The 72,089-nt window shown below is 34.4% G+C and overlaps 3 protein-coding genes across 3 annotated transcripts; 2 read left to right on the top strand and 1 right to left on the bottom strand.

Annotated features, from left to right (window-relative positions):
* The first annotated feature begins 12,121 nt into the window (after positions 1-12,121).
* Positions 12,122-16,830, top strand: LOC131660062 (uncharacterized). The gene is made up of 5 exons (XM_058929193.1): positions 12,122-12,360; positions 14,438-14,659; positions 14,791-15,554; positions 15,683-15,963; positions 16,054-16,830. The coding sequence occupies exons 1-5, from the start codon at positions 12,122-12,124 to the stop codon at positions 16,828-16,830; spliced, it is 2,283 nt and encodes a 760-aa protein (XP_058785176.1).
* A 1,083-nt stretch (positions 16,831-17,913) lies between these two features.
* On the top strand, positions 17,914-19,601 carry LOC131620675 (large ribosomal subunit protein P2z-like). The gene is made up of 3 exons (XM_058891817.1): positions 17,914-18,072; positions 18,397-18,620; positions 19,399-19,601. Exons 1-3 carry the CDS (start codon positions 17,985-17,987, stop codon positions 19,423-19,425), a joined length of 339 nt encoding a protein of 112 aa, XP_058747800.1. The 5' UTR covers positions 17,914-17,984; the 3' UTR covers positions 19,426-19,601.
* A 10,524-nt stretch (positions 19,602-30,125) lies between these two features.
* Positions 30,126-34,487, bottom strand: LOC131644690 (monodehydroascorbate reductase). The gene is made up of 10 exons (XM_058915243.1): positions 34,332-34,487; positions 33,904-33,975; positions 32,970-33,021; positions 32,012-32,092; positions 31,724-31,842; positions 31,402-31,621; positions 31,183-31,301; positions 30,975-31,100; positions 30,725-30,865; positions 30,126-30,623 (listed from the first exon to the last, which is right to left on the bottom strand). Exons 1-10 carry the CDS (start codon positions 34,377-34,379, stop codon positions 30,300-30,302), a joined length of 1,302 nt encoding a protein of 433 aa, XP_058771226.1. The 5' UTR covers positions 34,380-34,487; the 3' UTR covers positions 30,126-30,299.
* Between the last annotated feature and the right edge of the window lie 37,602 nt (positions 34,488-72,089).

Genomic DNA, 72,089 nt, shown 5'->3' with positions numbered 1-72,089 from the left:
TCTGACTTTTTTTATATATTTTTTTTTGATAAAAACAAATTCAAATAAAGAAAAACAAAAACAAAATTTTAGTTGACGAGCAACAAAATTTCAATTAAACTAAAATCAAAACTCTATATTTTGGCAGTCCCCGGCAACGGCGCCAAAAACTTGATCGGAAAAATAGCAAGTGTACTATTTTGCCTTTGTAGTAATAATAGGGAAATTCCCCGAATGTCGATCTCAAGGACTGCATGTTAATATCGAGTTTCAATAGTGGTTCAATTAAACAAAAACTATATTTGGAGTTTTGATTTGCAATTATAAATTAACAATAAATAAAAATGACAGAAAATTGACTAAGTGGTATTAACAAATATGAGAGCATGCTAGGGTAAAGTGTATGATTTGCCCTGTAATAACCTTGAATTTTGATTTCTTCAACAAGTTCATAACCTTTAATTACCGCCCTTTAGATTATTTTCCCCTAAGTCCTTAGTGGGAAAACCTTTGAACATTCATCCTAAATCCTAAGTCCTTAGAGAATTATGATGAAATCAAGCCTTTATGTTATCAAGAGTTAATCGGTAACTATAGGGTATCCCTAGTCCTAGGTGATATCTACTATAGTCTAATCGTACAAAAACCTTAACAACCGCTGTCCAGCTGGTTGTTAACCGTAAATCAATCTTGTTGGTCCGACAAAGAAAACATAAAAACCTTATACAATTAAATTAAATAAGAAAACAAATCTATTGAGGAATTCAAGAATTCAAAATCATTACAGAATCAAATCAGGGACACCCCCTAGCATTAGGGTTTAGTTACTCATATTGTTCAAAGAAAACAAAATATAAAATAGAGACATTACAAGAATTGAGATAAAAGTTGATCTTCAATCGCTTCCGTTCATGAAAACCTTCTTCTCTCCCAAACCCTTGTTTTCTCCAATCTTCAATTGTGCCTTCTCCTCGCAAAAAAGTCCTCTAATTCATCGTTAAAACTCTTCTAAATAGTGCAAACTCACTTAGGTTGGTTAGAAGTACCCAAAACGCCCCCACAACTTAACCCATGGAAAAAATATGAAAAAATCATAAAATCAGTGTCACATGCTGACACGGGCCGTGTCAGACAACACGGGCACCCGTGTCAGACTTCTGTCATCTTAAAACTTGATATTTTTTCTCCCAGGCCTCCTGACACGGGTGCTCGTGTCAGGTAACACGACCCGTGTCAGACCATAACTTCCGAATTTGGCTTTGAGCTCTTCATCAAAGTTGTAGCCCTTTTCGTTAGAGAAATTTTTCCACTGGAACCGCGTCATTCCGAGTTACGAAGCTCTAGTTATGATCAAAATACTACACGCCTGTCACGATGAGAAACATACTGAAAATTTCCAAATCTCACACTTGCTAACACGAGCCGTGTCAGCCCCGTGACTTTCATCTCTTTTGCATTTTCTTGGCCACGCTTCATCCTAACACGGCCAGTTTGAGGTGACACAGGTGGTCGTGTCAGACCTCATGTAGCTTGATTTTTCACTTCCTTCGAAACTCCCCTTTTTGTACTTTTTCGCATAGATTTGTCTCAATTTATTCCTTTGAGCCTGCAAACAGTAAAATACATAACCAAAGCATAAAATGTAGAAGAATGAAGTAAAACACTTGACAATATAAAGCAAAGACGACTAAAATCAACGGTAAATAAACGTGTAAAAACCACTGATCACATAGCTTCGACTTCTTTCTATCTCTTCGAATGTCAATTCCAAGAATCCTGGAAGCAGCTCCCAGATCCTCATATCGAACTCCTTATTGAGTTCAGCCTTCACCCTCTTTACATCTTCAACATTGTTGCTAGCTATGAGAATGTCATCCACATAAAGCAACAAAATGACAAATGAATTACCTGGCCGAAATCTGAAGTAAACACAGTAGTCGAACTGACTTCTAATGAAACTTATGCGTGCCATGAACTTGTCGAATCTCCTATTCCACTGTAGAGGAGATTGTTTCAGCCCATATAAAGATCTCTTTAGCTTGCACACATAATCTTCCTTTCCCTTTTCGACATATCCTTCAGGTTGCCTCATCAGGATTGTTTCATCTAGATCACCATACAAGAACGCAGTCTTCACATCCATCTGTTCCAATTCAAGGTCGAACTGTGCCACCATGGCAAGAAACATTCGAATGGATTTATGCTTCACAACAGGAGAAAACACATCATTGAAGTCGACACCTTCTTTCTGAGTGAAACCCCTTGCAACTAACCTTGCCTTGTATATTTTTCGATGTCACTCCTTCAATTCCTTCCTTAACTTTGAAAATCCATTTACAGCTAACTAACCTTGCCCCAGCAGGTTTCTTGATCAGTTCCCAGGTATGATTATCATGAAGAGATTTCATCTCATCATCCATGGCCTTCAGCCATTCAGTCTTATTTCGACTCCTCATAACTTCCTTGTAGTCTCTAGGTTCTTCGTCTAAAACCTCACTTGCAGAGATTAAGGCATAAGCTATAAGATATGCATACCCAAGTCTCTGAGGTGGCTTGATGGCTCTTCTCGACCTATCTTTTGACAATTGATAGTCATTGACAGTTTCCTCAATTTCCTCAGCATCTTCTGCTTCTTCTTCGACTTCATCAGGGATATGCAATTCAGCATCAACATGCTCCACCTCAACAGGAATCTCTACCTGTTCCATCTCTTCGTCAGATGTTTCTGTACTTCGACCAACATCATCAGTTTTCTTAAAAGCCATTTCAGCTTCATTGAAAACTACATCTCGACTGGTGATACACCTCTTGTGACCTGGCTCTAGGGACCATAGCCTATAAGCTTTGACTCCTTCAGGGTATCCCATGAACATGCATTTTTGAGCTCTAGGTTCGACCCTGTCTTGCCTAATGTGAGTATAGGCTACGCAGCCAAATACTCTTAGTTTGTCGAGATCTGGTGGATGTCCCGACCAAACTTCTTCAGGTGTCTTCATATCTAACGCTGTCGAAGGACATTTGTTTATCAGATATGTTGTTGTCGAAACAGCCTCAGCCCAAAACACCTTCTTTAACCCCGCGCTAGACAAAATGCATCTGACTTTCTCCAAAATTGTTCGATTAAACCTTTCAGCCAAACCATTTTGCTGTGGAGTACCTGCAGTAGTTCTGTGCCTTGCAATACCAGAGCCCGCACAAAAACTGTCAAACGCCTCATTGTAAAATTCAAGGCCATTATCGGTTCTCAACCTCTTGACCTTCCTGTCAGTCTGATTTTCTACTAGAGTCTTCCAACTTTTGAAATTCTCAAAAGTTTCATCCTTAGTCTTCTGAATGAATACCCATAACTTCCTGGAATAATCATCAACTATGGATAGAAAATACCTTGCTCCTGAATGTGATGGACACCTTGTAGCCCCCCAAAGATCAGCATGGATGTAATCAAGGGATCCATGTGTTCTTTGTTTACCTTTGTTGAACTTCACTTTGCAAGATTTTCCAAGTACACAGGGTTCACAAAACTTCAACTTTTCGACTTTGTCTCCACCAAGCAGATTTTGTTTCCCTAATTCGACCAGACCCCTTTCACTGACATGACCCAATCTCATGTGCCAGATTTCTGTCTTCGACAAAGGTTTCGTGGATGCAACATTTGTCGAACCACTTACAACTTCAGCCTCAAAGGTATACAAGCCTTGTTTCTTCACGCCTCTCAAGACTTCCTTCGACCCCTTCATGACTCTTAGGATACTTTTCTCTCCTTGGAAAACATATCCTTTCTTGTCGAATTCACCAAGAGAAAGTATATTTCTCTTCAAGTCAGGAACATACCTGACTTCAGTCAACAACCTTATTGACTCATCATGGAGCTTGAATCTCACAGATCCAACACTTGCAATCTTGCAAGCTTTGTTGTTTCCCAGTAATACTGATCCACCGTCTTGATCACATAATTCCTCGAACAAGTTTTTGTTTGTTGTCATGTGCCAAGTGCAACCTAAATCCATAATCCACTCTCTTCTCGAGTCACTACTTGAAACCACAAGAACATCAGATGATTCAAAATCATCTTGAACAATGGCTGCATTGCCATTATCCTTACCTCCATGATCTTTCAGGCGTTCAGGGCACACCTTTCTTGTGTGACCCTCCTTCAAACAAGATTACAAGTTTACAATAATGACAAAATAACTTCTCTCACCCTAAATTAGGATTTGCAGCTTAGCAATGATGAGAGACTAGTATGTTATTTATAATAAAACCTAACATACTAACTAATGGGCTTTTCCACAAGGCCCATTACACAAGCCAACTTAATAAACAAGCTAACTTAACAAATTAGAGTTTAAACACTAAAACCTAATTTAATATGCTAACAACCCTAGCATCTTCGCCACAAGCATGTGAACAACCTTCGACTTCATGCTTAATCCTATCGAACCAAGAAGCTACCCTTCAACCATACTAGAGTTCGATCCAATATCTCACATAGGCTAAATATTTATTTGCAAAATATACATGAACTCCTAATCATGGATCCCCGCTTCCGAGCAACTGCATTAGAGTACCGAATGATTAATTGTCAATCTAACGACTTTGAGAGATTTGAGACAAGGAAAACTTGCAAACCTTCTTGCATGAGCAAGGAGAATTTCTAGTTGTTTGTGAAAGGAATATAATTGTTGAATTTGATGAAGGAGAAAGAGCAAGTATTGAATTGTTCCAACCCAACAACACCTTAAACCAAATGTATTTTGGAGCATCTCACTCTAATTTTTTCTCTCTCTTAATTGTTGTTTTACTTTTTTTAATTATTTTTTATTTATTTATTGTAGTTATTTTTCTTTAGTTATTTTTATTGGTGTTGATGAGTAGTACTCACAACACCAAATTTATAACAATTTTCATTTTTCTATTAATGAAATTGCTTGAATTATATAAGATTTATGTTGCACTTAAATTTTTATAACTACTACAATGATAATGATAATTAAGAGTTGAATGTAAAAGAAATTAGGTACCAAATTGTAAATGCTTAAGATAAATGGAAATTAAAAAAGACTTAAGGACTGATAAAGGAAAAAGGTGGAAATCTAACTCAAATATCTAACTTTTAAATATCTAAACAAATAAGGTTTAATCTAAATGGTCCTTGTGTATTTTTTTCTTTTGGTATGAATATGAGTGTATTCATATATTAGTGAAATTTTCTAGAACTTATATTATATTTTTACATTTAATTGGCTTGTGATTCACATGCTAAAACATATTATGGTACTTATAACCCCTTAGGACTACCCAATTTTGATTTAGTTGTATATCATTTGCGAGTTCCTTCGAGTCTAAGACACTTCTTTGCTTTAAACTGAAAAAATACTATAAATTCTAAATTGCTTGTAATTGTCTTATCTCCTTTGAATTAGGTAGTCATAAGAAATAGTATCATATGTATGACACAATTTTAAGTTTGGAGTTGCTCTATAATAGAAATGTTTTCAGTTTAGGGTGGTGGTCTTAAAGAGCAAGTATCATAAATGAGGCTGAAAAATGTTGTAGCGGACTAAAAATTTAAAGGTAACTAAAAAAATAATAAAGTCGTAATCAAAATTTATTAAAATAGAAAAATTATTAATAAAATAATTTAAAACTAGATTATAAGTTTGGGAGTTGATTAAACGTGTTGAAGAACATCCTCGACATCCATTTAAATTACAATTACTTTTAATTAATTGTACATAATATTATTAACTTCTAAAATATTTGTCCTCCTTATTATTAAACACAAAATTAAAATTTATGTTTTAAATAAAATTATAATTTTTTATTAATTTTTAAATAAAAATATCTTTGAAATAAAAGTTGTTGTTATTATTATTATTATTATTATTATTATTATTATTATTATTATTATGTTTATGTTTGACAATAGTTAAATCTCTCTCCTATTTAAATTCTAGGGGGAGCTTTCAACATATAAGGTGGGTTGACATTGAAAAATATCTCATATTTCCCTAGAACTTCAAATAAAAGTTTTTTCCTGCCTTTCCGAGGTCCATGGACTCTTTTTAAATTGGTGGCATAATATCTTTCTTTTGAGGAATGTTTCTGACACCTCTTGGCACCCCACATGAGAGGTGCTTTTATAATAATAACCTTTGAGATTTTTAAAATTTTAAAAAAATAATATGTTTTTCGAATTTTCAAAAAAATTATGAATTTTTACCTGAGTTTTGGAGATATTCATGAGTTTTTATCGGGTTTTTGAGAGTTTTATGAGTTTTTATCAAATTTTTGGAGGATCACATGAGTTTTTATTAAATTTTTCAAAATTTACCAGATTTGAACTATCGAATTTTTAAATACATTATCGGATTTTTCAAAATTCTATAAATATTTAGAGGAATTTTTAAAATACACTATTGAATTTTTCAAAACTCTAGAAATTTTTCTACCGAGTTTTTCAAAAACATATGAGTTTATATAAGATTTTCATAAAGCTTATGAGTTTTTACCGGATTTTTTAAGAAATATATGAGTTTTTATTGGATTTTTCAGGAAACCTACAAGTTTTTATCGAATTTTTCAAATTTACTATCGAATATTTCAAAAATTACAAGTTTTTATTGAATTTTTTAAAAATTTTGATAGTGTTAATTTAATTTTTTTTATCTATAAAAAATGGACTATCGATTTATTACAAAACATACCGAATTTATCAATTAATTCAGAATGTTTAATTTATTTTTCTAAAATCTAATAAAAATGCATACTAGACTTTTTAAAATACACTATAAATTTTTTTAATTCATTTTGAATTTTTTCTTCGCTCTGTTTTAATTAAATTTTGACCGAGTATTATTACCATTATAAAAAATTATAGGGCTGTCAAATTTAATTTGAGAGGTGGCAGAAAACTTTCTTATTTTTTTTTATATTAAAATTTGAAGCGATCAAATTGTTGAATAGTCCTTTGCTAAGACTTTTTATTGTGTACTTTTGTCATTTTGAAGTGTTGGAACAATAAGAATATAAACAGTTAAATTTGCAAATCAAGCATCATGCTTTGAGAACGTATTACTAACTATGAACAGGTTAACTATAGGGGTAGTAAAACTGTCTGCGATTTTGCCTATTTTAGACCTTTATTATCTAGTGTGGCCGTCTCGTTCTGTTTTTATGCGGGCTTTTGTGGACACTTAAATTAATATAAATTTTGTGCTTATGAAAATAAAACATAACCTCAAATCAAGTTTAGGCACCGAAATCAAAGATATGTTTTTATGCGGCTTTTGCATTTTTAGGCTTTTGCGGAGCAGAGCAATGTTTTAGGCCCTGGCACCCTCAACTAGGACCGCCCCGCACCGTTTTCTTGCGGATTTTTGCGAGACATGCCTAATTCGACCTAATCCGGACACGTATGTCAGTTTGCCACTTGTAAATAAGCATATGGCTAATATGTTTAAACATGTTCATTAGTTATCTCCTAGGTTCTTAAATCAAGCATGTTTACTTCCACCATAACAATGTTGGAACAAAGCCAAGGTCCAATCCATAACAATGTTGAAACCATAGCAATTCATATTCAATGAGCATCATTAATAACCAATAGATTAAGCTGCAAAACATTGAAACAACATTACCGTAAATTATTTTTATAAAATTTAAATTATGTAAATTCTACCACCATTTGTCTTTCATATCTTTAATGAAAATATTTTATGTGCAGGTTAGTTATTTTAATAAAAATTATTTGTACTTTTATTTGTTTATTTTACAATTTTCCTTTTCTTTTTTATTTTGTTTTATATTTTTTTTATAGACTTGGACCTTCCATAAGATAGTGATTATTTTTGGTAGTGTTATCTTCACTTTGTTTTAGTATTTCCACTTGTTGAAAAAAGAATTACAAGTGAGAGTTGTCCGGAGAAATTCCACATTGATTAAAAATATGAAGACTTCAGTATTTATAAGTGTGCAAATTCACTTATCTATTATCTTAAAAGTTTGGATGAAATATGTGACTCGTCTCTCACAAATATATGTTGCTCAAAAGAAATGTTTTCAAAAGTAAAAATGTTGATAGTTTGACCCTCCAAATAGTTCCAACACAATTGCCACAAATCATTATTAATGAAGTATAAGTCTACTAGCATTTATATATATATATATATATATATATATATATATATATATATATATATATATATATATATATATATATATATATATATATATATAAATTAATTGTAATAAAAAACTCAAACATACCAAAAATCAACTTTAAATTTTCAAAATCATTTTAGAAGCATACTCCTGATTTTCTACCAGTAATGGCTTCGCGATTTGAGCTATACGTACCATGGAATCTTCTTATTGTTTCCTAGCCTTGGAGTTCTTTGATTTGGTAGGTGCCATTGATGAGATGTTGGGAGATTAAAAGAAATTTTTTTGCTAGAATTGGGGTTTTTTTAGGGTAAGAATGCGTAGGGAATATGAGATTGGAAAGCTTATAGTATGAAATTTTTTAAAAATGATGAAGAAGAGGCTATTTATAAGCGAGGGAAATGACTTTCCCGTTTTCTAATTTTAAATAAGGAAAAAGTTAGTGGGGCATGTGTATGCCTCCAAGAGGTGAATCATGGAGGTTACCTATTCATTTACTACCATTACTGTTAAGAAATAGGGTTAATGATGTTGGCTGCAGAAGGTGCATGCCCTGATGAGACGTTGAAAAGAATGGTCATAATGATCATGACATCATCGCAGTTATTGAACAGTTACATCGAAGACTGTAAAAAAATATATCCATTTCACCGTATGATCGAAAAAGACATTTTTTGTGAGGCAATTTGTTAGTTGCAAATTTGACGCTCTCCAAAAAAGGAAAATATTCAGGAGACAAAGGATTGAACGTTATGAAGGAATATTGACTTCGACGAAAGAAGGTATACTTTGACAAAGTCATGTGATGAGGAGTTAGTCATCCTGATGGGTTAATTGTGTTATCTAGGACTTAATTGTGTTATCTAGGACTTAGAAATATCTTTAAGTTATCCAAATGTAGAATTCGACAAGATAAATTTTGAAATAGGCCAATGGCGGGATTTTTGGCCTTATTTGTCCCTTGAAAAGGACACGTGGAAGCTTGCAAGAGGCGAAGAGCATGTGTAAAACCATTCTAAGCCTCGCGGCAATTAAAGAAATATTTCAGAGTACATGAAAATAAGAGTGCCATAATTTCAATATTTAATAAAATATCATACGTCTATGTCATGCATTCACTGAGGAAATTCAACACAATTCATAACTACTCATGTTAACACAGCGAAAAATCAGTTATACAAAATATTTCAACATCTTTAGAAACTATATCCCACCAAAACTCAAATAAAATAAATAGAGTCATAAACATAAACTCAAAACAACGCGTTCCCCAGTGTTACAATATCAGAGCATGACACCTGACGCTAACCTAAACGCACTGACTCATGAGCTAATCCTCACCAAGTCGTAACGTAACGCCGCTATCCTCAATCTGAAAATGACAACATGTAAGGGTGAGTCTCATCGAATTAACAAATATTATTGCTTCATAAATAATAACACATCATAGTTATATTAATCACCCAATTGTTTTATATTCAGACAATTCAACAAATACACAACCAACACATCATCAATTCATAACACTGAAACGCGTTCACTCATGTTATGAAAATCATGCATATGAATGAACTGACACTATACATGTGGTACCAAACATCATCAATGGGAATAACCCACCGACCGATCCAACATCTTCAAGATACGGCCCTGCCAGCACAAATTCCACATAATGGGAATTATGCCCTTCGATGAATCCACAACATCATTCGAATTCAGCCCTCAAACGTATGATTATGGATGAATGCAAACATATATAACATACTTATAACATCGTCGATCTGATGAACATCATCGTCTCATCTCTTACCATCATCATCATTATCAAGCATGTATATGTATCAGCATCATTCATCACAAATCAATCATCATCACCATCTTTACAGAACATATATGTATTTACACCAATCATCATCATAATCAATAATAAGAATATACATGTATTCACATCATTCAACACATCTCATATTGTCACATCTCATCATATATGTCAATAATATATCATCCATCAAACAAACAAAATATTCACATCATACTCATATCATCACATGAAATATCTCATAAGCTCCATCACACAATCAAATAAATCATCATACGAATCATGTTTAAAACATAGCATGTATTATCACATCTCATCACATATATGTACAATACATCATTCATCAAGCAATAAAATCATGATTCAAAATTAATTGAAAGTTACACCTCATTTAATCATTTAAACACATAGGTTATCTCATAAGGTTCATCATACTCAAAACGGCACTAAAAACAGACATACGGTTTGAAAGTTATGACCTTCGGAAAATTGTAAAAAAAAAATTGAATATTGTGAGTCGACTCACAACTTTTGCAGGTCGACGCATAGAAATTCCTGTCCCCCTCGGGTTTTCTCAGGTTGACCCATGAGTCGACTCATGCTGTCTTTTGGGAACCTATAGGTGGACGCATGAGTTTCATAGGTCGACGCATGATGCGTTTATGCAGAATTTTCCTGCGATTTTTGACATCTTTCCTCTCCCAATCTCAATCTAATCGCACCACAACAGTTCCCACACCAAAATATCATCAATTAACATAACATACTACAATTATAACACATTTTAGAGGTCATTTAACACCAAAACCATTCATCAATTCATCAATTTCATCAATTCAACAAAAACAACCTACATCTCCCAAAACCCCAAAACCTAAACATACAATTCAATTGACCTAAATAATATTCTTAATCAGTATTATCATCTAAAATACGATAAGAGATGCTAATCGGAGAGTCCCCCCTTACCTTAGCCAAATTTCTTGAAAGCCCTCTTCCTCTTTCCATGCTCTTTCACGTTCTCTGCTTTCTCCTATTTTGCTTCTCTTCTCCTCTTCTATTTTTCCCAATTTCCTTCTTTTTCCTTATTTCCTCGTTTTTATAAAAAGTATAACCTTGGTAAAAGACCTACACTTAGCACCCTCTCTTTACTAACACCATACTTGGCCCAATAGCTCTATTTCTCAATTTAATCCAATAAAATGCCAAATAACCCAAATAATTAATTTAAATTCTAATTAAATTAATAAATGGAAAATATGGGGCGTTACAGCATGCAGACGAGAAACATGTCATCTTCGGAGTAGAAGACCATTGTAGTCTAATTAGTGTATATATATATATAGGGATCTTAGTAAATAGGTTATCTGTTTGTTCAACTTTGTACAAATATTCAAATACACTTCAAGTATCTAGTGTATCAAGAAAAGAGTCACTCTAAGAATGTACGTTTTGAAACACCATTATTTTCAGTTATAAATTAGTTATTTACATTGAAAGTCTTTTACAGTCTTTATATTTCTTGTCGAAAACCCTTTACTTTTCTTATTTAAACTTTATCCTTTTCATCCTTTACTTTCAAGCACAAACCTTTACAGTAATTTTTTCCTTTTTCTTTTAAGAATAACTTTACATTTAGGCCTAGAAAACCTAAATTCATTGAAAACTGAACACATATATCTTTAGGATCAATCTAGTTGATCCTGCGAGTAACTAAAATATCTTAATTCGGAAGACCAGTGCTTGTTTACTAAAATCAAGGGTAAACACAATCCAAATTAGTGCTTAAGAGGGATAAACTGAAATGCAACACCTCTTGAAACTTCTAGATTATAACAATTACGTTTCTAGGCATCAGAGATGTGAGGATGGAGTAACAGTAAGAGATATATATTGGACTCATCCTGATTTCATTAAATTGCTCAATATGTTTTCCATTATGCTTATAATTGATTCAACGTATAAGACCAATAAATACAACTTCCATTGTTGGAAATTGTTGGTGTTACATCGACTGAGAAGACGTATTTGGTTAGTTTTACATTTCTAGAATGTGAAAAAGAGGACAATTTTGCATGGGCTTTAGAGGTTTGTCGATCAATGTTGAAGGACTAAGAAGATATGTCGAAAGTCATTATTACCAACCGAGATACCACATTAATGAATTCGGTTGCAACTATATTTCCCAGTTCTTATGCATTACTTTATAGGTATCACATTACTAAGAATGTGAGAAGTCGGGTTAAACCCGCGGTAGGGACAGAGCATATAGCAGGTAAAGATGGAAAATTGGTCAAGGCGGGCGTTATTGTGGAGAAAATTATGGATGCATGGAATGTTATAATAAATGCATCTACAAAAGAGTTATATGCTGATGTTGTTATATATTTCAGGACGATGTGCGTGAAATATCCTGATTTACTGAAATATTTTGAAAGCACAATTTTGGACCAGGTAAAGGAGAAGATTGTTTGCGCTTGGACCGATCAAGTTATGCACATAGGAAATACAACAATAAACCAAGTTGAGTCTACTCATGATTGTTTGAAGAATTGGTTGAGGAAATAGCAAGGGTGATTTGTGTGCGGATTGGGAATCTGTGAACCAAATGATACTAAACCAGTATAATGAGATACAAACATCATTTAGTTGTAGTATCACAGTGTTGGAACACAGGTTCAAAGACAACACCTTATATTCTCAATCGGTCAGCAACATATCTCGATTAGCTCTGAATTATATTTTCCCGAATTCAAAAAAGCTTCTAATGTAGGTTCTGATAGCTCAAAGTGTGGTTTCTTACTTGTGGAAACATATGGTCTCCCATGTGATTGTGTCATATCTAAGAAGGTGAAAATTGATTGCACGATACGAATGAACGGGGTCTGCAGTCATTGGAAGAGGCTCAGTTTTAAAGATGACAGTGTTATGAAAGACGGTAAATCGAATATCTCCATCCTAACTGAATGAGAAGCGATACAAGAAAGATATTTGAAAGCCGATGACTACACAAAACTCCAGATCAAAGAGCAATTGAGGAAGATTGCATTCCTGAAGACCACAAAATTGAAACCACCCTCTCAACCGGTAAAAACAAAAGAAGCACCTAAGAAGGTCAAACCTACACCAAGGGACAATTCAACAACGAGGAGTCCATCATATTTTGAACATGTTGACAAACTTTTTCCCGATTCACCGACCCCGAAAATCTCAAAAAAGTGTTTTCAAAAGAGATCGCATTAGCAAACCACCTCTTACACCGCCTCCACCAAAAGTCCCATTCATTGAGGCGATGCCATTATTTTTGCACAATTACATTGAACGGATCGTCAACGTCAAAGGTGACAGTAACTATGGTTTAGCTGTTTCTGCTTTGCTCAATAAAAGAGAAGAGGATCACACACTTGTCCGCCATAGAGTGGAGGAGCAATAAAGAATTATACACACGAGTGTTCGAGAATAAAGAGAAAGTTGAAGAAATTAATCACGCTCTTGTACCTTGCATTAGTGGATTTGCACCAGAGGATAAATGGATGCGCTTCCCTGAGATAGCAAGTGCGTATGAGAGAGTGTGTATTGATCTTATAAGATACAGTTTTTCAGAAACTTTTGTCCTATTACGCATTGCTCCACCATTAAATCCCAATGATTGTATCATCTATGGTAAATGAGTTTCAAATCCATGACAATTTTGTTCAAGTGTATTTGAAACCGAGATACCTTATACCACTAACATCACTGGAGTGGACAAATTATTATACAATCAAATCTGAGAATTGGTCAGACCAGTTTATTGAAAGGATGCAAAAGTACACCAAATTGAACAACATTGAAATAGAAAAATAAGGAAAAGTCAAAGGGGGTACCACCTGTAGATTTGGCCGACAACAATTATTTCGGATCATTTAAGTAAATATTTATCATTTTATTGTATATAACATTTTATTAATGTATTATGCTGTGGAATATAAGCATTTTGTAGTTTGTTCAAAAATACCAGCATTCAATACAATTACATGCAGGGGCGGATGTAGAGGGGTACAGGGTATTCCCTGGAATACCCTTCATTTTTTATTTCTTTTACCAATTTACCCTCCCCTTTAACCCTTTTTGTTACATTAGGATTAGGTTTAATAAAAACAACAACAAACTCACTTCCTAGCAGCCGCAGCTCTCTCTCTCTCTCTCTCTCTCTCTCTCTCTCACAGTAAGTTTCCATTTTTTTTTCAAATTTTCAATTTAGCTTATGTAAATAACAACTTCCATAGTTCTACTCTTGATTATTGATTCTCTATTATGTAAATAACAAGCTTTTTAAGTTTCTCTATTATGTTAATAATAACTTCCATTCTTGATTCTTTTTATCTACCATGGGAATTTTATTGAATCCAAAGTCCAAACTTTGTAACTTCTAATTATAATTGTGATTTAAAATTTTATATTGTAAAATTAATTGGATTTTGATTGTGATTGTAGAATGTTGCTCAAATACTTTACACCCGAACCGAGATTTCCAGAGCCAAAGAAGCTTGCTCCTTCAAATGGGCATCCCGAAGAACCTTCTTCAGTTCCCTCTTCAAATGGCGTACAACCAGAACCTCATTCTTCATATAAGGTGTTTAAAAAGGGGCTTATTTGGAGACGGATCCTGGAAAAAGAAGTCAAATTCTTGAGTATCATCCAAATGATCAAGATGAGGTAAGAAGAGTTTACCTTGTGAATGGGCCATGTAAAACTAAATTAACTAAATATGAATCCACAAATATTGGGGGAAGGGAACGTTCTTTTCAATATAGTTGGCATGAACAGTATGACTGGTTGAAATATAGTGTAGAAAAAGATGTTGTTTTTTGTTTGCCTTGTTATGTGTGTTACAATGGTACTAGTAATTCTGCATTTGTGGTGACTGGTTTTAAAGGTTGGAATCTAAAGCATAAGTTGGATAAACATGTTGGTGAGAAAACGAATAGTCATAATAAAAAGTGTGTGAAAGCGTGTGAGGATCTTATGAAGAAAAAGCATAGTATTGAGTTTTCGTATGCAAAATATAGTTCAAAAGAAGTAGATTATCTTTTTCGTTTAAAAGCATCACTTGAGGCTGTCAAATATCTTGTTAGAGGCGGATTGGCATTTAGGGCACATAATGAGGGTAAAAATTCTATTTGTAAGGGTCATTTCCTAGAATCTGTAGAAGCCTTAGGAAGAAATAGTGAGAAAATAGCTGCAGCAATAACAAGTGGTGGGGGAAATTGTAAGATGACTTCTCCTATTATTCAAAAAGAACTTGCAAATGCATGTGCGGTTGAAACTATTAAGAAGATAGTTGGAGAAATTGGAGATGGTTTCTTTTGTGTTCTTGTTGATGAATTTGGTGATTGCTCTGGTAAAGAACAAATGGCTGTTGTAGTGCGGTTTGTTGATGTTAGAGGGTTTGTTGTAGAAAGATTTATCGGCATTGTTCATGTTGAGGATACAAGTGCGATATCGCTTAAAGGGGCTCTTGAATGTTTGTTGTCGGGGTTTGGTTTGTGCATATCTAAAATTCGAGGTCAAGGGTATGATGGAGCAAATAATATGCATGGTCAATTTGGAGGTTTGAAGACTTTGATTCAAAAGCAAAATCCGTTAGCCTATTATGTCCATTGTTTTGCTCATCAACTTCAATTGGCTCTTGTTTCAATGGCGAGAAAGCATGAAGATGTTGATTGTTTTTTTGTGAAGTGTCTCGTATTGTCACTTTCTTATGGTCATCTAACAAAAGACAAGCTCTACTTCGAAATAAACAAGTTGCTCATTTTGCAAATCTAATTGAAAAAGAATTGGTGGAAACTGGTACTGGTTTAAATCAAGAGTTGTCCATTGCAAGAGCGGGTGATACACGTTGGGGATCTCACTTTCGAACTCTTAATAGGTTGGTTGATTTGTTTACTCCTATTATTGAAGTGTTCGAAGATTTGAAAAGTGATAGTCATTCTAAGGGTGAACCAAAAAGTTTGTTACTTGTTATGCAAACTTTTATTTTTGTGTTTATGTTGCACTTAATGGTTGAGATTTTATCTTTGAAAAATAATTTATCACAATCATTGTAAAAGGGGGATCAAGATATTGTGCATGCCATGGAACTTGTCCAAATATGCAAGAAAAAGTTGCAAGAATTTAGAGATGATGGATGGGAAACACTTTATGAGCAAGTTGTGGCTTTTTGTGGTAATGTTGAAATTGATGTGCCTGACATGGAGTCTCGGTATGTGAAAGATAAGAAATCCAAACGAATTGCTCCTTTTGTTATAAATTTTCATTATTTCAAGAATGATTGCTTCTTACATGTCATAGACGTGGTATTGAAAGAGTTGAATGATTGGTTTACACCTGAAAATATTGAGTTTATCAATTGTGTTGCTTGCTTGAGTCCTTGTTATTCATTTGAATCATTTGACGTTAAATCACTTGTGAGATTGGCAAGATTGTACCCAAATGACTTTGAGGATCTTACTGATAAGGAATTGTCTAATGAATTAGAGACTTATATAGAGAGTGTCAAGATGGACGATCACTTTCCCAATTTGACTGGCATCTCGAAACTTTGTAGGACTTTTGTTCGAACAAAGAAGCATAAGACATTTAGGTTTGTGTACACACTTGTCAAACTAGCTTTGTCCTTACCGGTGGCCACTGCAAGTGTTAAGCGAGTATTCTCGGGGATGAAATATGTTAAGAATGAGTTGAGAAGTAGAATGGCTAATCCATGGCTAAATGATTGCTTAGTGACATTTGTGGAGAAAGAGATGTTTAATACAATCGATGATATGGATATCATCAAACGTTTCCAAGGAATGAACAAGAGAAGAATGCATTTACGATTAAACTAAAATGTTTTCTATTTTTGAGTTTTAATTGAAATACTAATACATTTTTATTAAGTAATATTATCATATTTTATGTCATTAATTTTTTTCGTACTTTTTTGTATATTTTATTTTCATTATGGGAATCCCCTGAATTTTGATCCTGGCTCCGCCCCTGATTACATGCCTCTATTTCTGTTTTGTTTATGTTTTTTTAATACAAAGGAAGTTTTCGGAGATGCTTCTCTAGAATAAAAAAGGGTGGTTCTAGAGTTACATCTTCGATACATGCCTCTATCAATATATATGGTTTGCGTGGTTCATAATATGATCCCACCACTATAAATAAGCTCACTTGTCATATTATTTTATATCAAAACACAAAAAACTATAAGGAACATCAAATGGCATGTTGGAAATGTTTACTTTATCAAAAATACACCATCCAGAGAATTTAATATCAACGAGTACACCCTTTTAAAGATTTGCAATACATATTGCAGAACCTTCTACTATATGGCGACAATCGTAAAATTGTGAAGATTGAGTACCGCTCTCCATCCATTGACAACGAATGCAAGCTTGAGTTCATCAACCATGAGCTGAAGACAGACGCTGATTTACGGGCTATGTGGAATACTTTTACCCGTTTAAAATCAAAAGTTCTGATCGAACTTATATTTTGAGATCGATAGATGATATTATTGAGATGTTGCAACATGCACTTGGATGTTGAAGTGTAATGTTTGATCTATGTTAAAATCTCTTACGTGTTGCTTATTTTATGATATCAGTGATATTTTGATTTTGTGAAGTAAATGTATTTCAATTATGTTTTTCTGCATTCTATAAGACATTATTCCAAAAACATACTGTCGATTAGATACCAAAAATGTATCTTTAAAAAAGTTTGTGATTTATTACATCTTGGTGCATCTCGGAGATGTATTTCAGAAATCTAATGACATTTAGGTATTTTTGCGCGGTGCGCTAGAAAAAACATAGGGTGTTAAGATATATGTTATCCATATTTCTAAGCCCAAAACTTGGCCCGTCAAAAGTATCAAACAAGTATAACAAAGCCCTAAAACCCGTCTACACAAAACCCTTGAAATCTCTAACATAACTCCCTCTGTGTGTCATTTTGCATCTGATTTGAAGACGCCGTCGGCATAAAGATGAAGGTGATAGCCGCATACTTGCTCGCCGTTCTCGGAGGCAACAACACCCCCTCCGCCAAAACCATCAAGGACATCCTTGGCTCCGGTACATCCCGCCGTCAATAGTTTATACATTTTTTTAAGAAATTTTTATTGAATGTCTGTCGCTAATTAGTGTTAGGTATACAGATATGCTTACAATAATCATGTTTGTCTCAACTGATTTTTAATCACTTTTGGGTTTCGGTAAATGGGTTTGTTTAGGGTTTCATCCAGCAAAACACATACTTCGATTAGGGTTTCTTGATTTTTTTTACACGTGAAGGGGAAAATTGTTATCAATTAAGTGGATTTGTATTAGGTATTTGATGGGTTTGAACTTCTTGATTGGAAGAATAGCTGACAGGAATTTTGAATTTTTTATGTGCAGTTGGAGCAGAAGCAGAAGATGGTAACATTGAATTGTTTTTGTCTGAAATCAAGGGCAAAGATATTGCTGAGGTGATTGCTTCTGGTAGGGAAAAGTTGGCATCAGTACCTGCTGGTGGTGGTGGCGGTGTTGCTGCTGCTGCACCAGCTAGTGGTGGCGGTGCTGCTCCTGCAGCTGAGGCAAAGAAAGAGGAGAAGGTGGAGGAGAAAGAGGAGTCTGATGATGTAAGTTTTTGTTTTGGATCTATATTGCTTCTTTTATTGTTTAGTCATTCTAATGAGGCTATTTTAATTTGAATTACATTTTTTGCTTTGGAGAATTGTTCTTACTTTCTGGTTATGTGGGCTTTGATTAATCCTCCGTAATTAGCAGCTGTAGCGGATCCTATGTGTTACGCATAACCCTGCTGCGTTGCATTTTTTAGTAGCAGCAATTGCCACTTAATAGTGGCTCTGCTACTATGATGTACTTGTATAAATGAACTTTTTCTTTATGAGAGATGAAAATGAACTTCGGTTATTAGCTATTGATACATATTTAATTTTGCTTATTTTTCTATTTTTGAGCTCATTATGTTGTAATGTGTATTGTACCATAGTATATAGTTCTTGTATTGTTTCGCTACCCTTCGATGTAGCAGCAGTACTATGAACTGCCTGCAATAACCTATAGTGTTTTTGGGGCCAGATTCCATTAGCTGCAATTGGCTACATAGAATCAATCATAAAACGTTTGTTTAATCCACTTTGTTAATTGCGTTTTTATCACTTTGGAGTAGTTATGTATATTTTCTTTCTTACCTTAGAGGTTTGTGTGAGTTACAAATATGTTTTTTTTTTAATAAGCAATTTGCACCTAACTTGAGACCTTGAGAGCACATTCTCAAGACCCAAGCCTTCACCACTAGGCCACGCACATGCAACCTAGTTACAAATATGTATTGATTTTGGGAATCTGATATATTTCTGTTGTTAATCCTTCAACTTTTTTCTTGTGTTGCAGGATATGGGATTCAGCCTTTTTGATTAGATATGTGGTTGCTGAGTTTAATGGAGTTTTGTTCTTAAGTGTAATGTGGTGTTATTTATTTCAGTGATCAAAGACTAAGTCGGACAAATTTAGCTTAATATTATAGTTTCTTTATGTTTTGATGGAGTTATTATATTTTCGTCATTACAATGCAGCTTATTTCTTGTTTTACATTTTCACAAGGCAGTCGATTCTTTTTTTTAATTTTATTTTGAAGTTGAATACATTTATCTTATTTAAATTTTTCGTCCAAAATCATTTTTCAAGTAATATGATAGTATACCAGTTGTGATTTGTCAACATGAGTATTTTATGTACTGGTGTTGATACTGCATTAGCATTATGCCTTCCCAACCGGAATTGGATCATCTCCTGTTCTGCCATTTCTTCAGTTTACAATCCAATTTTTAAAATTCATAAAGATAAATTAATTTAAAAACAAGAAGAGAGAGAATAATATGAAAGAAGCATTTGGTGGGAACACTAATGTTACATCATCTGACGCATTCCTACTTCATTTTCGTTTTTAACTTTCTAACTACACATTCACTATTCAAAAAAAAAAAAAAGACACTTCACAAAGAAAATTTGCATATACTTATCAAATAGCTTATCATTCCATCAACAAAGTTTCCAAAAACTTATTGTGCGGACAAGGTTAGTTTTTATAAATTTTGTTTTTTATTTTAGTTAATATTATGAATATAATATACCAACTTCTAAAACTAACATTGTCATGAATAAATTATAAATATTATAAAACATTTTTTTACACTAAAATTATATGCTTATAGACTAATGGTTAATTAGTCATTCAAGTTGTATTTTTTTTAAAATTTTTTTTGTAGACTATAAACAATTTGCATAATTTTTGTGTGTAGAAAATGGAAGAAGATTGGGAAATAAAGTTAGAAATGATTTTTTTTATAGTATTAAAGATAGTTGAAAGTTTTGGGTTAATTATGGCAGAAAGATTGAATTTGGGGAGAGGAAACAATATTCTATCAAGAACAAGAATGGTATAAATACTTCTTAAAAGTTTGTATGTTGTAAAGAAGATAAACGAGATTATAATACGATTAATCCAAAGGCGAAGACTAGAACAAATTGTCAAGCAAGATTAAGAATTAAGAATATGGATGTAAATTTATGGTCATTGATTTTGTGGCAGAACATAATCACAATTTACATTTAAAAGAAACAACTCATATGTTGCGATTTCATCGAAAAGTCTCTCAAATTTAATGTCAACAAATTGATCTAGTCAATGACACGGGATTACAACAAAGAAAGTCATTTTCCTGGATGAGTCAAGAAGTGGAAGGTAGAACTAATTTGAGATTTATTCGTCTTGATCAAAAGAACTATCTTTAGAAAAAAGGCAAAGGAGTATGGTACATAGAGAAGCCGGTTATCTATTGCAATATTTTCAAAGAAAGTCCAATTTTTTATCAAGCATATCAAATGGACCTCAAAGAACAAATCACCAATGTGTTTTGGGCAGATGCAATGATGCGAATGGATTATGAATATTTTGGTGATGTGATTTCTCTTGATTCAACATATTGCACAAATAGTTCACAAAGACCACTTGTAGTGTTCTCAGGGTTTAACCACCATCGAAAAATAGTGATTTTTGGAGCTGCATTATTATATGATGAAACAATTGAGTCATACTAGTGGCTCTTCAAGACCTTTTTAGAGGCTCATAAGTAGAAAATGCCATAAACAGTTTTTACTGATCAAGATTATGCAATGGAAAGAGCAATAATTGAGGTTATGTCTGGAGCTTATCATGGCTTATGTATTTGGCACTTGATGCAAAATTGATAAAAGATGGATCTCATTTTCTTAGTGACTTTAAGAAGTGCATGTATGAATATAAAAATGAAGATTAATTTGAAGAAAAATTGATGAAAGATGGATCTCATTTTCTTAGTGACTTTAAGAAGTGCATGTATGAATATAGAAATGAAGATCAATTTGAAGAAGGTTGGAGAAATCTCCTTGTAAAATATGGTGTCACATTAAACACTTAGTTGCAAAGAGTGTACACTATGAAAAGAGAAGTGGGTATCATGTTACTTGAAATTTTTACATTAGGGATGAGAAGCACTCAACTTAGTGAAAGTGTGAAAGCGAGTATTATTGGCTTTATGAATGTGAACTTGGATATAATCAAAAATTTGAAGCGTTTAAAGGATATTGTGGAAGAAAGACGATATAGTGAATTAAAGTGTGAATATGAAGCTCAACAAAAGATTCCAAGACTACGGAACTCATATTAAAAAATCTTGCAACAAGTGTATGAGATTTATACTCCTAGTATTTTTGATCAATTCCAACACGACTATGAGTTGTTTGAAACATGTTATGTGAAAAACATTGATATTGAACCATCCTTAACTGATTGTGTTATTACCATGGAGAGTAATTTGAGCGACTAGTAAGTATCATTTGATTTGAATAAGAATTCAATTTGTTGCTCTTGTTGTAAGTTTGAGAGTTTTGACATACTTAGTTGTCATTGTTTAAGACTGTTTATTCACATGAATGTCAAATAAGTTCAAGAACATTATATCTTAAAAAGGTGGACAAAGTTAGCTAGAAGTGAGACTTCACGTAATATTGATATTAGCTATGTGGTGGAAGAAGTTGATTTATCCTCGGCTCAACACTACAAGGAGATTTGTCCTCACGCCACTGAAGCATGTAGAAGTCCAGAAGCATTCAATTTTCTTTGCAAAATAACTAATGAATTGGATAAACACATACTTGAGTTTCAAACAATCCAATAAATAGTTCTCAAGTGAATGAGTTTATTGGTGGAGTTAAAGAGTCTACTAGCAACCATGATGATTTGGCACAAGCAAAGAGATTCAAAAAGAGAGAAGTCAAAAAGAGTTCAAAACGTCAAAAATGATGGGTAAAGTGCCAACCGTAACACCCCATATTTTCTAATTTTAATTTAATCGGAAATTAAATTATTATTTAGAATTATTTAGTATTTTCGTTGAACTAATTGGAGAGATTATGGAATATTGGTCTTTGGACCAAGTGGGGTATTTAGTAATGAGGGGGTGTTAAGTTGTTGAGCCCATTACTAAATTATGTTATGTTTTCATAAAACAAGGAAATAAGAGGAAATTGAGAAATAGAGGAGGAAAACCTAAGAGGGAGAGAAGAAGAACTCATGGACAAAACCCATTTTCGTATTCATGGTGCAACCCTCACAAAATGAGTCATAACTTTCTGCTCGTAGATCCAAATCAGGTAATTCTTGAAGATTCGGATTCTACACAAAATTTCCTTAGATTTGATATATTAATTCGTGTCAGGGAAGTTCTTGATGAGGGAGATAAACGAGTTTGAAGATTGGAGATTCTTGCTGAATTTGAGGAAAGAGGGCTTACGGGTTTGATGGAGAAGAAGGGGAAAAGTCTAGATTCTTGGCTAAGGTAAGGGGAGACTCTTCCGATTAACATCTATTATTGGGTTATGGATAATAGGACTGATATAGGTATATTATTTCATGTCAATTGAGTCGTATGATAGAGTTTGGGTTTTCGGATGTTTGTTGATAATCATCTGTTTTGATGAATCCCATGAATTTGGTGTTGTATGATGTTTGATGATGCATAATATATGTTAAAGTGTGCAAAGATTCTGTTTTAGATTCAAAATCGCAGACTGTAAATGGTGGGAAACGAATAGAAGACGAACTGGTACGAGTTGCAGGTTTTTGGTGAAGCTTCTGGCATTTTGCGTATGATATGCGTATGGTACGCGTATGAGGGACTTCCCAGGGGCCGTACGCGTATGGTACGCTGCCCTGTCCCGTCAAAAACACGTCCTTCTGCCTGTACTCGTATGGTGCGCGTTTGAGATGGTGGTGATACGCGTATGGCACTGTGATACGCGTATGGCGCGTTTTTGTGTGGAAATTAACTTCTGTTGATACGCGTATGGTACGCGTATGACCAGGCGGGTGTGCAGAATTTTCTGTTCTGTGACATTTTTTGAAAGTTTAACGATGTGTAACTTTTGAACCGTTGGCCTGTTTTGAGTGCCGTTTTGAGTATGATGAACCTTATGAAATAACCTGTGTGTTTAAATGATGAAATGAAGTGTAACCTTCAATTATTTTAGAATCATGATTTTATTGCTTGATGAATGATGTATTGTGCTTATATGTGATAATACATGTTATGTTTGAAGCAATAATCATCTGATGATTTACTGGTTGTATGATGATGACGATTGGATGGTATTTGAATGATGCTAATATATATGTAAACATGCTTGATGATGATGGTGGTAAGAGATGAGACGATGATGTTCATCGGATCGACGATGTTATAAGTATGTTGTATATATTTGCATTCATTCATAATCATATGTTGAGGGCTGAATCCAGATGATGTTGTGGATTCAGTGAAGGGCATAATTCCCATCGTGTGGAATTTGTGCTGGCAGGGCCGTATCTTGATGATGTTGGATCGGTCGGTGGGTTATTCCCATTGATGATGTTGGTACCACATGCATAGTGTCAGTTCACTCATATGCATGATTTTATAAAATGATTGGATGTTTTCTAGTGTTATGAATATTGAAGATCTGTTGGTTGTTGTGATGATGAAACTTGTCTGAATATCTGTATATGATACAATTGGGTGAATAATGTGACTATGATGTGTTATTGTTTATGACTCTATAACATTTGTTAATTTGAATGAGACTCACCCTTACTGTTGACATTTTCAGATTGAGGAGTAGCGGCCTGATTTTGGTGAGGATAGCTGATAGGCTAGTTCATTAGTTCGAGTCGGTGTCATGCTCTAATATTGTAACATTGGGGGAACGCTAATATAGAGCTTTGATTATAACTCTATTTATTTGTTTTGAATTTATTTTGTGGGATTTTGCATAGATGATGTTATGCTTATCCTTGAAGAATGTTCCGCTGTGTAGAAACATGATTATGATAATGTGATGATTTGTTCCTAAGTGTAGCATGACAAATGACTTATGATAAATTGGTTTAAATTGAATTGTGGCACCCTTGTTTTTATGTTTTACTCTGAATTTTTATATAAATGTCGCGGGATTTAGAAAGGTGTTACACCAACCTCCCAAAAGAAAGGAAAATATTGGCTCTAAAGTTTCACAAATTCAGATATTATTTAATTATTTAATTTAACTATTATCTTTTGTCAATTAAATAAATTAATAATTTTTATTCTTTTTTGTCATGCATCATAATAAGGGGCATGATTCACAACTTGTTAGAAAAGAAAAAGACAATGGCATGGGTGATTCACAACTTGCTAGAAAAGAAAAAGACGATGGCATAGGTGATTCATAAACCCAAGTTCAATATGGGGGTGTCATATACAAATGCATCTATTTGTGTCGATAATTCTTATAACATACCATCCATGGTAAGTAAATCTCAATTTGAATACCTAAACAATACCAAAAAGTATTTAGTAATTGAGAGATTTTATGTTTTGTGCAGAAAAATAATAACACAAGGTAGGGTTGGAGACATTGCAGCAAGAGGTGGTTCGCCCATCCATTTATCATTCTAGAAGTCAATTTATGTAACTTTCCATATTTTTATGAAATTATTCCTAGTTAAAGGATAAAGGATCGGGAAGTGAATTTCCATAAAATTTTATATATATTTTTTTAAATTTAATTAAAATTACAAATTTTTATGGAAATGTTAAGATGTGCGCCAAACAATTTTTTTTTTTAAATCTTTGAATAACTCTCTCAAATTTATTTTCCCAATTAATTTATAGAAAAAAGTAGAGTCCATGAAACAAACACCCCTATAACAAATGCCTTTTGCCAAGTCAAAAGAAAAAAAAATTCAAAATGATATAATTACTTTGAAAAATATTTAATTTGTATTTTTAATTCTAAATTTCTCTTAATTGAATTCTCAAACAATACACTTACATTATAAGTAAGACCCTTTAGATGTAATAAGTAATATTTTTTTAATAAAGCCTCATATATCAAAATGAAGCATTATAAAAGAGAGATCTCCAAAAGGACATTAAAAAAGGAAAATCTAAAAGAAGACCTACCTAGCCTATTTTATACAAAAGCTCTGTTTGGTAAGACATATTTCGAGCTTATAGCTTATGTCTTATAAGCTCATATGATAATTTAGACACGTTTGGTAACAGTCTTTTCATCATGAGCTTATAGCTTATTTTACTACCTTATAGCTTATTTTTCAAACGCTATTTCAAATAGCGTTTTAGCTTATGTCTTATAGTTTATTACTTTTTTTTCCTTTTTTATCCTTATTGTTTCAATTAAAATCCATTTTTAACCCTTATAATTTATTTTAATTTTAAATAAAATAATTATATATTAAATATCTTTTATGTCATTTTACATTTATAAGTTGATTGAACCGCTAATTTTACCAAACACTTCAATGAGCTTATAAGCTATTAGTCTCAACCATCCGCTATAAGCTATAAGTCATAAGTCATCAACCATCAATCATAAGCTATAAGCTATCAGCTAGCTTATCTGTCAACCGCTATTTTTACCAAACAGACCCAAAGTCCTTCTTAATGCGACTAGGAATAAAGTAAAAAATGGTGAGAGAGTTACAACATTCATGGCAAGGATGACTGCACAAAATTCAGCAAGGTAGGAGGAAGACCATTCAACCTTTTTAGAAAAAGCAAGCACAACATTCCCTTGATTGTTTAGAAAAATCCAACCACAACCGGCAGGGAGACTTCTTTTATTTGAGGAGCACAAGTTGGCCTAATAACAAGCTTAAAGACTTTGATGATTTGGAAATTATCCACACAAGATGAAAGTCGGAGCTGTTGAGTTTGTCCCAATCAACACAATCTGATCTTTGATTTTGTTTATTGTGTTCAAGACATTAGGAGATTTTCCTCTAAACCTGTAAAATATTCTTGCCTCCCACGGATTGCTTAGGATGTAAGTAATTGAAGCTTTGAGATTTAGAAAATATTGTCTTGACCTATTAGTGATACAAGTCGTCAACCAATCTTCCAAAAGTCGGGGCAGGCTTGGAGATGTTCATCCAGGGTTCTGCAATAAAACAAAAATCTGGTTTGTGAATTTTTAGGTGTTTCTTAAGAGCCAAACTTGTAGGGGAGTTGGCCAAACCCCTTTATATTCCAACATATGCATTTCACTGTAATGGCTTGAAAGAAGCCTCCTTTGACAAGGCAGTAACTATTTTTTTGGCCTTGGATCTTTGCCTTAATATCTTCTTTTGAGACCTAGAAATCGCAAGCCGAAAGCCACTATGATCTGTAAGTTCTATATCCGTTTCATATTCAATTTCATCATCTTTTGTGTCATCCATGTTGGCCCATGACTGCTTCAAAAAATCTTCAGCTTCCTTTTGTTTTGATTCCCAATTTCATTGTTCTGAGTTGCATAATTACAGAGTTTAGTAAATTTTTCATACTCTATATCCACAAAGAAGCAAAATCTACTCTTTCGACAAGAATCTTGTATCTTAGGTCCTTAATTAGATCAATGTCCACCAGTACTCTTACAAAGTGACCAAATGGAAGTCCACTTGACGGATAACTTTGCAACTGTTAATGGAGAGGATCCTTTGGACCACATAATTCTTTCAGAGTTTATGCTTACATGCTACCAAGCCTAGCTTATATTCTTTCTCTAAGAAAAGATGGTGATTGCTAGACGGCCCTGTGAATAGGAATTAGTTTAAATGTAATTATTTAGTGTAATTACCGATATAGCCCTGTAACCTTTATATATACGAGAAATAATAATGAGAAAAGTATGAAGCCAAGAATTATTGACATGGTATCAGTAGGTTTTCGATCAAACCTGTGAGTTTTAGGTTAATCTTGGCTTTATTCAGCGTCACCCCACTGGGTCGCTCTTGAAATCGTCTCGGTAGATCTCGTTTCTCGGTAATTGAAATCATCTCGGTTCTCGGTAATCTCTTCCAAGATTGCGATTCTAATCTCGGGTGCTTACAAATCGTGTTTGCTTTGATCGTGTTATCGTATCGGTGTCGGCAAGTATTCTGAATTAGGGTTTTGACTCGGTGTCGGCAAGTATTCTGAATTAGGGTTTTGACTTGGTGTCGGCGAGTATCCTGAATTGGGGTGTTGATTTGGTGTCGGCAAGTATTTTCTTCAGTGTTCCGTTGGTGTTTCTTGTTTCACGTTAACAAAATTGTTACGTTAACAAAATTGTTCTTAAGTCATCTCTGATATTATGGCTTCCGAAGAAGAGATAGATCATATTTGTGTTCGTTTTACCGGAAAGAATTATCTTGTTTGGGAATTTCAATTTCGGATGTATGTCAAAGGGAAAGGATTATGGAGTCACTTGGACGATGTCTCTTTGGCACCGTTAGAGACAACTGACTTAGATGCATGGGAAATACAAGATGCTCAGATTATCACTTGGATTCTCGGTACTATTGATCCTCACATGATTAATAATTTGCGATCTTTTTCCACTACCCAAGAAATGTGGAACTACTTGAAGCGTATCTATAACCTAGACAACGCGGCCAAACGTTTTCAGTTGGAGCTAGACATTGCCAATTACAAACAAGGCAATCTGTCTGTTCAAGAATATTATTCTGGTTTTTTGAATTTGTGGACAGAACACTCTGCGATTATACATGTTGATGTTCCCAAGAGTTCTCTCGCGGATGCCCAAGAGGTCTACAATACTAGTAGGCGAGATCAATTTCTCATGAAGCTTCGTGCAGAATTTGAGGTTGTCAGAGGTGCTTTGCTGAATAGGAATCCTGTTCCTTCTTTAGATACATGTGTTGGTGAACTTCTCAGAGAGGAACAACGTCTTGCTACTCAAGGATCCATGTCTCACGATGTTGTCATTTCTGAGTCTGCTATGTTTGCATATGCTCCTCAGAGTAGAGGTAAAGGTCGTGATATTCGACATGTCCAATGTTTCTCTTGCAAACAATTTGGACATTTTGCTCAGAGTTGCAGTAAGAAGTTTTGTAATTATTGCAAGCAGCGGGGCCATATTATCTCTGGGACGAATAGGAATTAGTTTAAATGTAATTATTTAGTGTAATTACCGATATAGCCCTGTAACCTTTATATATACGAGAAATAATAATGAGGAAAGTATGAAGCCAAGAATTATTGACAGGCCCCTTTCACAGGGTACTGGAAACGGACTTTGTGGAATGTCACAAACATTTGAGACTGCACTTGCAAAGGTTTTCTTTTGTGGAGGATCTTTGATTTCTAGTTGTAGATTTGTAGCTTGCTTTGGTCTAAGATTGTTGTCTATTGTTTATCGAATAGTATATGAGGAAGGTTAGAAGCCATGGTTGATTGCAAAAGAGTGATGAAAATCCGATGTTCGGAGAAGCATTTTTTTTTTTTTTGAGGTTTTCAGCGAAATTCGATGTAATAAGTAATTGGTATAGCTTTCAAGTCAGCTATCTGCCCATATTTATTCTACGTGTTTTACACACTAAAATTATTTTTTTGTCAACACTTTATTGTGACATGCCTCTAAATTACAACCTCATAATTAGTATTAATTTTGTTAAAGAAAATAGAAAATTATAAAAACAAAAAAGATCCATTAAATATAAACCAAAAAGAAAAATCATATTATAACTTATATGCGTGTGCATCTGAGAGAGAAAATTGAAATGAGATCACTAGGGGTGCTCGCGGTGCGGTTTGGGCGGTTTTGACGAAAAAAATCATCCGAACCGCAAGAGAAAATATAGTGCGGTTTGGTTTGGTTCGGTTGGCTTTTAAAAAAAATCCGAACCAAACCAAACCAAACTAATGCGGTTTGGTTCGGTTCGGTTGGTTCGGTTTTTTACAAATATTTTATTGAGCCATACATACACATATAGATGACAACATAATTTTGTATTTAGACATTCATACACTATCAAATAACAACAAAACTCGTCATATTTTGACAACCATTTTCCATTTAATATGTAAAAATTAAATTAGACAAAAGTGGAATATTAAACATAAAATAATGGCATAAAATAATATAAAAGTTATTATAATGAAACAAAAAATAAAAGAGACGAAAGATTAGTGAAGGTGAAAAAGAAAAAAAAGTGTTGAGAGATTAGAGAAGAAGATGTGCGATAAAAATGAAACTGAAATACGGAACATTTACATAAAAATGAGAAAGTGAAAAAGAAAGAATATAAGAGAGTAGAGATTATAGAAGAGGAGGGAAGATGTGTGTGGCAAAGAAGGTGCGATAATGTTATTAGAGATTTGAGAAGATCGGGACTGAAATTATATGTGTAAGGATGAAAAAATTGTTCGTAATCATAAGGCTAATGTATAATAGATTTACGTTTGGGTTGGATGTGAGTTAAGTAAAATTTAGGTGGTAACATAATGCGGTTTGGTCGGTTTTGTTCGGTTTACAAAATACAAACCGCAAACCGAACCGAACTGTGCGGTTTTGTTAAAAAATGACCGAAACAAATCCGAACCAAATGCGGTTTTTTGCGGTTTCGGTTTAGTTTGGTTTGGTTTGCGGTTTTCTATTGGGTTGGTTTGGTTTTGATCACCCCTAGAGATCACAAACTATTGTCTACTAAAAATTGTAGACAAATCAATGATCCACAAAAACAAAATAAAAATTGCAAGGGAAACCAGAATTAGAAAACAATATGCAAACGAAAAGCCAACGATGTCTTATTTCTGAGGGGTTTTATTTTTTGGTTCAGTACACACAGGGTAAAGCATATCCCACACAATCATATATAAAACAAAGAAGCACAATATAAGTTCTCTAATATATGTTCTGTGCAATCACCAAGCAATTTATCCTTCTCAAAAATATCATTAAATTCTACTGGCAAAAGCAATGCCTTCCTTGGCAAGTTGATTCACATCCTCCACTGCAGGCTTGACTCGTGCAACTTTGGCAATAGCTTTGTTCTCTTCAGGAGTTCCACCCTCCAAAAAGGCCCCAACAACTTTACCTTCTTTAATCCAGTATGTCCCAAAATGAGGCTTTGATGATGCAGGATTGTTGTCTCCAAATAGCACTGTCTCACCAACATTGTCGCCATAGAATTGCCAAGACAGATCAAATGAACGGGAATAGAAGTATGGAAGGTAATCATACTCTTCAACTGATTTTCCTACATCCGCTGCAACGATGGCCTGCAAGAAAAACATTATCATGAAATGATGAATAGCTCTGGCAAGTATGAATCTTAATGAAAATTTTCCAAAGTGATTTCAAAACTAGGGAAGTTGATTACCTTTGCAGCCTGCTCAGCTGATTTGCGAGCATGATCAACGTGTTCAACTCTTCTGATATCATTGTACAATTTCAAAGGGAAGGTAGCAACATCACCAACAGCATATACATCAGAAACACTTGATTTGAAGAAGGCATCAGTCTACAACAACAACAAATGCTATCATTGATATTGATATCAAGATTAATTGATCACAACTTAGAGAGTTTACTAAAGCTTGATACAAGCCTCTGGATATGGTATCACTAACCTTGATTCCACCATTCAGCTCTTCAACCTGCCCTTTGAATAAAGATATTTGAGGCCTTCCTCCAACACCAACAACAACAATATCTCCTTCCAGGAGCCTACCATCCTTTAGTTTGACTTCTTTTACCTGACAGATGTATGAAAGTCAAGCTAAATTTGATTCAAAACGTCATCACATGACAGTATTTTAAGATTACATGCAACCATACCTCTCCATCGGAGTTAGTGTTGAATCCAACAGCAACTGTTCCTTTAATGATATTGATCCCTTTATTGGCATAATATCCCTCATAGAAAGCAGCAATTTCAGAAGTAAAAAGTCTTGGCACTGCAATATTGGTTTAAAAAAAATTAGTTTAAAAGTTTAGTATGCACAGATCCACCTGAGTGAGAGATGTAACAAGAAACATTTATAAATGTGTACTTACTACACCAAGGTTCTGGGTAGACCATGGTAACATCAAGATTATTGAGCTTCAAAACTGCACTCAACTCCAGACCAATGTATCCTCCTCCAACAACCACAGCTTTCCCATTCTTCTTTGCTTTGATTGCCTCGTACAATTTGTCAGCATCATCAACCTCCCTCAGGTAAAATATGTTTTTGGCATTAGCTCCTGGTATACCGAAATCTGTCAACCTAATAACCTGTGAAACAAAATTATTAGTATTAGCATTAGTTTGCACTAAAAGGATGTGAAATATGTACACCAAATGTGTAATGTCTCTAATGTTAACAAGAAGCCTTACAGCTGAGCCTGTTGCGATAATCAAAGTCTGGTAATCGAAGTGTTCTCCTTTTGCACTAGTCAGAAACTTTGCAGCAAGGTCTGCACTTACAATTTCTGTGTTGAGATACAACTGTATCCCTGCAATCATTAGTTCAATTTGCAATTCAGTATCAGATAACTGTTGTTAATCATCATTCTTATATTTACTTATCTCTTCCTTTAACTTGACACAATAACCCAATATTTGTTCTGAAAACCATCCAATTATAATGATAAATTAAAATGATGGGTTGAGAGCCAAAGTCACCTTTCTCACTGTACCACTCAGGAAGCAATCTTTCTCCCCCACTTCCAACACAGGTATGGAACCCAGGAAGCCTAGCAGGAGCTGCAAAAATTCAATTGACATTAAGTTAAAACATTGAGAGAAAAGCAGGGCAAGCTGCTATTGAAACTTCAATGGAAAATTCATCAAAATTACAAGCAAGGATTAACAACAAAAACAAATAAACAATAGCCTTCACTACAACAGCAACAACAACAACCAAGTCTTATCCCACTAAGTAAGGTGAGCTACATGGATCAAACCAAACCAAGCCATAATTGGGTCATATATCATATCTATATCCAACTCATAGCCTTCTCTTATAGTTTTAATAGGTCTTCCTCTGCTTTTAGTGACTTGACTACCCTCCATCTGATCTAGTCTCCTTACATCAGAATTTTTTAATCTTCTCTCGACATGCTCACACCAGCTAAGCCTAATTTCCGTTGTTTTTTCATCAAAGTGTTACCCCAATTCTCTCTATAATGTTGTCATTCATGATTGTATCTTGTCTAGTCTTTCTACACATCCAATGCAACATTTTCATATCTTCTACGCTTATTTTTTCTTGTGTCGGTTTTATTTACTGCCTGGCACTTTGTCTCATACAATACAAGACTATCGGTCTTACAGTTGTATGATAAAAAATTCCTTCAATTTGAGCAATGCATTTTTATCACACAAAACACCTGAGGTCCTCCTCCATTTCAATACCCCAACTTGAATTTAATTCACCTCTCCTGTTTAGCAGTCGTTTTGACCCCAAAAACACTAACCCTGTGACTTGCTGCTATCACTAAATTTAATTAAAAGTAAATTTTAAAAAATGAAATCAAATAAACAATAGCATTATTGCTATCAAGACTAACCGATAACAGAATGGGAATAAATTAAAGGAGAAGATTGGAATATAGTACATATAATAACATTACAAACTTACACTCTGGAAAAAGGTAAGCCTTGCTCAGAGCAGGACGTTCATAAGGTGCAACCTGCACAAAGGAAGGACGGGTAAAGGAATTTGCAGCAAAATAATAACTGCACAAAGCTCAACCAATAAATAAGTGGTACAAGATTTCAAAAGAAAAACAAATAGCAGCAGACACTTCAAGTCCTAAAAAGGCAAAAATCATGTCCATCACATTGATCATTTGATATTGGACACATAATCAATACTTGTCGAGAAAATATTTTACATTTTCAAAAACTAAATTTCAAGGACTAATATTTACCCAGAAAACAAAAGACTAGAGAGAGTAGGGACACTAAAATTCTACAAACAATCTGTCTTTAATAGTGGGAGACTAAATACATAATAATCTCTGTAGCCCTGACCGACGCCTCTAAAAAAAGGCGTGTCCGTGTCTGAAACCGACACCAACACTGTGATCAGGGTTTTAAAAAATGGTCCGTAACAGAGAAAATGACCGCAACAAAACGGTATTGCCAGATGCCAATACTGATACTGTTATCACCATTTTATATGTTACCGAAACAATTGAAATTAGTTCACACCGCAACAACCGCAATCAATATCGCGACAATTGCAATCAGTATCGCGACATCTGTATCAACCAAAATTGCGAAAGCCGCGACGCGACCGCGGCCGTTTTTTAAAACTCTACTTGTGATTATGTTTAATTTATCCATTTTTTCAAATTGTTACTGATGTCGACGTGTCAGTCGTGTTTCTGCTAATAATTACAAACAGATAAAATACAAATAAAATGAAAATTTTAAAAAATTATAGCGATGAACACCATTTATAAAACCTTCAAACACCTTGGCCATTGGAAAATTGTAACCAAATAAATGAAAAATAAAAAAACACAGTTTTAACATGAAGCAAAGTAGAGTGCATAAGAACCATGTACCGCTTCTTTAGATATGATAGCAAGCTCCCCATGCTTAACTCCTTGTTTCACAAACTCCCTTGCTGCATAACCCTGCAATTTCAAAAAAAAAAAAAAAAAACTCAATTATTCAATCCAACACACAAAAAAAAAAAAAAACTCCAAATTCCCGCAGTACAAAAGCTAAGCATAATTCCTCATAACAATCATGAAACTTTTCACAATTCACAATGAACTACAATTCATCTTTGACCGATTCTAATTCCTTTACCAGAATTATCACAAAACACAACTAAATTCGCTAAACTCTAAAAAACAATTATCAAATTCAGATTGAAAATTCACCAGGATCTACGCTAGAATCATTATAAAGATCGATTATCATCACATCGTATAGAAACCACAAATCAAAAACCGAAAAGAGAAAATCGAAAAGTGATTAAACTAACAGCTGAAACTCCTCCTCCAACGATGATGTACTTGAACGAATGCGCCATTTTTTGATTGATACGAAAATCGCTGCAAATTCTGCTACGTGTTTTTGTTCAGTAGAAATGAAAATGAAAATGAAAATGAAATGGAACTAGACCCTTTTTATTGGTCAGATCCAATTCTATTGGGTTTCGATGTTTTGGTTGTCGGGGGTTATTTCGGGAAATGCACAGCGTGTGAAAGGAATAGTACTGACGTGGCATTTTAACAGTGGCAAATTCTATTCTCGCTACGACCACCGCACGCTTATCTGTAATTTCAAATATTTACTGCCATAACAAAATTGCTTTTATTTTATTTTACAGCTACTTTTAGAAAAAAAAAAAGGAACAAGAAAGGAATAATAATTTTGTCCAAAAAAAAAGGAATAATAATTATTTTTTAAATTGTTAAAGGGAGTTAGTATATTTGTGGCAAAAAAAAAAAGAAAAGGAAGTTAGTATATTTGTACCCAAAATAAGGAAGTTAGTATTTGACATAAAAAAAAAAGTTAGTATTATACTAAAAAAAATAGGTAGCATTTTAATTCTTAAAATTGCAAGAGTAAAACAGTAATTTGTTTCCTTTATTACTTATTATAATTATATTTCTAAATATTATCTTTTATAAATATTTCTATTGATATGTTTTTAAATTGAACACCCATGGTCAGGTATTTCATTAAAAAATATTGGTCAATTTTATGTTTTTTCTTCAAAGCCTGATAACTAGATGGAGCCAATAGTGGTATCTGATCATGGTAAGCAGAAAGTGACTGAAAAGGATCCAAATCCATGGACTATGGTGACATCAACTTTTAAACCTTATAGGGCTCTAAAGTTTGATGACAAAGGAAATCTGGATCGCACAAAATTGGATTTTTTGTTTGATGAAGAATTGGAGTTTGAATAAAGGAATTTATGTAAAAGATAATGTTTATAAATATATTTCTAATGAGACACATGCAAAATATTTATAGGAGAAGATAAAGTCCTTATATGCCTCTAAATTAGGGAACAATAAATTGTTCTTGTTGAATAACTTCATAAGTTTGAAGTATATGGAAGGGACTTCTATTTCAGATCACTTGAGTGAATTTCAAGGACTCCTTGATCAGATGTCAGGAGTGAGTATCAAATTTGATGATGAACTTTTAGGACTATTTCTATTGCTATCTTTACCAGAGTCTTGAGAGACGTTTCAGGTTTCTATAACAAGTTCTACTCCTAAAGGTGTTGTTTCTTTAGAAACAGATAAGGGTGGTATTATTAATGAGGATATGAGAAGGAAGGTACAAGGTTCTTCATCTCAATTTGAGGTACTTGTCACTAAAAATAGGGGAGAAGTAAGAAAAAGGAACCGAAGGGTGGTAGAGAAAATATAAGAAGCAAGTCCAAGCCACGATACAAAAGTTGGAGTGTCATTATTGTTATAAAGTATGACATGTTCAAAAGTATTGCTATCATTGGAAAATGGATAAAAAAGGCAAGAAAGGTAAGTATAAACTAAAAGATTATGATGATGATCTTGTTACTATTGCTACTTGTAATGATTTTGTTATTCTATGTGATCACGAGTTTGTTAATCTTGTATCAGATTAGAGCATATGGATAGTTGACAATGGTGCTACATTCCATGTTACACCAAGGAAAGATTTCTTCACATCTTATACTTGTGGTGACTTTGGAGTGTTGAAGATGAGTAATGATCGTGTATCTAAGGTAATTGGTGTTAGTGATGTTTGCTTGAAAACCAACATGGGGGTGCAATTATTTCTTAGAGGTGTCAAACATGCTCCAGATGTCCGCTTTAATTTGATCTTTGTGCATATGCTTTATGATTATGGCTATGCCGATCACTTTGGTTCTAGAAAGTGGAAACTCAATAAAGGTAACTTGGTTGTGGCTTTAGGGGAAAAGTTTTATAAATTGTATTCGACAAAAGCTTTGGTTGATAGGGATAGTGTGAATGCTATTGACATGGAAGCATCTTTGTGGCACTGAAGACTTAGTCATATTAGTGAAAAGGGATGAATATTTTGGCCAAAAAGGATGTTTTTTAGGATTAAAGAATGTAGATTTGGAGAAGTGTTCTCATTGCATGGCTGGTAAACATACTAGAGTATCTTTCAAGAGACATCCTCCCTCAAGGAAGTCAAAGTTGCTTCAATTGGTACATTATGATGTTTGTGGTCCATTAAAGGTAAAATCCTTTAGTGGCACACTTTACTTTGTTACCTTTATTGATGATTGTTCCAAGAAACTACGGGTTTATGCCTTGAAGACAAAAGATCAAGTGTTTGGAAAAGTTCAAATAATTCCATGCTTTGGTAGAGAGGAAGACGGGAGAGAAGTTGGAATGTGTTCGTTTTGATAATGGTGGCGAGTATTGTGGACCATTTGATGCATATTTCAAGCAGTATGGTATTGGACATGAAAAGACTCCTCCTAAAATCCTCAATTGAATGATTTAGCAAAAAGGATGAATCAAACACTAATTCAAAGAGTAAGGTGTATGTTCTCTGAAGCTAAGTTGTCTTATCATTATTGGGGCCATGCACTTTACACGGTGTTACATGTTCTTAATCTTACTCCTACTACTGCTTTGAACAGTAAAGTTCTAAACAAAATTAGGTTTGGAAAGAATGTCAAGTATGATCATTTGAGAGTCTTTATTCGTAAGGATTTTGTGCATATTCCAAATGATGAAAGATTTAAGTTGGATGCAAAGTTAAAACAATGTATATTAATCAGCTATAGGCAACATGAGTTTGTTACAGGTTGTATGATCCTATAAGGAATATGCTTATCCGAAAACGCGATGTAGTATTCATGGAAGAGCAAACTGTTGAAGACATTGACGAGGTAGAGAAGACTACACCTAACAAAGATATCAATTTGTCTATTATTAATCCAGTTTGATTGCCTAATAATAATAATAATTTAAATGCTATTGGTGGTGATGATCAGAATGGTGAGCCATATGATTATGTTGATGATCAAAAACTTGGAGATGAGATAAATATTCCATCTAATGATGATGAAGGGAAGAGCGATATATCACAAGATGAGAATCTTGGTGAAGCTTCAGAATCATCACAAGTTCAACTTAGGAGGCATAACAGGCATAGACAATCTTCTACAAGGTATAATTGATGGATGAGGGTGAATCTGAGTGTTTTCAAAAGGACGTGGAAAGTGATGAAAATCAAAAGTGGTTGGATGAAATACACGATAAAATGAAATAATTACAGGATAATCACACTTATGATATACTGAAGTTGACTAAAGGCAAAAGAGCTTTGGAAAACAGGTGGATTTGTAAAGTTAAACATGAGAGAGACTATAAGTATCCAAAGTATAAATCTAGATTAGAGTGAAAGGTTTTCGTCAAAGAAAGGGTATTGATTTTAAGGATATTTTCCCACCTATTGTAAAGATGTCATCAATTAGAACCGTGTTGAGTTTGGCTGCTACTCTTGATTTAGAGATTGAGAAAATGGATATGAAAACGAAATTCCTTAATGGTGATATGGAGGAAGAGATCTACATGAAACAATCCGATGGTTTTCAAGTTAAAGGAAAAGAAGATCGTGTGTGTAGATTGAGAAAGAGTTTATATGGGTTGAAGTAAGCTCCAATGCAGTGGTACAAGAATTTTGAGTCTATTAGAAAAAGTTTATATGGGTTCATCATAAAACTACTTCAAATCATTGTGTCTTTGTTAGAAATTTTTTTAACGATTACTTCATTATGAAGCTTGAAGCTTTTTGTGATATCGTCGGTTTGGCGATTTCCTTCACGTAGTTGTGAGGGGGAGATTTATTGGGTTTGAACTCCCTTCCTATGTGGAGAAAAACCCAAATATGAATAGCCCATTTGTCTCACTTACTTAATTGGTGAGGGTCAATTTAGGTTTGAGAGAGAGAGAGAGAGAGAGAAAATAAGGATTCAAAAGAAACAAAAGAATATAGAAACCTATTCCCGTTTTTTTGCAACCAACCTCACTAAATTGACGATCCTAGACTCGTTAACCGTCGGATCGAGCTCAAATTCGGAGGACAAGTATGTTGGGTGCAAGTGTGAGTGGTTAAAGTACCACATTGTCTATAAATGAGTTTAATATTGGATTTATGAGAGAGAAAACTCATTTACCTAACACCTTAAGGTTTTGGGTTGGTATGTGATGTCTTCCTCTCTTGTGGTCCAGGAGCATTAGTCTCTTGGGAATTTTTTTTGACTTTTTTATTCTTATTTGTAATCTAGTTTGCTTTTTTGATTTGCGGTTGTTAGAAATAGTTTGGGAATCACTTTAAGACTCTTTTGTACCCTAATTTGATTATAATGGAGCTATTTCTTTGGTCTAGACGACTCATGATTTTTACTCTCATAATGAGGGGTTTTCCACCAGGCCCGGCCCAAGGGGTAGGCGACCAAGGCCACCGTCTTGGGCCTCCAAATTTTGTTTTTTAGTTATTTAATGTCTGTATTGTTCCAAACTTACTGTTTGTGTTTTCAACAAAATTAAATGAACTTTAATTACTTTGTAACATGCGCATAATGTACTTACGGTGATTTAGAGTTTTAGAAAATTGTTACAAAAAATTAAAATAATAATAACTATTACCATAAAAAATAATTAGCAGTATATAGTATTATATATATATATATATATATATGAGGAGGGATCAAATTACACCCGAAGAGTTACACCACGAGTTACACTCGTTCAATAACTACATCTCGAATTAATTTTTTTTAAATTCAACCGTTGGATTGAAATATAATATCATATAGATCATACCTATAAAGTTTGAGCTTAATCTATAATGATTTACTATATCATCAAGATATCCAAAGATTAACGTCAAAATGAGCTTTCATATAACGTTAATTTTGATGTAATTCAATGACATAGTAAATCATTATAGATTAAGCTCAAACTTTATAGGTATGATCTATATGATATTATGTTTCAATCCAACGGTTGAATTTAAAAAATATTAATTCGAGATGTAGTTATTGAACGAGTGTAACTCGTGGTGTAACTCTTCGGGTGTAATTTGATCCCTCCTCTATATATATATATATATATATATATATATATATATATATATATATATATATATATATATATATATATATATATATATATATATATATATATATATATATATATATATATATATATATATATATATATATATATATATATATATATATATATAGACAAGCTTTACTTCATCTCATGTCATCGAAAATTCAATCTTATATTATTAATTTAAGAATAGATTGCCAACAATAGTATAATAAATAAAAATTTATTTAAAATCAAGTTTTTTCCATTTAAGATTAGATATAATAATTCTATTACCAACTAAAAATTATTAAATAAAATTAATATATATATATATATATATATATATATATATATATATATATATATATATATATATATATATATATATATATATATATATATATATATACACACACACACGGCTGCATTTAAGAATTCGCCTCAGGTCTCGATATGCTTTGGGCCGGCCCTGTTTTCCACATTAAAATATCGATATGTGTCTTTTTTAGTTTGATTTGCTGCCATATATTTGGTGTTGATCTTAATAGGTTTTTACAAGTTTGAGGAATTTTATATCTGCTGCATATTGATATGTTATTATGTCTAAATTTACCATCAGAATGATCAAGTCAAACATAAATATATGTATTAGATTTTTTTTTAATAAAAGTAGTAAATTCTAAAAGAAGATTGTTACACCGAAAAGAGAGGGAGACTAGGCCAAAAATCCTCTAAAGAGTAATAAATCTATAAAAGGCATATCATACCTATTTTTTTTACAAAGTCTTGTCTAATATTTAAGGGTAAGGAGTTCAATAGGATATAAATGTGCGATCAAAATTAACAAAAAAATTTATATAACTATTTTCTTCTCTAAATATGTGCGATAAAAAAAAATCAAGAATGAAGTTTAATAAAAATATTTGTTAAGTATTAAAAATAATAAGAATGAAAGTGGAAATTCGACATATTTTTAAAGGAATAAATTAATTCAAGCATTGAAAGAAATAAAATGCTAATGATTATAAAAAAGACCTTGTGTTTTGCCAAAATGTATTGTGACATATTATAATGAGTCACAATTAGATGATGGATAGTTTTTTTTATTGAACAATCATGTAAAACTAGTTTACAATATTATTTCATGTCAATTAAACAATAAATATTTTTTTTAACTTCTATTAAAATATACGATTTTTTGTCAAATAATATCATAGCTTAAGTTTGAAAATATGACTTTTTTTAAGAGTCATTTAAAAATAATAATTTAGAGACAACTTTCACTTTAATTTTATTATTGTTATTATTATTATTATTGTTATTATTATTATTTATTATTATTATTATTATTATTATTATTATTATTATTATTATTATTATTATTATTATTATTATTATTATTATTATTATAAACAAAATCTTATTGTCTAAGCTAGCGTTGGAAGCTCAAAAAAAAAAAAAAAGCTAATGTTAGAATGTCTAAAAAGGCATTGGCTAATATGCATAAGGATTTTCTTTATGCACCATGCATAAGTCAATTTAAGCCATTGGATCATATTTTTAATCCAGTATTGAGTATTGAGTATTGAGTATTGAGTATTGAGTATTGACTATTGAGTAGTGAGTATTGAGTATTGAGTAATAATTATAATTTGATCTAATGATCAAATGGTCAATAATACTCTATGCACGGTGCATAGATTTTTATCTATGCACCGTAACTGCACCGTGACCCGTCTAAAAGGCTAACACAGGTGTTATAACGTTATCTATGTTCGCGCATAAAAGTGAATATTTTAAAACAAAAAAAAATGTTGAATCAAAATAATTGAAAATTTTCCACGTGACTAAAATGTCTGGCTTTTCATCTTCAAGAAAAGCATACGTACTTACGTATGCAAATTAGTTACTCCATAAAATAATTTATTATATCAAAGTTTTAGCTTAACTGTCAAATATTTAATATTATTAGACTGAATTTTTTTTGGTTGAATATATCTCATAGTTATAGTGTGAATTTATATTAGTTGCGGGGAAGAGCGGACTCAAATTTCAATCAATAAATCGGGTGTAGTTACCGTGCATAGATAAAAATCTACGAACCATACATAGATTATTACGGATCCTTAGATTAAATTTTAGACATCAATTGTTATTGCTCAATACTCAATACTCACCACTCAATATTCAATACTCAATACTAAATACTTGATTAAAAACATAATCCAATGACTTATGTAGGCTTATGCATGGTGCATAAGTAAATCCTTATGCATATTAGCCAAAGCCCAATAAACCAATCTCAAGAGGAATTTAAATTATATATAAAAAAAGAGAGACATCATATGTGAATTTTGAGATTAAACTTTTAAACCGAAATAATATATATGTTAAACTTCAAAAACTTTTACACATTGATTTATAGAGAGTTTATAGAGAGTCGGTTTGACCGAGTCTCTCTCTTCTCATTGACAGAGTAGACAAAATATAAAGTTAGATTTGATTAATTTAAAATAAAAAGATTATACAATCTTTTTTTTAAGGGAAAAGATTATACAATCTTACTCCTCCCACTTTTTAAGAAAATGAAGTAATTTAAATAGATGTAATCGATTATAGTAGGAGTGTATAATTGGTTACCACCTTTCGGCGGGAGTTAATATCAAAGAGAAGCATCATGTCACTATGTCAAAATTGAGTTTTAGCAGCACCCCTACGAAAGCGCTTTTAGGAAAAGCGCTGCTATAGGCTTCGCTAAAAACAAAATAAAAAACATTGAAAAAAAGCGTTGGTAAAAGGGGGGGGGGGGTTACGAAAGCGCTTTCAAAAAGCGCTGCTATAAGAGGATTTATGAAAGCGCTTTAACAAAAGCGCTGGTAAAGGGGGGTATGAGGGCGCAAATTTAGTGTAACCAGTCACCAACCTCAAATTTTATGTATTTTGAGACAATGACTTCCTGTAACCGGTTACAGTTTTAGTATAATAGGTTACAGGGTTGCAAAGATTATTTTTTCTTTTAGTTGGTTAGATACATTGATGTGTATTGTTGTATAAATATTCATGGTGGGTCATTAATGAAATAACAATCATATTTTCACCCCAATTCTTTCTACTTCTCTTATTCTCTCCATCTTTCATTGTTCATCATTTTATCTTGTGATTGAGTTTGTCCCCATTTAGCATCAAGAGTCTGATTCATTGATCAAACAGTTAGTGTGCGGAAATGCTTTCCATCTCCAATGAATGTATCCATGCAAATCTCTCAATTCTTGATGCAAAGAGTTATGATAAGTGGTGCAAACATATGAAAGTGTTGTTTGGTTATCAAGATATTCTAGAAGTGATCAAGAACAGTGTTAATCCACTTGTAGAAGGTGCAATGGTAGCACAATGAACTACACACAAGAAAGAGAAGACGAAAGATTTCAAAGCTTTGTATCTTATTCATCAATGTGTTCATGCTGATGATTTTAAGAAGATTGATGATTGCACATCCTCAAAGAACACTTAGGAAATCTTGAAAAAAATTTATGTCGGAGATGATAAGGTAAAGGTGGTGATGTTACAAACTTACAAAAGGCAACTGGAAATAATTCAAATGAAGGAGAAAGAAACCAATAGTAAATTTACTACGATAATCAATCAAGTGAAAACGTGTGGAGAGACAATCATTGAGTAGTATGTGGTTGGTAAAATCTTGATATCGTTGACGTCAAGATTTGATAATGTAGTAGTTGCCATTGAAGAGTTCAAGAATATTTTAACCATGAACAAATAATAGTTGTAAAGTTCTACTGAGGCTCATGAGCAGAGAATGGAGGATACGAATGTTGAAAAAGCAAAGGCTGAAGTTGCTTTCACCCTTTTAACATTTCAAAAGGGTGAAAGTAGCTGCAGAAAAGGTGGTGGATCAAGCAATTACAAAGGTGGAAACAATAGAGGAAGAGGAGGGAGATGGAGAGATGTCAAAAGCATAGTCCAATGTTGTAATATTTAAAAGCCTAGAGATGTTGCTCGTGAATGTCATACCAACATGAATGATCCACAAGACGCTGAAGCAAATTTTGCAAGGCAAGAAGATGATGAGAGCACATTGTTAATGGTGATTGCAGAAGCAGAAAACAACACAGAAAAATGTCGTCAAAATAAGAAAGAATCACTTGAAAATGTGACGGTAACTACACAAGAAGATGCAGAATGCAACAATAAATGGTACCTTGACTCCAGGTGTTCAGTGCACATGACGGGAATGAATAATTGGTTTGTAAAAATCAATCAACCGTTGAAAAACAAGGTGAAATTTATGGATGATAGTATTAGAATAAGATTTGGTTATGCATTCAATCTTTAGCTTTGAAGATAACAACACATATATTTTTTATGTAAACATTTTGTACTCTAATAGTTTCTTAAGTGTGAAAATAAAATATTTTCATTGATTATCGATTTCTATCTAAAAGATTATTAGAATCAGCGCTGACACACCTCAGAAGAACTATTCATCCTTGCTAAAGTAACATCAACAGTTTTGAAGAATATTGAATCTTCACCAGAAAAGGATTTTTAAGTGTTTCTAAGATAAGCTACTCTTTCAAATTAAAAGTCAAAATTTCAAGCTCAGATAAGCTTTTGCTTCAAGCTCAGAATTCAAGATGTGTCATTTAGATAAGATGTTGCTTTTAAACTCTAAAGACTCAAATACTCTTAAGATATTCATGTTACTTGATCTCTTCTATGCTCTCACTATTTTAGATCAGAAATATATTTTAAAGAGGAAGATCAAAAACTTGTGCTAGAAGCATAATGGTAAAACAATACACTAACTTCTCCACTACTGCAGGGACGTATGTGTGAACCCAATTTTAGCGTGCTCTTTGTCCCCCACAATCACATTTGAGTCGTTACATCAGCTGGCAAGGAAGTGACGTCTTTAGTATCTTTTGAAAGTGTTTGGATATGCTTAATGTGTGTTAAAGCATTTATTAAAGAAAGAAAGTTTGAAAATTTAATGACAAAGTCAAGGTTTGTTTATGAAAGAGGTTATGTTTTTAAATGAAATTTAGGGTTTAAAGGGTAAACATGTATGCAAAGATACAATGACATAAAGTCAACTTAGCAATTCTTTCCCTTGGATTTGAAACATAATCATTAATCACAATGAGGTAGTAAACATACCAAAGCATCATGCTATCAAGCAAGAGTCAAAACATGGCATGTTAGGATCAATCAAAGCGGAAGTAATCGATAAATCAACAAGAAGACCAAACAAAGTCTTAAAAGAAAGTTCAAAAATACATCTTTTTTGGATTTTAATAAAATAATTAAATTTTTTTTTGATATTTTTCAAATATTATTAAAGTACACACATAAATCAAGTAACATGCAAAAAATCAAGCCAAAAGGTGTTGATTTGCTCATTGGAAATTAAGTGGAAAGTTGAAGAAAAAGTGTTGGAGATGAATGGCAAAACAAGTGACTAAAAGAATTATTTTTTTCAAAATAAGACTCAGGAAATCGATTTCCCCTGCGAAATCTACCCAAAACAGAAGGTGAAAAATAAAACTGGACTGTGGAAATTGATTTCCTGCAAGAAAAACAAATTTTTTCTGGATTTTTAATGACACTTTCTTCAACTAACTTTAAAAAATGGCAACTCTCTCATTTCTCCACCAAATGCAAAAGTGTAAAGATCAAAGTTGCTTAAAATTTTACCAGGAGTTCAACCATGTGCTTTAAACAAATTAATTTTAACTGTATCAAATGAATTTTGGACGAAACCAAAAAAAAACCTAAAACTTCAAAATGAAATTACATGACATATTGTAACAACACATGCCTATTTTCATAGGGCTTCAGATCACACAAATCATATGAATAATAATGGATAAAAAATGAATGTAAATGATGGCTTAAAATATGAGTTCAAAGTGCAAGAATTTTACCTATTGGAACAAGGTCCAATGCCTCTTTTAGTGGTTCCAGATGCAAACTAATGATATGGTGAACTCGCTTGGACCATAAGGAAGCTATTTGAATGCTCACTTTGTACTTAGAACCTCTATATTTTTTTGACCAACTCAACTTGCAAGCGAGAAAAGTGAGAGTTGGAAGTGGTGATTGAGGTGTTTTAGTGACCAACCAATGATTATAGTAGCTTATATATGGTGTATGGAAAGTGTTTATGTGTTTAATTTGCTAAGATATTGCAAGGATGTAGAGATTTGAAGAAATGGTAGAAAGTTGTAACAAAGGTGGTTTTGAGTGCAAACTTTGGTGTAATCAAGGGGTGTTTTGGACTTGAGAGGGCCTATCTCTTTATAGGGAAAGTTGAGGAATGAGATCTTATCAGATTTGTAATTAGAAAGTTTTGGTTTGGTTGAAATGCAAGTTTGTAGTTTCATGATTTTTGTGATTTCGTTGTGATGAATGAAGTGATTCAAGAATAATAGGCTCAATTTTTCTGCATAATAGGAGGTTTCTTCCAAGGATCCTTGATTAGAGAAGAAAACACGGGCTTAAAGCAACAGTTGTTGGCAAAAGACATGCTTTGTCAAAGTGGATATTTCACTTTATTCAAAATGCTTAAAAAATGGTATATGAATTAGGTAATGCTTCAAGCTCTTGTGTAATGCATCAAACATTTGTGTAAATTTATGATTATGCTGAGATTTAGAAGTTGAATGGCCTGAAAAGCAAGATCTCATGGTAAGGTTTTGAGATTTCTCGTAAACTTGTCATGCAAATGAAACTCTAAATTCAACTTTGAATGCAAACTTCATCTCTTTGTTTATCCTAGCTCAAGTATGATAAATCCATGCTCTTGGACTTTTTGGAAAGCTTGGAACATGCTCTTCAACTTTCATTTAACCACTTTCCTTGAATCAATTGGAATTATAGAGAAAAATGGTCATAAAATCAGCTACTTGACAAAGTCAGAATGTTGGAAAATATTCTCTAAGTGTTGGCAAATGAAGTCATAACTTCATGGACTCATATCTCTTGACCCAAGCATTACCCTCTTATCAAATTTGTAGTATGAAACCTTATATTATATTTGATCGTTGGATCAAGAAAAATGGTTGCTTGATGAAAAATGGAAATATTTCAATACCCCAATTTTTCATCTTTGATTCTTTATCTTGATTTTATAGATTAAACTTGATCAAATGCTTTCATCAATCATATTTTCACGATCCTTGACTTGAGAGGTTCAAAGTTTACCAAAAAGTCAAAGTTTGACTTTTGCTTGACAGTTGAATTTTTCATTAACTGGTCCAATTCTTCAACCACCAACAATTGTATATTTGAAGATGTCTTGAGAAATTCAATTAGGTCAAGATGTTGCATTTGAGCTCCATGAATCATGCTTCAAGCCATTAGGTTATGCACAAAGCTAAAAGTCGATGATCAACTGGATTAAAACCCTAATTTTGTACACAAGTTTTGATTTTATTTATTTTGAATTAATGTGAGGATCACACTACTTGATTGTTGATGAAGGGAGTCACTTGATAATTTAGAATCACTCGAGATGTTGAGGATTAGGCTCAAACAATAATTTATCAAGATTTGCACTAATGAAGAGATTTTGATTCAAAACCCTGCTTGACAAGAAGCACACATACAAGCTATCTTTTTTGTATTTTGTTAGAGATAAAATGATGCATATGAGGATGGTATGAGGTGGTGTCTTAGGTCAAAAATTGGGGGTATGAAAATGTCCATATGCTATAGATCCAAATACTTTTAGATGTCTTAAGCTAGGTTTGACACTAGACTAACATTCATCTGGCATGATTTCTTCTAGTTTATTCGTCGAACATCTAATCAAAATGTATGTTGCAGTCGACACATATTCTCTGTAACACCCCATTTCTACCCCAATATTTATTCATAAATCAGAGTATAAAATTTCAAACATTCATATGGGATATCACATTTCGTCATTTAAGTCATTTACGGCATACACACCTTGTTAGAACAAGATTTGTTCTTATCAATATTCTTGTTTTGATGATAACATTATATATGAATTTTGTATAAGACAATTTAGTACTCTAATCCTTTGCATTTTCCATTTCAGGAAATATATAAGGAGTATGCACATATCAGCGCTCAGAAGCACTGACTCAGAAGGTTCAGGATGGCTACATCAGAACATGCTCTCACAAGACATCAGAAGATGGTCTAGCAGAATCAGAACATGGACTGTGAAGCATCATAAGAACATGAAGTCAGAAGCAGAAGCACTGAAGTTCTTATGGTATCACGCTAAAGCTCTTCAAGGTTAGATGACAAGAAGATGCTCTGCACCAAGCTGTTTGACTCTGATATTCAAACGTTGTTATTCAAACATGAGTCCATAAGCAAGTACAAGATGACAGGATATTAAGTCTAATCTCTGACTGACAAAAGGAACGTTAGAAGCTACAAAAGGCAAAGTCAGTAAAAGCAGCAAAAGCATGGCTCGAGGTAGTTGACAAAAGTGTGAAACATTAAATGCAGCAATGTACTTTTCACGCAAAGCATTAAATGAAACCCAACGGTAATCTTCTCAAACGCCTATATATAGAAGTTCTGATCAGAAGCAGCTAACAACGAACTATTGCAAAATACTAAAACGCTATCAAAATCAAAGCTCACAAACTTCATCTTCAACCTCACAAACTCTTATAATATTTAGTGAGTGTTAAGCTTAGAACTTAAGAGAAATATCACTGTTGTGATTATAGCTTTATAAGAAGCAATTCATACTCTTGTAACAATTATTTTACATTGATTGTAAAAGGTTCCTAGAGTGATCAGTTAGATCAGTAGACTCTAGAAGACTTAGAGGTTATCTAAGTGGTGTTGTTCCTAGAGTGATCAAGTTGTGATCAGAATACTCTAGAAGACTTAGAGGGTATCTAAGTGGAAAACCATTGTAATCAGATTGGATTAGTGGATTAAATCCTAAGTTGAGGTAAATCACTCTAAGGGGGTGGACTGGAGTAGTTTCGTTAACAACGAACCAGGATAAAAATAATTGTGTTAATTGTTTTTATCTTACAAGTTTTTGAAGTCACACTTATTCAAACCCCCCTTTCTAAGTGTTTTTCTATCCTTCAATTGGTATCAGAGCGTCGGTTCTAGGTGCAAGCACTTAACCGTAGATAAAAGATTCAGGGAGAAAAACACTAAGTCAAGATGGTTGAAACAATTACATCCACCTCTACACCTGATCAACACAACAATGGAAATGGAAGCAGCAACTTCAATGGATATAATAGACCACCAGTCTTTGATGGTGAAATTTTGAATATTGTAAAGATAGACTCGAAAGTTAGTTTCTTTGTCAAGATGGTGACTTGTGGGATCTAGTCTTTGATGGTTACAGACATCCAGTAAATGCTCGTGGAGTAAAGATGTCAAGACAAGAAATGAGTGATGATCAAAAGAAGCAATTCAAAAATCATCACAAGTCAACGACTATTCTGATGAATGCTATTTCTCATGCTGAATATGAGAATATAACAAACAGAGAAACTGCCTATGACATCTTTGAATCCTTGAAGATGACTCACGAAGGAAATGCCCAAGTCAAGGAGACAAAAGATCTTGCATTAATCCAGAAGTATGAAGCCTTCAAGATGGAGGAAGATGAAAACATTGAAGCAATATTCTCAAGATTTCAAACTATGATTGCTGGATTAAGAGTGCTTGACAAGGGATATACAAAGGTTGATCACGTCAAAAAGATCATCATAAGCTTTCATAGAAGATGGGGCCCCAATGATGACTGCATTCAAGATTGCTAAGAATTTGAATGAAGTCTCTTTTGAAGAGATGATCAGTGTCTTAAGAAGTCATGAAATAGAGCTTGACGCAAATGAACCTCAGAAGAAAGGTAAGTCAATTGCTTTAAAATCTATAAATAAAAAATGCACTAACGCTTTTCAGGCGGAAGAAGAAGATTCTGAAGAGTCAGAATCAGAGGAAGAAGAATATGAACTCTCCATGATCTCCAGAAGAGTAAATCAACTCTGGAAGAGTAAGCAAAGGAAGTTCAAGAACTTCATAAGTTCCAAGAGGCCTGAAAGAGGAGAATCTTCTAGACTAAGAAGATCTGACAAAAAGAAGGTCACGTGTTTTGAATGCAAGGAGCCAGGACATTACAAGAATGAGTGTCCAAAGCTTTCGAGGGAAAATCCCAAGAAGAAGTTTCAAAAGAAGAAAGGACTTATGGCCACTAGGGATGATTCAGATTCATCAGAATCAGAATCAGACTCTGAAGACGAGCTAGCAAACATAGCGCTGATGGCTACTATCGATGCTGAATCAGAATCTACATCAGAATTAGACTCATACTCTGAAGAGGTATTTTCTGAACTGTCTAGAGATGAGCTAGTTTCCAGCTTAACTGAAATTTTGGAAATCAAGGCTAAAATTAGTATCAAATACAAAAAGCTGAGAAAGCTCTTTGCATATGAAACTAAGAAGCTTGAAATAGAAAATGCTAAACTCAAAGAAAAGGTTTTAAAACTATCTCAAGATGCTGAGTCATATTCTAGTTCAGAAAAGTCTATTCCAAGCATGAATAATATTCTCAAGAAATATGACTTGAGTTTCAATAAATTTATATCTAGAGGTATTGGAACAAGTCAACTTGCCTCTATGATATATGCAGTTAGTGGAAACAAAAGAGTTGGCATAGGCTATGAGGGTGAAACCCCATGCAAACTTGAAAAGGTTGATGAGATGAAAATCACATACAAACCTTTGTATGATCAATTCAAGTATGGCCACTCACATGATATAAAGCTCACTTCTAATTCTAAGAGTTTTCATGTTATTCACACCAAGAAGCATGCTGCACACACTAAGAAATATCATGTCGTTCCTCCTGTTAATTTTCATGCTAAACCTCAGTTCAATCAAAACTTGAGGAGAACTAACAAAAAAGGACCCAAGAAATTGTGGGTACCTAAGGAGGAGATTATTCCTGTTGCAGATATCCTTGGCAGCCAAAAGGACAAAGGAAAAGATGTCATGGTACCTGAACTCTGGGTTCTCGCGACACATGACAGAAAAAAGGTCTATGTTCCAAGACCTGGTGCTTAAATCTGCTGGAGAAGTCAAGTTTGGAGGGAATCAGAAGGGCATGATCATTGGCTCTGGAACCATAAGCATTGGTAACTATCCTTCCATAACTAATGTACTTCTAGTAGATGGATTAACTCGTAACTTATTGTCCATAAGTCAATTAAGTGACAATGGTTATGACATAATCTTCAATCAAAAGTCATGCAAAGCTATAAGTCAGAAGGATGGCTCAATCCTATTTACAGGCAAGAGAAAGAACAACATTTACAAGATTAATCTTCAAGATCTTAAGAGTTAGAAGGTTACTTGCCTTAGGTCTGTTAGTGAAGAACAGTGGGTCTGGCACAAAAGATTAGGTCATGCTAGTTTGAGAAAGATTTCTCAGATGAACAAACTTAATCTGGTCAGAGGACTCCCTAATCTGAAATATAAAGCAGTTACTCTTTGTGAAGCATGTCAGAAAGGGAAGTTTTCCGAACATGCATTCAAATCTAAGAATGTTGTCTCTTCCTCTAGGCTGCTAGAACTTCTGCACATTGATCTGTTTGGCTCAGTCAAAATAGCATATGTCAGAGGGAAGAAATATGGATTATTCATCGTAGATGATTATAGCAGATGAACGTGGGTAAAGTTCTTGAAACACAAGGATGAGTTTCATTCTGTGTTCTTTGACTTCTGCACTCAGATTCAATCTGAGAAAGAGTGTAAAATCATAAAGGTCAGAAGTGATCATGGTGGAGAATTCGAGAACATGTTCTTTGAGATTTATTTCAAAGAAAATGGTATTGCCCATGATTTCTCTTGCCCTAGAACTCCACAGTAAAATGGAGTTGTAGAGCGAAAGAATAAGGCTCTACAAGAAATGGCCAGAACCATGATCAATGAAACCAATATGGCTAAGCATTTTTGGGCAAAAGAAATCAACACAGCATGCTATATTCAGAATTGAATCTCTATAAGACCTATTCTTAATAAGACTCCTTATGAATTATGGAAGAACATAAAGCCCAACATTTCTTATTTTCATCCTTTTGGATGTATATGTTATATTCTGAACACTAAAGATCATCTGCATAAGTTTGATTCTAAGGCACAAAAGTGTTTCCTTCTTGGATATTCTGAACGCTCTAAAGGCTACAGAGTATACAATACTGAAACTTGATTGTTGAAGAATCAATCAATATCATATTTGATGATAAGCTTGGTCTTGAAAAGCCAAAGCAGTTTGAGAATTTTGCAGATATTGAAATCTCTAACTCAGACTCTAAAGAACCCAGAAGCAAAGTATCAGAAGATCAAGTTGCTGCTTCATTAGAGAATCTCAGAATTTCTGAAGAGCCAACTATCATAAGATATTCTAGACTCAACTCTGCCCACTCAGAAGATGTTATCATTGGGAAGAAAGAAGATCCTATCAGAACAAGAGCATTCCTTAAGAACAATGCAGAATGTCAATTAGGTCTAGTATCTTTGATTGAGCCAACTTCTGTTGATCAAGATCTGGAGGATGCTGACTGGATAATTGCCATGCAAGAAGAACTTAACCAGTTTACAAGGAATGATGTTTGGGATCTTGTTCCAAGACTAAAAGGATTTAATATCATTGGAACTAAGTGGGTCTTCAGAAACAGGCTCAGTGAGAAAGGAGAAGTCGTAAGAAACAAAGCCAGACTGGTTGCTCAGGGATATAGTCAGCAATAAGGCATTGACTATACAAAAACCTTTGAACTAGTGTCCAGGTTAGAATCTATTCGTCTTCTAATTTCTTTTGCCTCTCAACATAACATCACTCTGTATCAGATGGATGTCAAGAGTGTGACACCCCATGTTTTCCCTTAATTAATTTAAATTGAAATTAAATTATTTATTGGATTTATTTGGCATTTTATTGGATTTATTAGAGAATTATGGAAAATGAGGCTAATGGGCCAGTGTCGCAAGTAGCAATTGGGGGGTGTGTCAGTTGCAAAACCTTTTACTAAACTAAGGTTATATTTTCCATAAAATAGAAAAGAGGAAGATTTTGTGAAAAGGGAACCAAAAAGGAGAAGAGAAGATTGAACGTGAAATTAGGAGAAGGGCAAGTGCGAAGAGCAAGAGCATCCAAGAATTCGACATCGAGGTAAGGGGGGATTCTTCTCATTAACCTCTATTATGGGTATTATGAATGATTCGATTGAATTCGTATGTTAGGATTCCGAATTTGATTATATGTCGGTGTTTGGGGTTTTGGGGTTTGTAGAACTTTAGGTTCAATTATGATGTATGATGTAATTGAGTGGTTGTGAATGATGTTTGATGTTGATTACTGATGTTAATACCTGTTAGAAGTATGTATAAATGTGCATTTTCGTGTTGTGATGAGATTTTGGACGTGTTGAGATGATTGGGTTCGCACTTGGGATGAAAACAGTGCTGCAGAAAAGTGATTTTTCTGCTATATCAGTAATGTAACCGGTTACATGAGGGAAGTAACTGATTACATGGTCTCAAACAGGCGAAGAACTGCATTTCACGATGATGTAACCGGTTACATCATTTAGGTAACCGGTTACCACTGGGCGAAATTAAAAAATAAAAGTTACTGTCAGTGATGTAACCGGTTACATCATTTAGGTAACCGGTTACCACTGAAGCTTTTTGGAAAAATACTTATTTTAAATATCCGTAACTTTTAAACCGTTAATCCTTTTTGTACGCCGTTTCGAGTACCTGGTAGATGAATTAATGCCCTATTTTATGATGTATATTAGGGGATTATAATTTAAAAATCATTTTGTTGGTTTTGTGGATTGTGTTTGGTGATCGTTTGAGTAATGGTACGAACATGCTATGCGGTGTTTTCTAACTATTACAATTGATGAGATGACAATATATTTGTGGTGTTAAATGTATTATGTTGTGGTGAATATCAAATGGTTGTGATATTATTATGCTTGTATGTTGTGATATGAATGATTATGAATTGTTGGTGGATGTTAATGATGAGCATGTCGTGGTTGATGCATGCATTTCATAATCATGTTGTGGGCTGTATCCCTTATGGTGGTGGGACAACGGTAGCTAATTCCCATTGTGTGGAATTAGTGAGAGAAGTAGCCGAATCCTTATGGTGGTGGATCGGTGAGATGGGTTATCCCATGATTGGTACCACATGCATTAGTTGCATTGCATTAGGTTGTTGTGTATAATTGTAACATGAATGGAAGTTGTCCAATGTTGCAATTTGTGTGTATTTTGGTGTGAATGACTGTATTTGATAAATGTTGCTATGCTATCTGAATATAATTGATTTGGGTAAATAATGTATGGATGAAGTTGTATTGTTTATATTCCTATAACATTTGTTAATGCGAATAAAACTCACCCTTACTGTTGATTATTTTTCAGATTAAAGATTAGCGGCTTGTGCTGGGTGACAATAACTCGTAGAGTTACTTCGTTAGTACGGTTGTGTCGGTGTCATGCTCTGGTCTTGTAACACTGGGGGGAACGTCTGTTTTAGTATACGATTGATGAATTATTTCTTAAGTGGAATAATGTTTTGTTGGTTTGGATCGGTGAATTTGGATGTTAATCCCGATGTTTTATATTTATTCAGTTTGAGATAAATTCCGCTGTGTTAACATGATTACTGAATAATGTGTTTTGAAGTTCCTCATAAGGCATGACATGACTTAATGTTTGAATATTTTGAAGTTGTAATACCCTTTTCATGTTTTACTCTGATTTTTGAAAAATTTTCCGCGGGGTTTTAGAAGGGTGTTACAATAGTGGTATCAGAGCAGGTCGGTCCGTCCGGCCAATTGTCGAGTCAGTTGAGTTGCACGACAGTTGAATACTGTCGGCATATTATCCCTTGGTACGCGACATGTGAGTGAATTACTGTCGGTACTTGGTTGCTTGTTGTGGAAGTTGGTTTGAAAACAAGTGGGGGAGAAGCTTCGCTTCTCGGTTATGTTTCAGTTGTAAGATGATTGACTCAGTAGGCTGTTATTGGCAGCAGTGCAAGCGTTGTTGGAGTTGTTGTTTTCCGAATCGAAGGTGACTTGAAATTAAGACTTGACTGGTAATTAAGTTGGAACATCTTGAAGGAAGATGATTAGAGGTAATTGATGATTATTTGTAGGAGAGGGAAATTAAGAAGTTGTAATGTATCAGCTCTGCTGATGGGCTGCGAAGTTGTCATTTGAGTAGCCTTGCGTCTCGGACGAGGTTCAGTTGCAAGTTTGCAAAGGGGATTGCGGTCGCAAATGTTTCAGAAAAATCGCACTTCGGCGATGGGATATGTTGCTCAAGTTATAAGAATGTTTGGAAGTGAAGAGATATGATAAGGGGGTGTTTGGAATGTGATCGAGTTGAAGAGAATGAGTTTTGGAGTGAGATTTTCGTAAGCAAAACGCAGGAAAATTGTTGAATAGCTATAGAACTTCGAAAATTCATAACTGGAGTTCTGGACATCCGATTTGACATCCGTTTGAAGCGACGGAAAGCTAACAAGATGAACTTTGTTATAAAAATGATTTCAGCAGCTGTAACATTTTTAATTGTGACAGGATGACGTTGGAAAGAGGAGAAGTTACAGTTACACTTATCCTTAGAACTAGACTTGTTAGCGAGTACTGCACAGGATGTCAGTGTCAGCATTGAACGGATTGAAGAAATAATTATAAGGTTTGTCGAGGAGTAATTTTAAGAATTGAATATACCATTTGAAGAGTTTTGGGAATACCGTATAGAGCGTCGCTGCATGATGTCGATGTTTCATTTTCGGATAATGGTTGGAAAATTCATATCTTGAGTTCCGAGTGTCGGATTAATGTGCCGTTTGAGCCTACGAAGAGGTGAAATTATGTTCTACCTTATGGGAGAGTTATAAATACAGTAGAGGTGATCCTATGAGGAGATATTCTGAATTTGGTTGAGGAAGCGTTGAACTTGTTGAATAGGAATACCTACTACCGTGATTGTTTGAAACAAAATTGAGTAGAACATGTTGTTGATGAATAAGTTGACGAGATGATCGGTCATGAAGATGATTTGAGCACTGATGGATTTTAGTGAGAAGTGGATTAGTAGTAAAGGTGGAATGAACTTTAGAACTCTTGGAGTCGTATTTGTGATGACAAGGTAACGATAGATATAAAAGAAGAATTGTAGAGAATTTCTAACACCTGTTGATGTGAGGAAGACTTTATTGAGATGTCAAGTGGAATGACATTTGGGCGCGAAAGATGCCATGGAGTTTAGAGTAAAACCACGAGTTATGAATGTGGTCATGGTCTTTTATTATGATGAGGATTTTGATTTGGAACGAGATGAATAGTAATGTACGAGTATATTAGTAAATGTGAAGTTTGGAAGTACTTAACAAGTGTGTGATGCTAATTGACTATGAAGCAGATTGTGTAAAATGTTTGGACGTTGGTGTCTCACCGGCAAGATCCAATAAGAGGGAAGTGAGCGAGTTGTAAAGACTCAAAGTGAATTATTGAACTATGACGATGTTAATGAGTTTGAGTGCAAACTCGGGAAGGACACTATTATGTAGTAACGACAGTTTATGCTTAAATATGGTTGTCGGCTATCTATTGACAAATTGAGGACTTGATCACCCTTAATCTCTTGTTGGTAGTAGACGGAATCATATAGATGGGATGAACTTGTTTTGTTACCTTAATGGTATAAGATGTGATGAATACTAAGTCGTGAGAATAATCACTCATCATGTTGTGTGAACTTATGAAGAGATGAATATGAAAGAGTGCAATATAATGGACAATGACTTAAGATGGGTAATCAGAGTCGCGCAGCGAAAGTGTGATGTGGAGTAGTGTTATGAGTACTACTCGTGGGCAGTGAGGAATTAATATGTTGGAAGCCTGCGTAGAGAATATGTATTGATCTATATGTTGGATTTAGAATCTAGTGGATGCAAGGATGTCGTGTCGAAGAATTATGACTCTTTTGAATAATTTCCGAGATGATGAGTGTGTTATTGTGGTTGTACGTAGTTAACGAGTATGTATTCGGCGAAGGGAAGACGATGAGTTGATACTATATGATGCTATAACAATTTTGTGCTGTTGTAAAGCGTTATTTTAGATTTCCAAATATAATGAAGAATTATACTTTAGGAAGGATGAAGTTGATTTAATTCTTAAAGAAGAGTGGGACTCAGTTTGATCTATTTTATAAGCAAGGATATATCGAGGCTGATGAGTGTGATTATAATTACTTGTGTGCATTCGTTCTGATAGTTGGAATGTTTAATAGATAGAGTAAATCAGGATTTTGTTTTTGAATGCGAGTAAGTATTGATGAGTGGTGGATTAGTACCATGGATGGTAAAGAATGATTTTTAAACGAATGAGTAAAGAGGGCCAGAGTTGGGTATAACTCAGAAGTCTAATTGGTAATGATGGTTGTAATGAGTAATCAGAATAGTGCAGCAAAAGCGGAATGTAACGTGTTGGATGATTGTTGGTCTGACTTGGGAGGAGTCAGATAGTTGAAATTTAATGATATGAGGAATACGATTATTGAGTTTTCTTGAAGAAAGTAGTTGGTGAAGAGTGTTAGTATTATGTTATCGCTCAAATGGAAAATTATGTTTAAGATTGGCACGTTCGTTAGATGGAATGTATTACTGCAGTGTTGATCAGGTGTGATCTTGCTATGGGTAAGGAATTATTTTGCACAACGTGTGCAACGGGAATCTATATAAGTGTTTAATGAAAACCTTGTTCACAGATGCAGATAAGTTAATGTCCTAATGAAAGTGATAGTAAGTAGTAGGATATTGAGAAGGGCGGATATGATGGTGGGAAGATCCTTGTCCTAAATAAGGTTGTGATCTCGCTTTCTAGGATGGGATCCTAGTGCGTATGTATAACCTTCTAAGATGGAGAGGTGAGAGAAATGTTATACATCTTGCTGATGTGGGTGGAATTCTCTTTCAGTTTGAGGATGAATTTGATTCTAAGGTAGTACGATGAAGAATAGTTTACAACTGTGATTATGCGTTGGGTGACCATTCATGTCTTATTCAATCATTGGGTGCATTGTGTGGGTTGTACCTCAATGTCCCATTGTTGTTAAATTATGGAGGTATAACGAGTGGTACATCTTTGGATGGTCAAATATGACGTAAGAGTTGAAATTTGAATGCATGGGACATGTTTTCTGTTGGCTATATCAGATGAATTTTGAGGATCAAAAATAGGAAGTTGAAGTAATTGTGCGGTAAATAGATAGCATTGGTCAGAGTAGCTTGGGGAGGACCATCAAGTGGCAATGTTAATTGGGAGCTGGAGAATCATATGAAGGATTCTTATACGAGCTGGTTGCTTGAGGTATGTTTTCGAGGACGAAAACTCTTTTAGTGGGGGAGAGTTGTGACACCCCATGTTTTCCCTTAATTAATTTAAATTGAAATTAAATTATTTTTTGGATTTATTTGGCATTTTATTGGATTTATTAGAGAATTATGGAAAATGAGGCTAATGGGCCAGTGTCGCAAGTAGCAATTGGGGGGTGTGTCAGTTGCAAAGCCTTTTACTAAACTAAGGTTATATTTTCCATAAAATAGAAAAGAGGAAGATTTTGTGAAAAGGTAACCAAAAAGGAGAAGAGAAGATTGAACGTGAAATTGGGAGAAGGGCAAGTGCGAAGAGCAAGAGCATCCAAGAATTCGACATCGAGGTAAGAGGGGATTCTTCTCATTAACCTCTATTATGGGTATTATGAATGATTCGATTGAATTCGTATGTTAGGATTCCAGATTTGATTATATGTCGGTGTTTGGGGTTTTGGGGTTTGTAGAACTTTAGGTTCAATTATGATGTATGATGTAATTGAGTGGTTGTGAATGATGTTTGATGTTGATTACTGATGTTAAGACCTGTTAGAAGTATGTATAAATGTGCATTTTCGTGCTGTGATGAGATTTTGGACGTGTTGAGATGATTGGGTTCGCACTTGGGATGAAAACAATGCTGCAGAAAAGTGATTTTTCTGCTATATCAGTAATGTAACCGGTTACATGAGGGAAGTAACCGATTACATGGTCTCAAACAGGCGAAGAACTGCATTTCGCGATGATGTAACCGGTTACATCATTTAGGTAACCGGTTACCACTGGGCGAAATTGAAAAATAAAATTTACTGTCAGTGATGTAACCGGTTACATCATTTAGGTAACCGGTTACCACTGAAGCTTTTTGGAAAAATACTTATTTTAAATATCCGTAACTTTTAAACCGTTAATCCTTTTTGTACGCCGTTTCGAGTACCTGGTAGATGAATTAATGCCCTATTTTATGATGTATATTAGGGGATTATAATTTAAAAATCATTTTGTTGGTTTTGTGGATTGTGTTTGGTGATCGTTTGACTAATGGTACGAACATGCTATGCGGTGTTTTCTAACTATTACGATTGATGAGATGACAATATATTTGTGGTGTTAAATGTATTATGTTGTGGTGAATATCAAATGGTTGTGATATTATTATGCTTGTATGTTGTGATATGAATGATTATGAATTGTTGGTGGATGTTAATGATGAGCATGTCGTGGTTGATGCATGCATTTCATAATCATGTTGTGGGCTGTATCCCTTATGGTGGTGGGACAGCGGTAGCTAATTCCCATTGTGTGGAATTAGTGAGAGAAGTAGCCGAATCCTTATGGTGGTGGATCGGTGAGATGGGTTATCCCATGATTGGTACCACATGCATTAGTTGCATTGCATTAGGTTGTTGTGTATAATTGTAACATGAATGGAAGTTGTCCAATGTTGCAATTTGTGTGTATTTTGGTATGAATGACTGTATTTGATAAATGTTGCTGTGCTATCTGAATATAATTGATTTGAGTGAATAATGTATGGATGAAGTTGTATTGTTTATATTCCTATAACATTTGTTAATGCGAATAAAACTCACCCTTACTGTTGATTATTTTTCAGATTAAAGATTAGCGGCTTGTGCTGGGTGACAATAACTCGTAGAGTTACTTCGTTAGTACGGTTGTGTCGGTGTCATGCTCTGGTCTTGTAACACTGGGGGGAACGTCTGTTTTAGTATACGATTGATGAATTATTTCTTAAGTGGAATAATGTTTTGTTGGTTTGGATCGGTGAATTTGGATGTTAATCCCGATGTTTTATATTTATTCAGTTTGAGATAAATTCCGCTGTGTTAACATGATTACTGAATAATGTGTTTTGAAGTTCCTCATAAGGCATGACATGACTTAATGTTTGAATATTTTGAAGTTGTAATACCCTTTTCATGTTTTACTCTGATTTTTGAAAAATTTTCCGCGGGGTTTTAGAAGGGTGTTACAATAGTGGTATCAGAGCAGGTCGGTCCGTCCGGCCAATTGTCGAGTCAGTTGAGTTGCACGACAGTTGAATACTGTCGGCATATTATCCCTTGGTACGCGACATGTGAGTGAATTACTGTCGGTACTTGGTTGCTTGTTGTGGAAGTTGGTTTGAAAACAAGTGGGGGAGAAGCTTCGCTTCTCGGTTATGTTTCAGTTGTAAGATGATTGACTCAGTAGGCTGTTATTGGCAGCAGTGCAAGCGTTGTTGGAGTTGTTGTTTTCCGAATCGAAGGTGACTTGAAATTAAGACTTGACTGGTAATTAAGTTGGAACATCTTGAAGGAAGATGATTAGAGGTAATTGATGATTATTTGTAGGAGAGGGAAATTAAGAAGTTGTAATGTATCAGCTCTGCTGATGGGCTGCGAAGTTGTCAGTTGAGTAGCCTTGCGTCTCGGACGAGGTTCAGTTGCAAGTTTGCAAAGGGGATTGCGGTCGCAAATGTTTCAGAAAAATCGCACTTCGGCGATGGGATATGTTGCTCAAGTTATAAGAATGTTTGGAAGTGAAGAGATATGATAAGGGGATGTTTGGAATGTGATCGAGTTGAAGAGAATGAGTTTTGGAGTGAGATTTTCGTAAGCAAAACGCAGGAAAATTGTTGAATAGCTGTAGAACTTCGAAAATTCATAACTGGAGTTCTGGACATCCGATTTGACATCCGTTTGAAGCGACGGAAAGCTAACAAGATGAACTTTGTTATAAAAATGATTTCAGCAGCTGTAACATTTTTAATTGTGACAGGATGACGTTGGAAAGAGGAGAAGTTACAGTTACACTTATCCTTAGAACTAGACTTGTTAGCGAGTACTGCACAGGATGTCAGTGTCAGCATTGAACGGATTGAAGAAATAATTATAAGGTTTGTCGAGGAGTAATTTTAAGAATTGAATATACCATTTGAAGAGTTTTGGGAATACCGTATAGAGCGTCGCTGCATGATGTCGATGTTTCATTTTCGGATAATGGTTGGAAAATTCATATCTTGAGTTCCGAGTGTCGGATTAATGTGCCGTTTGAGCCTACGAAGAGGTGAAATTATGTTCTACCTTATGGGAGAGTTATAAATACAGTAGAGGTGATCCTATGAGGAGATATTCTGAATTTGGTTGAGGAAGCGTTGAACTTGTTGAATAGGAATACCTACTACCGTGATTGTTTGAAACAAAATTGAGTAGAACATGTTGTTGATGAATAAGTTGACGAGATGATCGGTCATGAAGATGATTTGAGCACTGATGGATTTTAGTGAGAAGTGGATTAGTAGTAAAGGTGGAATGAACTTTAGAACTCTTGGAGTCGTATTTGTGATGACAAGGTAACGATAGATATAAAAGAAGAATTGTAGAGAATTTCTAACACCTGTTGATGTGAGGAAGACTTTATTGAGATGTCAAGTGGAATGACATTTGGGCGCGAAAGATGCCATGGAGTTTAGAGTAAAACCACGAGTTATGAATGTGGTCATGGTCTTTTATTATGATGAGGATTTTGATTTGGAACGAGATGAATAGTAATGTACGAGTATATTAGTAAATGTGAAGTTTGGAAGTACTTAACAAGTGTGTGATGCTAATTGACTATGAAGCAGATTGTGTAAAATGTTTGGACGTTGGTGTCTCACCGGCAAGATCCAATAAGAGGGAAGTGAGCGAGTTGTAAAGACTCAAAGTGAATTATTGAACTATGACGATGTTAATGAGTTTGAGTGCAAACTCGGGAAGGACACTATTATGTAGTAACGACAGTTTATGCTTAAATATGGTTGTCGGCTATCTATTGACAAATTGAGGACTTGATCACCCTTAATCTCTTGTTGGTAGTAGACGGAATCATATAGATGGGATGAACTTGTTTTGTTACCTTAATGGTATAAGATGTGATGAATACTAAGTCGTGAGAATAATCACTCATCATGTTGTGTGAACTTATGAAGAGATGAATATGAAAGAGTGCAATATAATGGACAATGACTTAAGATGGGTAATCAGAGTCGCGCAGCGAAAGTGTGATGTGGAGTAGTGTTATGAGTACTACTCGTGGGCAGTGAGGAATTAATATGTTGGAAGCCTGCGTAGAGAATATGTATTGATCTATATGTTGGATTTAGAATCTAGTGGATGCAAGGATGTCGTGTCGAAGAATTATTACTCTTTTGAATAATTTCCGAGATGATGAGTGTGTTATTGTGGTTGTACGTAGTTAACGAGTATGTATTCGGCGAAGGGAAGACGATGAGTTGATACTATATGATGCTATAACAATTTTGTGCTGTTGTAAAGCGTTATTTTAGATTTCCAAATATAATGAAGAATTATACTTTAGGAAGGATGAAGTTGATTTAATTCTTAAAGAAGAGTGGGACTCAGTTTGATCTATTTTATAAGCAAGGATATATCGAGGCTGATGAGTGTGATTATAATTACTTGTGTGCATTCGTTCTGATAGTTGGAATGTTTAATAGATAGAGTAAATCAGGATTTTGTTTTTGAATGCGAGTAAGTATTGATGAGTGGTGGATTAGTACCATGGATGGTAAAGAATGATTTTTAAACGAATGAGTAAAGAGGGCCAGAGTTGGGTATAACTCAGAAGTCTAATTGGTAATGATGGTTGTAATGAGTAATCAGAATAGTGCAGCAAAAGCGGAATGTAACGTGTTGGATGATTGTTGGTCTGACTTGGGAGGAGTCAGATAGTTGAAATTTAATGATATGAGGAATACGATTATTGAGTTTTCTTGAAGAAAGTAGTTGGTGAAGAGTGTTAGTATTATGTTATCGCTCAAATGGAAAATTATGTTTAAGATTGGCACGTTCGTTAGATGGAATGTATTACTGCAGTGTTGATCAGGTGTGATCTTGCTATGGGTAAGGAATTATTTTGCACAACGTGTGCAACGGGAATCTATATAAGTGTTTAATGAAAACCTTGTTCACAGATGCAGATAAGTTAATGTCCTAATGAAAGTGATAGTAAGTAGTAGGATATTGAGAAGGGCGGATATGATGGTGGGAAGATCCTTGTCCTAAATAAGGTTGTGATCTCGCTTTCTAGGATGGGATCCTAGTGCGTATGTATAACCTTCTAAGATGGAGAGGTGAGAGAAATGTTATACATCTTGCTGATGTGGGTGGAATTCTCTTTCAGTTTGAGGATGAATTTGATTCTAAGGTAGTACGATGAAGAATAGTTTACAACTGTGATTATGCGTTGGGTGACCATTCATGTCTTATTCAATCATTGGGTGCATTGTGTGGGTTGTACCTCAATGTCCCATTGTTGTTAAATTATGGAGGTATAACGAGTGGTACATCTTTGGATGGTCAAATATGACGTAAGAGTTGAAATTTGAATGCATGGGACATGTTTTCTGTTGGCTATATCAGATGAATTTTGAGGATCAAAAATAGGAAGTTGAAGTAATTGTGCGGTAAATAGATAGCATTGGTCAGAGTAGCTTGGGGAGGACCATCAAGTGGCAATGTTAATTGGGAGCTGGAGAATCATATGAAGGATTCTTATACGAGCTGGTTGCTTGAGGTATGTTTTCGAGGACGAAAACTCTTTTAGTGGGGGAGAGTTGTGACACCCCATGTTTTCCCTTAATTAATTTAAATTGAAATTAAATTATTTTTTGGATTTATTTGGCATTTTATTGGATTTATTAGAGAATTATGGAAAATGAGGCTAATGGGCCAGTGTCGCAAGTAGCAATTGGGGGGTGTGTCAGTTGCAAAGCCTTTTACTAAACTAAGGTTATATTTTCCATAAAATAGAAAAGAGGAAGATTTTGTGAAAAGGTAACCAAAAAGGAGAAGAGAAGATTGAACGTGAAATTGGGAGAAGGGCAAGTGCGAAGAGCAAGAGCATCCAAGAATTCGACATCGAGGTAAGAGGGGATTCTTCTCATTAACCTCTATTATGGGTATTATGAATGATTCGATTGAATTCGTATGTTAGGATTCCAGATTTGATTATATGTCGGTGTTTGGGGTTTTGGGGTTTGTAGAACTTTAGGTTCAATTATGATGTATGATGTAATTGAGTGGTTGTGAATGATGTTTGATGTTGATTACTGATGTTAAGACCTGTTAGAAGTATGTATAAATGTGCATTTTCGTGCTGTGATGAGATTTTGGACGTGTTGAGATGATTGGGTTCGCACTTGGGATGAAAACAATGCTGCAGAAAAGTGATTTTTCTGCTATATCAGTAATGTAACCGGTTACATGAGGGAAGTAACCGATTACATGGTCTCAAACAGGCGAAGAACTGCATTTCGCGATTATGTAACCGGTTACATCATTTAGGTAACCGGTTACCACTGGGCGAAATTGAAAAATAAAATTTACTGTCAGTGATGTAACCGGTTACATCATTTAGGTAACCGGTTACCACTGAAGCTTTTTGGAAAAATACTTATTTTAAATATCCGTAACTTTTAAACCGTTAATCCTTTTTGTATGCCGTTTCGAGTACCTGGTAGATGAATTAATGCCCTATTTTATGATGTATATTAGGGGATTATAATTTAAAAATCATTTTGTTGGTTTTGTGGATTGTGTTTGGTGATCGTTTGAGTAATGGTACGAACATGCTATGCGGTGTTTTCTAACTATTACGATTGATGAGATGACAATATATTTGTGGTGTTAAATGTATTATGTTGTGGTGAATATCAAATGGTTGTGATATTATTATGCTTGTATGTTGTGATATGAATGATTATGAATTGTTGGTGGATGTTAATGATGAGCATGTCGTGGTTGATGCATGCATTTCATAATCATGTTGTGGGTTGTATCCCTTATGGTGGTGGGACAGCGGTAGCTAATTCCCATTGTGTGGAATTAGTGAGAGAAGTAGCCGAATCCTTATGGTGGTGGATCGGTGAGATGGGTTATCCCATGATTGGTACCACATGCATTAGTTGCATTGCATTAGGTTGTTGTGTATAATTGTAACATGAATGGAAGTTGTCCAATGTTGCAATTTGTGTGTATTTTGGTATGAATGACTGTATTTGATAAATGTTGCTGTGCTATCTGAATATAATTGATTTGAGTGAATAATGTATGGATGAAGTTGTATTGTTTATATTCCTATAACATTTGTTAATGCGAATGAAACTCACCCTTACTGTTGATTATTTTTCAGATTAAAGATTAGCGGCTTGTGATGGGTGACGATAACTCGTAGAGTTACTTCATTAGTACGGTTGTGCCGGTGTCATGCTCTGGTCTTGTAACACTGGGGGGAACGTCTGTTTTAGTATACGATTGATGAATTATTTCTTAAGTTGAATAATGTTTTGTTGGTTTGGATCGGTGAATTTGGATGTTAATCCCGATGTTTTATATTTATTCAGTTTGAGATAAATTCCGCTGTGTTAACATGATTACTGAATAATGTGTTTTGAAGTTCCTCATAAGGCATGACATGACTTAATGTTTGAATATTTTGAAGTTGTAATACCCTTTTCATGTTTCACTCTGATTTTTGAAAAATTTTCCGCGGGGTTTTAGAAGGGTGTTACAATAGTGGTATCAGAGCAGGTCGGTCCGTCCGGCCAATTGTCGAGTTAGTTGAGTTGCACGACAGTTGAATACTGTCGGCATATTATCCCTTGGTAAGCGACATGTGAGTGAATCACTGTCGGTACTTGGTTGCTTGTTGCGGAAGTTGGTTTGAAAACAAGTGGGGGAGAAGCTTCGCTTCTCGGTTATGTTTCAATTGTAAGATGATTGACTCAGTAGGCTGTTATTGGCAGCAGTGCAAGCGTTGTTGGAGTTGTTGTTTTCCGAATCGAAGGTGACTTGAAATTAAGACTTGATTGGTAATTAAGTTGGAACATCTTGAAGGAAGGTGATTAGAGGTAATTGATGATTATTTGTACGAGAGGGAAATTAAGAAGTTGTAATGTATCAGCTCTGCTGATGGGCTGCGAAGTTATCAGTTGAGTAGCCTTGCGTCTCGGACGAGGTTCAGTTGCAAGTTTGCAAAGGGGATTGCGGTCGCAAATGTTTCAGAAAAATCGCACTTCGGCGATGGGATATGTTGCTCAAGTTATAAGAATGTTTGGAAGTGAAGAGATATGATAAGGGGCTGTTTGGAATGTGATCGAGTTGAAGAGAATGAGTTTTGGAGTGAGATTTTCGTAAGCAAAACACAGGAAAATTGTTGAATAGCTACAGAACTTCGAAAATTCATAACTGGAGTTCTGGACATCCGATTTGAGTTCCATTTGAAGCGACGGAAAGCTAACAAGATGAACTTTGTTATAAAAATGATTTCAGCAGCTGTAACATTTTTAATTGTGACAGGATGACGTTGGAAAGAGGAGAAGTTACAGTTACACTTATCCTTAGAACTAGACTTGTTAGCGAGTACTGCACAGGATGTCAGTGTCAGCATTGAACGGATTGAAGAAATAATTAGAAGGTTTGTCGAGGAGTAATTTTAAGAATTGAATATACCATTTGAAGAGTTTTGGGAATACCGTATAGAGCGTCGCTGCATGATGTCGATGTTTCATTTTCGGATAATGGTTGGAAAATTCATATCTTGAGTTCCGAGTGTCGGATTAATGTGCCGTTTGAGCCTACGAAGAGGTGAAATTATGTTCTACCTTATGGGAGAGTTATAAATACAGTAGAGGTGATCCTATGAGGAGATATTCTGAATTCGGTTGAGGAAGCGTTGAACTTGTTGAATAGGAATACCTACTACCGTGATTGTTTGAAACAAAATTGAGTAGAACATGTTGTTGATGAATAAGTTGACGAGATGATCGGTCATGAAGATGATTTGAGCACTGATGGATTTTAGTGAGAAGTGGATTAGTAGTAAAGGTGGAATGAACTTTAGAACTCTTGGAGTCGTATTTGTGATGACAAGGTAACGATGGATATAAAAGAAGAATTGTAGAGAATTTCTAACACCTGTTGATGTGAGGAAGACTTTATTGAGATGTCAAGTGGAATGACATTTGGGCGCGAAAGATGCCATGGAGTTTAGAGTAAAACCACGAGTTATGAATGTGGTCATGGTCTTTTATTATGATGAGGATTTTGATTTGGAACGAGATGAATAGTAATGTACGAGTATATTAGTAAATGTGAAGTTTGGAAGTACTTAACAAGTGTGTGATGCTAATTGACTATGAAGCAGATTGTGTAAAATGTTTGGACGTTGGTGTCTCACCGGCAAGATCCAATAAGAGGGAAGTGAGCGAGTTGTAAAGACTCAAAGTGAATTATTGAACTATGACGATGTTAATGAGTTTGAGTGCAAACTCGGGAAGGACACTATTATGTAGTAACGACAATTTATGCTTAAATATGGTTGTCGGCTATCTATTGACAAATTGAGGACTTGATCACCCTTAATCTCTTGTTGGTAGTAGACGGAATCATATAGATGGGATGAACTTGTTTTGTTACCTTAATGGTATAAGATGTGATGAATACTAAGTCGTGAGAATAATCACTCATCATGTTGTGTGAACTTATGAAGAGATGAATATGAAAGAGTGCAATATAATGGACAATGACTTAAGATGGGTAATCAGAGTCGCGCAGCGAAAGTGTGATGTGGAGTAGTGTTATGAGTACTACTCGTGGGCAGTGAGGAATTAATATGTTGGAAGCCTGCGTAGAGAATATGTATTGATCTATATGTTGGATTTAGAATCTAGTGGATGCAAGGATGTCGTGTCGAAGAATTATGACTCTTTTGAATAATTTCCGAGATGATGAGTGTGTTATTGTGGTTGTACGTAGTTAACGAGTATGTATTCGGCGAAGGGAAGACGATGAGTTGATACTATATGATGCTATAACAATTTTGTGCTGTTGTAAAGCGTTATTTTAGATTTCCAAATATAATGAAGAATTATACTTTAGGAAGGATGAAGTTGATTTAATTCTTAAAGAAGAGTGGGACTCAGTTTGATCTATTTTATAAGCAAGGATATATCGAGGCTGATGAGTGTGATTATAATTACTTGTGTGCATTCGTTCTGATAGTTGGAATGTTTAATAGATAGAGTAAATCAGGATTTTGTTTTTGAATGCGAGTAAGTATTGATGAGTGGTGGATTAGTACCATGGATGGTAAAGAATGATTTTTGAACGAATGAGTAAAGAGGGCCAGAGTTGGGTATAACTCAGAAGTCTAATTGGTAATGATGGTTGTAATGAGTAATCAGAATAGTGCAGCAAAAGCGGAATGTAACGTGTTGGATGATTGTTGGTCTGACTTGGGAGGAGTCAGATAGTTGAAATTTAATGATATGAGGAATACGATTATTGAGTTTTCTTGAAGAAAGTAGTTGGTGAAGAGTGTTAGTATTATGTTATCGCTCAAATGGAAAATTATGTTTAAGATTGGCACGTTCGTTAGATGGAATGTATTACTGCAGTGTTGATCAGGTGTGATCATGCTATGGGTAAGGAATTATTTTGCACAACGTGTGCAACGGGAATCTATATAAGTGTTTAATGAAAACCTTGTTCACAGATGCAGATAAGTTAATGTCCTAATGAAAGTGATAGTAAGTAGTAGGATATTGAGAAGGGCGGATATGATGGTGGGAAGATCCTTGTCCTAAATAAGGTTGTGATCTCGCTTTCTAGGATGGGATCCTAGTGCGTATGTATAACCTTCTAAGATGGAGAGGTGAGAGAAATGTTATACATCTTGCTGATGTGGGTGGAATTCTCTTTCAGTTTGAGGATGAATTTGATTCTAAGGTAGTACGATGAAGAATAGTTTACAACTGTGATTATGCGTTGGGTGACCATTCATGTCTTATTCAATCATTGGGTGCATTGTGTGGGTTGTACCTCAATGTCCCATTGTTGTTAAATTATGGAGGTATAACGAGTGGTACATCTTTGGATGGTCAAATATGACGTAAGAGTTGAAATTTGAATGCATGGGACATGTTTTCTGTTGGCTATATCAGATGAATTTTGAGGATCAAAAATAGGAAGTTGAAGTAATTGTGCGGTAAATAGATAGCATTGGTCAGAGTAGCTTGGGGAGGACCATCAAGTGGCAATGTTAATTGGGAGCTGGAGAATCATATGAAGGATTCTTATACGAGCTGGTTGCTTGAGGTATGTTTTCGAGGACGAAAACTCTTTTAGTGGGGGAGAGTTGTGACACCCCATGTTTTCCCTTAATTAATTTAAATTGAAATTAAATTATTTTTTGGATTTATTTGGCATTTTATTGGATTTATTAGAGAATTATGGAAAATGAGGCTAATGGGCCAGTGTCGCAAGTAGCAATTGGGGGGTGTGTCAGTTGCAAAGCCTTTTACTAAACTAAGGTTATATTTTCCATAAAATAGAAAAGAGGAAGATTTTGTGAAAAGGTAACCAAAAAGGAGAAGAGAAGATTGAACGTGAAATTGGGAGAAGGGCAAGTGCGAAGAGCAAGAGCATCCAAGAATTCGACATCGAGGTAAGAGGGGATTCTTCTCATTAACCTCTATTATGGGTATTATGAATGATTCGATTGAATTCGTATGTTAGGATTCCAGATTTGATTATATGTCGGTGTTTGGGGTTTTGGGGTTTGTAGAACTTTAGGTTCAATTATGATGTATGATGTAATTGAGTGGTTGTGAATGATGTTTGATGTTGATTACTGATGTTAAGACCTGTTAGAAGTATGTATAAATGTGCATTTTCGTGCTGTGATGAGATTTTGGACGTGTTGAGATGATTGGGTTCGCACTTGGGATGAAAACAATGCTGCAGAAAAGTGATTTTTCTGCTATATCAGTAATGTAACCGGTTACATGAGGGAAGTAACCGATTACATGGTCTCAAACAGGCGAAGAACTGCATTTCGCGATGATGTAACCGGTTACATCATTTAGGTAACCGGTTACCACTGGGCGAAATTGAAAAATAAAATTTACTGTCAGTGATTTAACCGGTTACATCATTTAGGTAACCGGTTACCACTGAAGCTTTTTGGAAAAATACTTATTTTAAATATCCGTAACTTTTAAACCGTTAATCCTTTTTGTACGCCGTTTCGAGTACCTGGTAGATGAATTAATGCCCTATTTTATGATGTATATTAGGGGATTATAATTTAAAAATCATTTTGTTGGTTTTGTGGATTGTGTTTGGTGATCGTTTGAGTAATGGTACGAACATGCTATGCGGTGTTTTCTAACTATTACGATTGATGAGATGACAATATATTTGTGGTGTTAAATGTATTATGTTGTGGTGAATATCAAATGGTTGTGATATTATTATGCTTGTATGTTGTGATATGAATGATTATGAATTGTTGGTGGATGTTAATGATGAGCATGTCGTGGTTGATGCATGCATTTCATAATCATGTTGTGGGTTGTATCCCTTATGGTGGTGGGACAGCGGTAGCTAATTCCCATTGTGTGGAATTAGTGAGAGAAGTAGCCGAATCCTTATGGTGGTGGATCGGTGAGATGGGTTATCCCATGATTGGTACCACATGCATTAGTTGCATTGCATTAGGTTGTTGTGTATAATTGTAACATGAATGGAAGTTGTCCAATGTTGCAATTTGTGTGTATTTTGGTATGAATGACTGTATTTGATAAATGTTGCTGTGCTAGCTGAATATAATTGATTTGAGTGAATAATGTATGGATGAAGTTGTATTGTTTATATTCCTATAACATTTGTTAATGCGAATGAAACTCACCCTTACTGTTGATTATTTTTCAGATTAAAGATTAGCGGCTTGTGATGGGTGACGATAACTCGTAGAGTTACTTCGTTAGTACGGTTGTGCCGGTGTCATGCTCTGGTCTTGTAACACTGGGGGGAACGTCTGTTTTAGTATATGATTGATGAATTATTTCTTAAGTGGAATAATGTTTTGTTGGTTTGGATCGGTGAATTTGGATGTTAATCCCGATGTTTTATATTTATTCAGTTTGAGATAAATTCCGCTGTGTTAACATGATTACTGAATAATGTGTTTTGAAGTTCCTCATAAGGCATGACATGACTTAATGTTTGAATATTTTGAAGTTGTAATACCCTTTTCATGTTTTACTCTGATTTTTGAAAAATTTTCCGCGGGGTTTTAGAAGAGTGTTACAAAGAGTGTCTTCTTAAATGGTTATATAGATGAGGAAGTATATGTCCACCAACCTCATGGTTTTGAAGACTCTAAGTCTCCAGAACATGTTTTCAAATTAAAGAAATCATTGTATGGCCTAAAGCAAGCTCCTAGAGCTTGGTATGAAAGATTAAGTTCTTTTTTTCTGGATAATGGTTTCACTAGAGGACAAGTGGATACAACTCTCTTCTGTAAAACTTATAAAAAGGATGTTTTAATTTTCCAAATATATGTTGATGATATCATTTTTGGAACATCTAATTCTACACTTAGGAAGGAGTTTGCTAAGTCTATGCAGGCTGAGTTTGAAATGAGCATGATGGGAGAACTCAAGTACTTCCTTGGGATCCAGATCAATCAAACTTCTGAAGGAACTTATGTTCATCAAACCAAGTTGTCATACCCCAAAATTTTCCCATCTCATTTTTCCTTTCAAGCTCATACCAAGGTTCATGACTCAAGGGCTCACTCTCCTAAACAATGGCTCAATGAACTAGGGTTTTGAATTCTCTGAATAAAATCAATGAATCAAAGTCTCCTATGGATTTCATATGGCTTATGATGTTTCAAACTATCTCTATGGCAAAGTACAAGCTTCAAATCCAAAGATTGCCCAACCAATTACTCAGAAAGTCAACAGTCGACTAGTTTGACCTAAAAGTCAACTGTGGTCAAAGTACAGTCAAAACTCCTGATTTTTTGTCAACATTCTTATTTTGATGTATCATTCATCATTTGATCAAGGATTTATCATAATTCATCAAGAAAAGTTCAGAAATCAACAAAGTTCAAAGTTTCTAAATTAGGGTTTTTTTGACTAAAAGTCAACTGAACTTTGACCATCCATAACTTTCACATGGAACATCATAAATTTTCCATCCAAAGCTCAATTTGAAGGAAATTGAATTCTCTACAACTTTGTCTCTCACAAGCCAAGTCTAAAATTGTTTTATTTGAGAGATATGGATCAAAATATTACAGGTCCTTCTAGAAGCTCGCAAAAAGATGTTTTTCGTCAGTAGCCATATCTTCAAGATAA

The sequence above is a fragment of the Vicia villosa genome, linkage group LG1 (assembly GCF_029867415.1).
Source record: "Vicia villosa cultivar HV-30 ecotype Madison, WI linkage group LG1, Vvil1.0, whole genome shotgun sequence".
NCBI classification, from domain to species: domain Eukaryota; kingdom Viridiplantae; phylum Streptophyta; class Magnoliopsida; order Fabales; family Fabaceae; genus Vicia; species Vicia villosa.
This window is presented reverse-complemented; position numbering and strand designations above follow the sequence as displayed.

Excerpts from the sequence above, each read along its gene's own strand:
- LOC131660062 (XM_058929193.1), top strand. The coding sequence starts at position 12,122 with ATGAATTCGGTTGCAACTATATTTCCCAGTTCTTATGCATTACTTTAT. Across the intron at positions 14,660-14,790 it reads ATCCAAATGATCAAGATGAG|TGTAGAAAAAGATGTTGTTT; the intron begins GTAAGAAGAGTT and ends GTTGAAATATAG. Across the intron at positions 15,555-15,682 it reads TATGCATGGTCAATTTGGAG|TGTCTCGTATTGTCACTTTC; the intron begins GTTTGAAGACTT and ends TTTTTTGTGAAG.
- LOC131620675 (XM_058891817.1), top strand. The coding sequence starts at position 17,985 with ATGAAGGTGATAGCCGCATACTTGCTCGCCGTTCTCGGAGGCAACAAC. Across the intron at positions 18,073-18,396 it reads CAAGGACATCCTTGGCTCCG|TTGGAGCAGAAGCAGAAGAT; the intron begins GTACATCCCGCC and ends TTTTATGTGCAG. Across the intron at positions 18,621-19,398 it reads AGAAAGAGGAGTCTGATGAT|GATATGGGATTCAGCCTTTT; the intron begins GTAAGTTTTTGT and ends CTTGTGTTGCAG.
- LOC131644690 (XM_058915243.1), bottom strand. The coding sequence starts at position 34,379 with ATGGCGCATTCGTTCAAGTACATCATCGTTGGAGGAGGAGTTTCAGCT. Across the intron at positions 31,843-32,011 it reads TGAGTGGTACAGTGAGAAAG|GGATACAGTTGTATCTCAAC; the intron begins GTGACTTTGGCT and ends TAATGATTGCAG. Across the intron at positions 30,624-30,724 it reads CAGCTGAGCAGGCTGCAAAG|GCCATCGTTGCAGCGGATGT; the intron begins GTAATCAACTTC and ends TTTTTCTTGCAG.